Consider the following 70317-nt stretch of genomic DNA (forward strand, 5'->3'; position numbering starts at 1 on the left):
ATACAATATTTGTCCTTTTATGTCTGGCCTATTTCATTTAGCATAACATCCTCAAGGTTCATCCACGTTATAGCATTTGTCAGAATTTCCTTCCTATTTAGTGATGAACAATATTCCATTGTATGTAGACTACCATTTGTTTATCTATTCATCTGTCCAGGTCACTTGTTTTCACCTTTTGGTTACCGTGAATAATGCTACGATGAACATGGGTGTACAAATATCTGTTGGAGTTGCTGCTTTCAATTCTTTGTGGAACTTACCCAGAGGTGGAATTTCTGGACTGTATGGTTCTAATGATTTTTAAAGGGAGACAACAAACTCTAACATACAATGTAAACTTCATAATGTCTAGCATCCAATCAAAAATTAATAGATATGTAAAGAAGCAGGAAAATGTAATCCAAAACCAGGAAAATAATCAGTCAGTAGAAACAGATTCAGAAAGAACAGAACTTATGGGGTTTGGAGACAAAGACCTTAAAATAATTATTATGGATATGCTGCTCAAGGATTTAAAATAAAGCATAAACATAATGAACAGAAAAATACAACATAATAAAAAGAAATAAATGGAACTTGTAGAGATTTAAAAAAGCACCAATATCTGAAAGGATCAGCAAGCTTAAAGAGTAGCAATAGGAACTATTGCTTATAAGACTTACAATTATTGATCTCCTCTCCATAGTGGTCTTTATCTCATAAACACTGGGAGACTGGAATATTCCTCTCTTCCTTGTCCAATGTTCTAGTATAGCTCTTTAGCCTTCTATTCCATGTAGCTTCAGATATCAGTAAATATTTTGATAGGGAAACTATCCCTGAGTTTGAGGCCCCCAGGTCTCCAAGGTCGTCAACTTAGCACACAGCATGATTGTCAAAAGCTCAACTGTGTGAGCATTTTTCTGTCTGAGTTCAGCAGCTTTTTGCCTGGACCAAGCCTTAAGTGCTTTGAGTAACATTTAAATGTGTAATATTTAAAATCTAACAGTGCCTGGCACATTCTAGGCACTCAATAAACATTAATCGAATTTAAAAATTTCACTGTATTTCCTGATTTTTTGAATTCTCCTATGGAAGTTCAAACTGCTACAACACTGAGTCAATGAATGTCTGTATTCATCTAAAGATGTTTGGAAAACTGAAGGTTTTCACTCTAATACTTAAGGAACATTTACTGTGCCAGGCATTGTTTTAAGCACTTCACACATATTAACTCATTTAATACTCATAACTCTATGAAATTCATAGTACTGGTATCCTCATTTTACATCTATGGAAAATAAGGTACAGAGGAGCTAAGTAATTTGTCCTAGGTCAAACAACTAGTATGATACTGGAGATATATATATGTATATCCCGTGGAAATCAGGACTTAAACGGAGATTTCACACAATACCTCAGAAGGCTTTTTTTTTTTAATCTGCAGTCTCTCTTACTTCTTTACTAAACATATGGAATCATATAAAAGATTAATTAGTCCTACTATCAATTACAATTAATTGTCACTAAGTCCTCTGTTGCTTTAAATAACAGCATTCATGTCACAGAAAAGTAAACAATTCTGAATAACATAATTTCAGATAAGTATCTATTTTTATGTTTTTATCTTAATAACATATGTGTATTATAATTCATTATACTAACATATTTTTTTTGCCTGGTAGGGCTGTGTCCAGGGTCGGCTCTCTAAAAAGTTGGTCACTCTACATTAGACTACCGGGAGGAGCTTTTAAAAATACCCAACTGCACGAGGGCTCACTCCTAGAGATTTTGCTACAATCTGGTGCGAAGGGGAAGGACTTGGTATTAGCATTTTTAAAGCCCCTAGCCGCCAGACCTCCAGGGTAGGCTGGAACGGGCTGGGGCGGGGCCTGGAAGTCACGTGGCCTAGTCAACGCCCTCTGCGGCAGTTGATTGGCTCCGGCCAGGAGCGGAGGTTGCGAGAGACATGAGTGCCCCGCCCCCTTACTCGCACACTCCCCCCACCCCCGCCCCACCCATTACCCCCTATCAGAGAGTTGCGAAGCCTCCGCCGTTCCTAGAAGGTACTCGGGTGGGGACGCTCTGCTTGGCGTGCGCCAGTGATTCGGCTGACAGGCACAGGGACCTTCCGCGTCGCGCCCTCAGGTGCGGTTTAGCTGAGAAGCTTGGACCTGATTCCGGGTCCAGCCCAGCACCTCGAGAGGGGATCGCAGCCCCCATGGCAGCCGCAGGTGCATCCTGAGGACTTCCTGGAGGAGGCGACGCGGCTGGAGTCGGAGGCCGCGAGGTTTGGGGAGAAAGGAGCTAGTGTGATGGGAGGATTGGGTGCCGCGGGGAAGCCTCGGTGGCCCCGCCATAGAAGGTGTGAGGGCTGGAGAGACCCCCCCTCCCCCCCCGTATCCTCCCCCCCAATCCCACCCCGATCTTCAGGGCACTGTATTGTTATAGATTAACAAATTGGATTATGGGTTCTGACTTCTAAATGCACAATGCTCACAGAAGATAATCTAGTTTAGATAATGAAAGAGTTGAGGTCCCTTCCCCTGATCAGGACCGTCTGGGGGGTGCCTTCTTGCTTAAGAGGCAGGAGCGCTTAGGAGCAGTGTTTTTAGGGAACGTGAACGGTGTGTGAGGGACTTTCTTAAAGATGTACTTACATAAAGCAAGGTTCGCCGGTAGCCAGAGAAGCACAATTAAAAAATGAAGATCCTCGGTATCCCATCATTTGTGTATTCCCTGAGAGAAACAACACCGAATTTACTATATTAAAAAAGAAGCAAAGCGGAGGCCACAGTTTGGGTATGTCCCCTGGCCAACCACCCATAGCTGCGGAACCAAAACTTAAAAGCTGTCCTAGTTTCCCCCAAATGCTGGCTCTGTCCATAATGGAAACAAGCTTTCTTCATATCAGGGTGACCTTGCAGCTTCCTAGCCAATCAGCTACAAACAAGTAAACTTGTCCGGTGCTACTCTTCTAAAAGGAATGTCAGTTTCTAGTAACCAGTCCCAATAGAAAACAATGTACTTCCTCATTCATGTGTATGGGAGGAAAATAATTTTCTCTCTACCCTTCTGAGTACTTAGTTGAGACTCCCGCAATAAAAGATGAAAGTAAACAAGTTTCTTAACATGTATACCTCATGTAAACATGGGACATACCCAAGGAAAAATGACTAACCCCTGAGATGGCATAGAATTCAGGCCTAAATACTATCTTCATAGGGAAAGCGGAGGGAGGTTCTATTCCTGGAAGAGGCTGAAATGGCAGTTAGGTTAAGTATTAAGTGTTGGTCTGCTGACATGGGGCTTAGCATGAGTGAGTCCACATAGCTTTCAGGATCTTAGTTCCCCAACTAGGGTTGGAACCCAGGCCCCGGCAGTGAAAGCCCCGAGTCCTAACCACTGGACTGCCAGGAAGTTCCATTGTTGCTTCTTTTTTAAACAGCCGTTTTTTAAGTCCCACAGCTCAGTATTCCAAAGTGGTATATTTTGGGGTGGCTTATTCTGCCACCCCTTCACAGGCTTTATAAACTGAGTGGTAACTGCTGAGAGCCCAAGACTTTCAGTTTTGAAGTCTCCTTGTTCACAGTTTGGGTTTTGCTCCCTAAAATGTTCATATCAAGTAAAGTCTTCTGAATTTTCTTTTGACCACAATTAGCTCTTTGTATATCATATGTAGCCTAAAATCTCTAACTGCCCTAAAATCATTTTTACACTATCTGAGCTGATTCTGTGTGATGTAGAAATACATGAAGACCACCCAAAAGAGAACAAGCAAAGGCTCTTCATTCCCTTCATGGCCAAGGGAGTTGGCCACCATCACGTGTGTGTGGCAGAGACTCAAAGGCAAAAAGGGGAAGTTTTATAGTGGAAAAGAGGGAAGACTCAAATATGCTGAGTTAGGAGCTGATTGGCTTGGAAAAACTGGAGGCAGGTTAAATGAAAGAAGCGGAACATCCTACATGATTGGGTACGGGAGCATATTCGGCTTTTCCTGTCGGCCCTAGATGGAGGACAGGGGTACATATTAGAGATAAGCTGGCACTTGTAGACCAAGTCCTGATGTAGGGCCTATTGCTGCATTGCTTGTGGTTTGGGTTCCAGGCGGGTTGCTGCAGGTTGCAGGTCAGAGTTCTGTTTTTTCCTACAGTCTGGTCCCTTGGCGTATTGAGTCTCTCAACGAGGTGCTGCTAATATACTCTAGGGAGGAGGTGAGGGCAGAGCCACAGGTTTCCTTGGATAAAGATTGGAAATTGATTTAGCTTCAGAAATTCCTAACAAGAGTATTCTAGCAGTTGCTTTCATTTTATCACATATTCCGACACCAAACACAGTGACTTTGTGCTAGCTGAGGTTCGTTGGCCCCATTGGAATTCCCTGTCCAGGGCTGCCTGGTGAGAGAGCTTCAAATCGGAGCTGGCCTTACATGTGCTCTTTTCCTCTCCTTCAGCTCAGCCTGATGGCCGGGAGGTTGCACCACCTCAGAGGCCAGGCCATGGAAGCCGTGTTCCTGCCAGCCCTGTGGAAGGTGAGCAGGGTTCCTCCTCCCCTACCTTGGTATAGTCTCACCGCCGGGCGATGGCGTTCACGTGGCTTTAACTCCTCTGTTCAGGTCGAGCCATCTTTATCAGCTGGGGTTTTTCCTTCTTGGAAGGTAGGATGTAAAGAGCTTGAAATTTGGGGCCAGACGGGTTCAAATCCAGGCTGTTTTAGATGTGTTACCTGATCTCTCACGGTTTCCTTATCTGGAAAATGGGATAATGATAGCAGCTGTCGCAGAGTTGCAAGGATTCAATGAAACGGGGCACGTGGTGTATCGGCAGGGTATCTAGTGACACGTGGAGAGCTCTGTAAGTTTTAGCTGTTGTCACCACAGTTGCTCCTTGTTTCTGTCAGTGAGCATTATTGTGTACCTACTGTATACCAGATAGTACTGCCTTTGTGCTGGGAGAGAAGCTCTCGCCTAAGGCGCTTACAAGCCATTTGGAGACGGAGCTGTGGAAACAAACTCCCACGACACAGGATAAATTCTGATCTGCTGGCATCAAAGGGACGCTGGAAGCTTAGTTACTGAACTCGTAACATGATGGAGGGTGATTGTGAGAGGCTGAGTAGAAAAGTGAGGAGACACGTGAGGAATCCTCGCGACCATTTGGAAAGAACAGTCTTGGACGGGAGGGAGGCAAGAGGGAGTTGGAGGGGCAGCGCTTTGACCCGTTGGCCCAGCGTGTCCGCATTTGCTGAGGGATCACAGAGCTCTGTCTGCCCTTCTGGTGGCATCTCCCGCCTTCCCTGATGGCCAGAGGACCCGCCCGCAGAGATGTGGACTCCCTTCTGTCCCCCGGCCTGTGTGCATCCTGTTCTCCCTGTCCACAGGCAACCCACCTCTGCATATGCTGAGACTCAGCTCAAAAATCCTCTCTGTGAAATCTCTCTGAGGTTCTGCATTAACCCCGTGACTCTCCCTTGTGTTCCCACGTGGGCAGAGGACAGCTGCAGAAGAGCCAGTGGGTGGGTGTGGGGTGACTGGAGGTGAGTGTGTAGGGTTTTCTTTACAGAAAAGGCCCAGTAAGGGAAGGAGAGAGGGCGGAAGCGAGAGGGAGCAAGGCGCCAGGAGCATCTTTGTAAAGGCAGGAGAGGCGGCAGCATCCTGCGGGCTACGGGCAGGAGTGATAGTCTGGGAAGGAACGCGGCTGTGTTGCTCTGCTTCACGACGCCTCACTTCTGACCGTTCTGACACCAGCTGGGTGCCCGCCATTTAACTCATTCTGACACTGTCACCCTGGAGTTAGCATCGGACCCACAGGGTAAGGGCTCAGTCCCCGCAAGACCGCCCCCCGCCCCGAACTCAGACGCCAATCACAAGTGCGGGCTGTCACCTGTGCTTCTGACCCACCGGCTCTAAACTGGGGTTCCCACGACCCACTCCGCGGGTGCCATTGATCTGGTAGAGTGGCTCACGGAACTCTGAAAGGTTTACTGAGCAGGTCCTGGTTCATGTAAAACGCTACAATGCAGGATCAGCCCAATGGAAGAGAGGCACAGGGCAGGGGGAGTGGGGGAGGGGTGCAGGGCTTTCCTTTCCGGGCAGACACCCCCCAGCACCTCTGTTTCTGCGCTTTTATGGGGGTTCATTACGTAGGCGTGATGGGTCGAGTCGCTGACCTTTGGTGACTGGCTGAACCCCAGCCTCTCCCCGCCCCTCAGGCGCTAGGGGTGAAGGTTCTACCCTCTCATCACATGCTCGTTCCCCTGACATCCAGCCCCGTCCTTAGGAGTTTTCCGCGTTAACGTGAACTCAGGTGTGGTTGAGGGATTTGTTATGAGTAACAAGACGTTCCTCTCACCTGTATGGCCCTGGAGCTATTTCAGAAACCGAGGACAAAAGCCCAAATATTAAAAGATGATCCTCTGTTCTTATCCCTTAGGAAAATCCAAGGGTTTTTAGGAACTGTGTGCCAGAAGTAGGGAGGAAGACCAAATATATATTCCTTATTTAAAGCACAGCATCACAAGGGGGAAAAGGCAAACACAGGAGAGTCGTGGTCATTGGATTAAGACCCTGGAGGAGACAGGAGAGAATGGAATCCACCGGAGGAGGGGTCACCAGGAGGGAGAAGGGGTGGGGGGTGAGGCCCGATGCAGGGGATGCCTGGGAGCCGGTGGGGAGGCGGGAGGAGGTGAGGGCCGTGTGCCCCGGGGGCTGCTTTCTGGGAAGTGACTGGCAGTGCCTCCTGAGAGGAGGGGGTGGGGCGAGCCCTGTCCTCACAGCCCCCGTCGCCCCCCGTGGACCCCTGGATCGTCACCGTGTTGACTTCTCCCGCTTCCCCACTGGACCCTTCACTCCCTGAAGCGGGGCTGGGGCTCCGTAGGTCGCACAGGCTGTGCACTTAGCAGCTCTGGGGGTCCCGTTGTCACAGCTGCCATGTGAACAGTCCCCTAGAGTCGAGCAGTGCGCAGCCCGAGGGGCTGGTCCTGTGGGCCCGGCAGGAGCTGTCACCTCTGTGCGTTTACTGTCACTGGCGTGTGGCACGCAGGCCGCAGGCCGGCGACTTCCTGGTGCTCAGTAAATGCTTCCTGAAGGAGTGGGAGTGATAAAGGGGAAGAAGACCCCTGGTGAGGACCTTGAGGGCAAGAACTGTGCAGCCACACGAAGGGCCCAGCTAGGAAACCCCACGCACACAGATAACTCTGGGGCTTTGAACCGTTGTATCCCAGCGCCTGGGAGCCTCCACGCAGGTGCAGAGAAGGCGGCTGGTGGGTGGGGCAGGTGAGGGCGTCTGCAGGCAGCTCTGGGGACGGAGGATATTCGGGATCGGGGGAGGGGGCTTGAGACCCTAACCCTGGGCCAGGTGTGGGCAGGAGGAAAGAAAGGCCTGTCGTTTGCGAGACTCAGGGTCTGTCTGCAGAGGGGAGCAGCGTGAAGCATCTCGGGTGGAGCTGGTGTTCCTATTGCTGACGCCCTTCCGCAGGAACACCCCCTGAACCACGGCGAGTGTGGGGGGCAGACGCCAGGCCTCTCGGCCCCTGGGAGCTGGATACACAGTTGCAGATGGAAACTTCTGCCGTGGGCACGGTGCTCAGCGGTCTGTGTTTGGCCCGTGGAGACACTCTTCACCGTTCCCCACTTTGCGCCCTGGGAGGCTGGCCTTTATATTCTCCATCCACGGGCTCCCTTGCTCTTGCTTCGCGTTGGCTTCTGGCAGAGGGATGGGGTGGGGACCAGACGCCTGGAGGGGATCGCTGTTGGGGGTTTATCCCTCAGTCCCTCCCTGCTGGGCTGCCCCCCGCTCCGGTCTTGCTTCTCCAACAACTTTCTGGATCCCAGTGTCCCCTCCCGTCCTCCCCCTTCACGCCTAGTGGGTAGCGGTGCCCACGACAGCCAGCCCCGCGAGCTCCAGCCTGCCTGGTTTTTTCCCATTAGCCTGTCCGTCCCCGTGTCCCATTAGCCTGTCCGGCCCTGTGTCCCATTAGCCTGTCCGTCCCTGTGTGAATGGCCCGCACGCTGCCCCATCCTCTGGGACCTCACGGGAATGAGCCATCTCTTTCCTGAGAGATCCGGGCAGAAGAAATACAGGATGTGCAAGGTAGGGTTGTACAGAGCAGGGTCGGCAAACTCACCTGGAGCCGGGAGTAGTTCTATTGGGTCACAGTCACACCGTTTGCTCTCGTGTTGTCTGTGCTGTGTCTGTGCTACCACAGCAGAGCTGAGTGACTGCAGCAGAGACCAAACGGCCAGAGAAGCCTCAGATATTGACCATCTGTAATAATGATACTGTAGCTCACAAAGTTATTGTAAGAATTGCAGCTGCAGTCAGTCGCTGTGTTTCCAGGGGTTGCTGTCCTTTGAGGACGTGGCTCTGTACTTCACCAGGGAAGAGTGGGACACACTGGACTGGGCTCAGAAGGACCTCTACAGAGACGTGATGCTGGACAACTACAGAAACGTGCTCTCCTTGGGTAACGAGTCGGCTTGACATTTCACTTTGAGTATCTGCACATCTCCTCAGTCTCTTATCTGCAATTCCAGAAGCAGAAAAAGCTCTGAAAACCAGACGTTTTTTCATAACTCATTAGTCATCAGGTGGTTAAATCTGATTTTTATCGTACAGGAAGCTATTTATCATCCTTTTTCTCATTTGGTCTTTATATATATATATATATATATGTATGGCATCAGAAATATCAGTGTGTTTAAGGTTTCAGCTCCAACCCCTGTTGGGGGTGGTGCATAAGAGAAAATATACCCACCAAGGCATCTTTCTGAAATCTGGAAAAATTCTGAGTCATGAAACACATCTGGCCTCAAAGTTTTCAAATGAGGGATTGTGGACAATTAATAGTTCCCTTTTGTTTTAGAGTTCAGAGACGATTAGCCCATTCCCCACCCCGACCTGAATCCTCCACACCTGTTAAGACTCCTAGGCGCTGACGACTGTGGCCGCTGCAGATTCCAAGTCTAGCATCTTGCTCCCTTGAAGAGTCTTTTCCTTCTGTCTGAAAATGGTTTCCCTCCTTGTTTACAACATCACTGGGTGCCCAGGAAATGATTCTTCACTGACTTCACTTCTGAACCTTCACAGCTTCCATCTTCCCAGGAGCCTGCCTTTGGGTTAGTCCGATGCAGAGTCTCCCTAGGGTGGGAGGTTCCTGGATGACATTTTCTTTCTGGGGAGTGTTGGCTCCCATGCGGACACTCTTGGCACAGAGTCTTGCCCACCTCTTGTGAGACTGTCCACCCAGCACTGGATGTTTTACTGTTTGTTTTTGTTCTAAAAGCATTCCAAGAGCATACTTGAATATATGAAAGATAGAGGAAAGCATAAACGGAAGGGGAAAACATTCAGGGCTAACACTTAATATTTTGGAATATTTCCTTCCTGTTTTTTTTTTCCTGTGCTGTTTTTAAAAAAAAAAGAAGCTAGCTGAGCATAGTCTATGTATAATTCTGTAATCCCTTTAAAACTTAACATTATAGTATCAGCATTTTCCCTGTTATTAAAAACCCTCATAAAGCAGAAAATTAAAATCATCTGCATGCCCACTGCCCAGCATTAACCCTGTTAACATTTTGGTTTACTTTTATGTATGTATACAGACAGTCCTATTTATGATGGTTCAGCTTAAGATGTTTTCAACTTTACAATGGTGTGAAAGCAATACACATTCAGTGGAAAGCGCACTTCGAATTTTTATCTTTTCCTCGGGTAGCGATATGCAGGACCGCTCTCTCTGGTGACGCTGGGCTCAGAGCCGCAGCTCCCACACAGCTATGTGATAATGTCGTCACAAGGGCAGCCAACCAGTACACTTGAAACCATTCTGTTTCTCACTTTCAGTACAGTATTCAGTAAGTTACAACAGCTTTTCACCACTTTATAATAAAGTAGGTTTTGTGTTAGACGATCTTGCCCAACTGTGGCATAATATAAGTGTTCTTTGCGTGGTTAAGGTCGGTGAGGCTAAGCTATGATGTTCGGGAGGTCAGGTGTAATAAATGCATTTCTGACTTAGCATATTTTCAGTTTAGATTGGGTTTACCAGGAAGTTACCCTTTTGTAAGTAGAGGAAGATCTGTACACACACACACGCACAGACACACGTAGTTTTTAAAAACAAAATTTGGATCATAATTTACATGAGTTTTGTATTCTGCTTTAAAATATCTAGGGAGCATTTTCCTATTTTAAGAAACATTCTTTGAAAAATGTATCAGATGCACTGGGGGGAAAAAGAAATATTCTTTTTTTTTAATATGAAACTTCTTTCAGTTTTTTTTTTAATGTATTTTATTTCTTTCTTTATTTTGGCTGTATTGGATCTTTGTTGCTGCGTGCAGGCTTTCTTTAGTTGTGGCGAGCGGGGGCCACTCTTGCGGTGCGTGGGCTTCTCATTGCAGTGGCTTCTCTAGTTGTGGATCATAGGCTCTAGGCGCGCGGGCTTCAGTAGTTGTGGCTCGCGGGCTCTAGAGCATAGGCTTGGTAGTTGTGGCTCACGGGCTTAGTTGCTCTGCGGCATGTGGGACCTTCCCAGACCGGGGCTCGAACCCGTGTCCCCTGCATTGGCAGGCAGATTCTTAACCACTGCGCCACCAGGGAAGCCCAAAAGAAATATTCTTTGAATACATGGATTTTCAGTATCTGCCTAATACTTTTGCCTTTGTTGTATTCATGTGCTACACTTTAACCATTCCCCTATTGACATTTAGTTTATTTCCAGTTTGCACTGTTTGTTAGAACTCTGCTGAACATCTCTGGTTCATTAACCTTTGTCCTAATTTTCCTTAGGCTATATTTCTAAGAGTGAAATTACCATATCCCAGAGTGTGAATATTGTTCAGGCTTTCAATAAAGATTGCACCAAGTCCTCTCCTCACCAGCCCTGTTCACTACTGTCCTGATCTCTACTTGTCACTGTCCCCCCACCGCTTAGACCCCAAGGGGTAAAATGAGCTCTGGGACATCTGCTGCTCACTAACCAGCACATCCCATTTACTTCCCCACGAGTAGGAGTTCAGTTTCCCAAACCTGAGGTGATCTGTCAGCTGGAGCAGTGGGAAGAGCCGTGGATCCTGGATCTACCAAGAGCTGGGACTAGGAAGGCTTCCGGTAGTGCTTGCCCAGGTGGGTGAGGAGAAGACCCGGCCCTGTGGGGGTCACGCAGAGGGAGGGACCCCATTCACCAGGCCCCTCCTGTGCCGATACCGAGCCGGGTGTCTGGTGTCTCTCCTGCTCATTATGCCTTCTGCACCCTGCAGGTGGTGGGTATGGTCATCAGCCCCATTCCCAGGTGAAGAAACTAAGGGACTGCGATGTCTGTCACACGGCTAGTAGGTTGATAGTTGGGATTTGACATCAAGTCTGCAAAGCTCATCCTCTTTCTACTGCAGTTCAAGTGCTTCTCTGAAGCAGCCGGTCTGGTGTTTTCTGACAGCTCTCGTGCCATCCTAGATACTCCTTTTTTCTACCCTCATTACTTACCCTTTCTCTATACTTGCTCTTGTTCCCTTGCTCTCATTTTGTTTTCCAAATTCTCTCGGTGTTTACTGATGTTCGTTTTTCCTACGTACTATGTCCTGATTGCTGCTTCTACCCTTTTTCACATCCCTCCCTCCACGGTTTCACAGCCTCAGCACCGTTGACATTTTAGGCTGTTTAATTCTTTGCGGTGAGGGCTGTCCTGGGCCTCGTAGGATGTTTAGCAGCATCCTTGGCCTCCACCCACTAGGTTGCAGCAACACCATCCCTGGTTGAAAAACCACTGCTCTAGTCCATTAGTTTTGTACTTATTTCTCTCTGTTTCCTTTTCTATTCTATCTTACACACTTTCTCCATTTTTAAGAAGTTGTTTCTCCCAGAATTATTAAAAACATGCTTATCTAGAAAGTACAAAATGCTACCTCTCTCCTAGTTATGTGACACTGCTGGTACTGAGAGTAAGTTGTTATCCCACTGATGGTGATGGATTTATTCAATTCTCACATTCTCTGACATATACTCTTGTGGACATTTTAGCTGGTTAGCCGATGTCAAGAGCTCTTTCTGATATGAAAGCTGTGGGTCCTATGGAAGGAAATCAGAATACTGGCCTCTGTAGTATGATGATTTAACTAGGTGAGCACTTCTTAGCCTCGTTTGAGTCTCGTATCACAAACTTCCTGACTTCTTTCCTTTTTTTTCCTTCTATGGCAGTCAGGTCATTTATATACTTTTTTTTTTTTTTTGGCTAGGTCCTGAAGCCAGATTCAAGATGAAAGAGCTAACTCCAAAGCAGAACATTTCTGAAGATCTAGAGTCATGTAAGATGTCACTGGTAAAGCAGAAAATGGCCAGGAAACCCTTAGAAAAGTTACTTGAATGTAACGAATTTGTGGACATTTACCGACTTTCGCTCCCTACTATTGGTGATGAATGCTGTAAGGACTTCCTTCAAAACCTTAACCTCATTCAAGATCTGAAAGCTCAGGCAAGGACAAAGCAGGGCAAATATGAGTATGGAAAACCCTTCCATCAGAGATCACTGCTTTTGAGGCATAAGCGAATTCTTACAAATGCAAAATCTTACGAATGCAGCGAATGTGGAAGAGCCTTCCAGCGTCAGGCAAATTTTGTTCGACATCAAAGAATTCACAGTTCAGAGGATCCCTTTGAGTGTGACATATGTGGGCAGGCCTTCAAACAGAAGTCTGCTCTGATTGTCCACAAACAGTGTCACTCACAAAAAAAGCCATATAAATGTCATGACTGTGGAAAGTGTTTCCGTCAGATGGCGTATCTTGTTGAACACAGGAGGATCCATACCAAAGAAAAACCCTATAAATGTAGTGAATGTGAAAGAACATTTAGTCAGAATTCAACCCTTATTCGACATCAGTTAATCCACAGTGGAGAGAAACCCCATAAATGCATTGAATGTGGAAAAGCCTTTGGCCGGCATTCAACCCTTATGAGCCATCGACAAATTCACAATAAACAGAACACTCATAAATGCAGTGAATGTGGTGAATCCTTTGGTCGGAATGTAGATCTCATTCAGCATCAAAGAATCCATACCAAGGAGGAATTCTTTGAATGTAGCGAATGTGGGAAAACTTTTAGTTTTAAGGCAAATCTTCATCGACATGAGGTCATTCATACTGGAGAGAGACCCTACAGATGTGACAAATGTGGAAAATCTTTCAGTTGGCGCACAAGCTTTATTAAGCATCAGGGTACTCACAGAGAGCAGATACCTATGTGATAGTAACCAGAAAAGCTACCATTTAAAGACCAGAACCTAACCACTCTTGCAAATATGTGTAACTCAATTGTTTTATGAAAATTAATAAACAGGAACTGAAATGTTTTTTCTCTGGGGATCCTCTCTTCGTAGCTAACCTTCTTGCTACAGTCAAGAATTACTTAATAGAGGACTTCCCTGGCGGTCCAGTGATTAGGACTCTGCACTTCCAACACAGGGGGCATGGGCTCGGTCCCTGGTCAGGGAAGTTAGATCCCACATGCTCTGCAGTACAGCCAAAAAACAAAACAATAAAACTGGATTTAAATTAAAAAAAAAAAAAGAGTTACTTAATAGAAATGTCATAGGTTGTTGTGTCCAGTCTCCCTGGGTCCCCTTTACCTTCATTTCCCCGAGTTAAGTCAAGGCAGATGGAAGGCATAGAAGTTTTACTCTGTGGTCCCCCAGGCTGGAGACCATCTTCTGGATCGTGAACGATTTAAGAATGCCTTTCTTGGTTTCATACTGAAAAATCACCTGAGATTATACAGACGTTTTAAAAATAAAGTAAGGGCTACCCACTAGTACTACTGAGATATTAAGAATTACCGAAATTTACCCAGAAACTAAAATTAGTGGGCTACTAGTTTCTACTGAGAGTTCCAAGTCAACGTTGCCCTGCCCCCGCTGCCCCCGGCCTTGCCCCTGCCGTGTGCTTCATCCGACTTGCACCATCTGTGTCTCTTGGGCTGCGGGGCTTTGTCGAAAACCACGAAAGACCACTGCTCTGGGGGCAGCCCTCAACCACGCTTGATGGGATTTTGACGGATACCAGGTCTCCCTCTCCCCTAGGGTGGAACATCTGTGAAGCATGTGTTTCACACTGTTTTCAGAGTCTTTCCGTGGGATGGCGCACATTCACTCTCCGTGGTAGCTGCTTGATTAGCTGCCTGCCCTTCTCTGTGTCCCTTCTAACTCCCCTACCAGTATTTCAACACCTCTTCTCCTCACGAGTAAACTGCTGCTGTTAGACCCTCTCATGTTAATCAAATCCCTTGATTTTATTATTTTCTTGTCCTTACCAGTTCCATGATTTCTTACCCAGCACATAAAAACAAAGTTCTATTGGGAATGAGAAGAAAGCAAGTGGCACCCCAGAAAATAAAGGAAACTTCAGCTTTGCAGCAGGAAAATAATAAGTGTTAGATTATATACTGGATTCGGTATCAGTACTTGTGTACCAAGCGGCAGGAACTGGCTGGAAGGAAAGGCTGCCAAACTCTATTTCCCCGAACAAAATTAAGAAGTCGAGGCCTCTGATAAGAGGAAATAAGCCAATGAGAGAGAATTCTTGCTCACAACCACCTCTGGAGTTGGGGACCTGTGAAAGCAGATCCAGGCTTGAGTACACAGTCTGGCTCAGACTACTGAATCTATTTTGTGTAGATGATGTACACGCTTCCAGCTTTCCAGAAAGAGAGAGGGTACAGCTAAGGATCCAGAGGTAACATGGAAATGCCCACCTTCAGCCACATCTGTCCCAAGGAGGAGAAAAGAGCTGCACTCTTCAATATGGCAGCCACTAGCCATATGAGCCTATTTAAATTAAAATCTTAAAAAGTTAAAAAACTTCCTCAAATCAAAAGCCACATTTCACGATCAGCACAATTATAGAACACTGCCATCATCCCAGGCTTGGACAGCACTGCTGGAGAAACCCTGAGGACTTCTTGTGGAGGAACAAGGGAGCTTGTATTCGGTGCCACTTCTCTACAACTAAATTAAACGGCCTTCCTTTCCCTTTATAAATGGCCCCTATAAAATGTTTGATTTGCTGAAAATATTTTTTTCAGTAGAATTCCTGGGACACAAAGGAGGGGAGGGGTGGGGCTGGTCTGGAAGCCTTGCTGAACTAATTTGCCTTGGGAGAAAGGGGTCCCCAGCTCAAGAGTGCCGGCGTGCAGGGCAGGCTTCCTGCCTTCCGCAGAGGCTAGACGGTCACCAGGCCAGGAGCACAGATCAGCGATGTCATCGTCAGTGTATGGTCATGTTTGTCAATATTTAGCAGTAGGGCAGGAGCTCCAAACTAGCCCTCCAGGGAAGGTAATGGAGAAGAAACGCTCAAGTTTTGGCTTTTCTATTTAGCTAATGGGCTGGACCCACTGTCCTCCATGCCTGGCCACACAGGGGAATCATTAGCTCATACTGCAAAGGTCAGAAGAGTCTAGAATACTCCACTGGACTAGAAAAGGTGCACTTTTTTTTTTTTTTTTTTTTTTAAATTTTTATTTATTTATTTATTATTATTGGGGGGGGGCTGTGTTGGGTCTTCGTTGCTGCACGCGGGCTTTCTCTAGTTGCGGTGAGCGGGGGCTACTCTTTGTTGCAGTGCACGGGCTTCTCATTGTAGTGGCTTCTCTTGTTGCAGAGCACGGGCTCTAGGCACGCAGGCTTCAGTAGTCGTGGCTCGCGGGCTCTAGAGCGCAGTCTCAGTAGCTGTGGTGCACGGGCTTAATTGCTCCGCGGCATGTGGGATCTTCCCAGACCAGGCATCGAACCCGTGTCCCCGGCATTGGCAGGCAGATTCTTATCCACTGTGCCACCAGGGAAGCCCGAAAAGGTGCACCTTTTTTTGACAAGACCAGTGAAGCTTTTTACACCATATTTAAATCAAGGTGAAAAATAAATAATACAAACGTTATTTCCTTCTTTAGCTAATAATGCTAAACTATAAATGAAAACACAGACTGTGTTAAAATTCAAATGACTAAAAATAAGATATAAAAATTGTTCAGTGCTTTCATTTTCTCCTCCTTTTACACACTTGGATTACAGTTCACTAAAATGTCACATAACATGGTCATATGACTGGTATGCAGCTCACACCTTTGACAACACCTGTGTCAGTCTAGATCTTATTCCAAGTTCACACTCAACTGTAGCTTTTATCAAGGTGGCTTCTCTTTCTGCCAACGTTTCTTAGCTGGTAGAAATGAGGAGGGGAAGCATAAAGGAAAACACTACATGAAATTCTACATTTTAGAATAAAATAGTAATACATGACTTCCTGTCAAAATATACATTTTCAGGTAAGTTCTTAGATTTTTTTCAAGTAAATTTATGGTCAGTTATTTGTGTCATTATCATAAACGGATACTTCCCCCACTTCCATTTCCAAGTGCATATTGCCAATATAAATGATTCAGTAGTGATACTGTTACTCTGAAATAATTTCCAAATTGCAAAAATAATACAGAGAATCCTTTACACCATCTACCCACATTTACCAAATTTAACATTCTTCCAAGTCTCTCTCGGGAACTAATTTATAGCAGTTTGAATAAACTGGATCTATTTATATACAGAAACATAAATCAATCTTAAAATGGCAAATCAAGTTCCAACATGACAGAATATAATATGTCTGCATAAAATTTTAAATCCTGCAACACTACATATATTGTTTATGGATACAAGATCTTGTGGTATAAAATGGGGAAAAGGACACAATTTCAGTATAGTTATTCCTTCTGATGAGGGAAAGGAATGGGAGTCTTTACAGTACATATTATTTTATTTCTTAAAATGATATGAGGGATTTCCCTGGTGGTGCAGTGGATAAGACTCTGCACACCCAATGCAGGGGGTACGGGTTCGATACCTGGTCAGGGAACTAGATCCCACATGCATGCCGCAACTAAGAGTTCACATGCCACAACTAAGGAGCCCGTGTGCTGCAACTAAGGAGCTGGCAAGCCGCAACTAAGAAGCCCGTGAGCCACAACTAAGGAGCCTGCCTGCCACAACTAAGACCCAGTGCAACCAAATAAATAAATATATATATATATTTTTAGAAAGATATGAAGCAAATATGTTAAGAATTGATTAATCTGGTGCATATGTGAATGTTCTTTAAAATCAATCTCTATTGTCTATACTTGTCTGTATGTTAGCAATATTTTACAGTAAACTTGTCCATGTTTCTTGTGAAATAATATCATAATTCAAAAGTATCTGAGGATATATGACAGTAAATAATAATGAAAAGAACACCCATGCATCCTCATACTAGGTAAGAAATAGATCATTTTCAGAATCACAAAAGCCTCTTATGTTCTGTCCAATCTCCTCTCCCTCCCTCTTCACCAAAGGTTAACAAATATTCTGAGTTTTATGTTAATCATTCCCTTGTATTATGTAGACGTACCACCTATCTATTTATGTCTGGATGATGTATTACTTAGTTCTGCTTTTTCAGAACTTTACATACATGGAGTCATACTCTTTCACTGCACATGTGTTTTGAGAATCATGCATCTTTCTGTGTAGCTGTGGTTCAACCACATTCACTGACAATAAGTATCCCACTGCAGGAATACAGCACAATTTATGAATCTATTCTTTTGTTGATGGGTTTTCAGGATGTTTCCAGTTTGGGGCTTTTGTAAAGCAGCATGTCAACATGCCTCTTGGTTCCCTGTGAAAAAACCTAGAAATAAGATATATACATGTTCAACTTTAAGAAGTATGGCCAGGGACTTCCCTGGCGTTCCAGTGGTTAAGACTCCACGCTTCCAATGCAGGGGGCACAGGTTCGATCCTTGGTTGGGGAACTAAGATCCCACATGCCATGTGACATGGCTAAAAAAAAGTATGGCAAACTGTTTTCCCTAATAAATGTAACAACTCAACAGCAGATGAGAGTTTCCACTATTCTATATCTTTATCGGTACTTGATACTGACAGATTTTGAAAGATTTGATAATCTTTTGTGAAATCGTATCCAATTGTGGTTTAATGTGCTTTTCTCTTATTACTAATGTAGTTGAGCATCTTTTCATCTTCCTGGGCTGTGCTTCCCATTTTGTTTTGTCTTTTCCTAATATAGTGTAGTTGAATTTATCAATTTTCTACAGTTAGTAATTTTTGAGTCTTGTTGTAGATTGCTACCAGTTTATCAAAAATTTGTTTTTGTCCTTCCTGGACACACAGCTAGACTACACTTTGCAGCTTGTATTGTTAAATGCAGCTAGGTGACCGAGTTCTAACCAATGGACCATAGTGAAGATGATGTGTGCCACTTCTTGGCTTGGCCCAGAAAGCCCTGTCACACGTCCGCGTTCTCTTCTCCCAGTTGACTAGGTTAGAAAATCCCCAAGGAGGTCTCGGAAGCCACGTCTGAAGATGCCAGGGCCCCCATCAGATTGACTGCTCAGAGGAGAGCCTTCCTGTCATTCATGTATATCTGCCTTACACTGTTATAGGAGTAAAAAGTAAACTTATAGGGGCTTCCCTGGTGCTCCAGCGGTAAAGAATCCACTTTCCAACGCAGGGGACGCAGGTTCAAGCCCTGGTTGGGGAACTAAGATCCCACATGCCACGGAGCAACTAAGCCCATGCCACAGCGAAACGGCCCGCGTGCCGCAAACTACAGAGCCCATGCACCCTGGAGACCTTGCACCACAGCTAGAGAGAAGCCCGCACTACAATGAAAGATCCCACATGCCTCAACAAAGACCCCACATGCCGCAACTAAGACCCGATGCAGCCCCCAAAATAAAATAGATAAATAAAATAAATATTTTAAAAATTCATTAAAAAAAGAAAAACTGCTATTGTGTTTGAGCAGGTAGACCTTTGTAGGTCGATTTGTTAGAGATGTTATCATTAAACTGACTTAGTACATGTTTAAGATATTCTTCATTAAATCTGAGATTAGAACAACACCTCCTGCATTTTCTTTTCCAAAAGAACTGAAGAATTTCAACAAAGAACTGGATGGATTATTGGGCTGTAACCAAAAGCTAAGCGATATAGTCTGGCAAGTGGGGCTCGGACAATTAAAAATCATTAAAACGGGGGGCCCAATTATGATAAGCCCTTTGCTCACCAAAAAGAATCCAGCGTGGGTTCTGAAGGGGACAGGATGCCAAGACAGATGTTCTAGTCCAATCATTCAAAGTGGCAATACAATCTCTGCTCACCAAGATGAATAGCCACGGAGGCCCCCAAGCCATGCTGTGATCATCCAATGATCCTACATCCACTGTGACACCTGCTGGGGCAATACCGGTTACCGCAGACTGTTCAGAATCCTGCCAGAAGGTAAGCTTGTGAGAAGCAAGGGCTCACCCGCTCCACCTCGGCTGACTGCACCGCACCTGCCTGGTAGACAGCCCCACCCCGAACCCTCGCTAGGAACAGATGCTTGTTACACTGCTGGGGTTACCGGAAGGGCACAGACCCTGCCCCTGCAGTTCCCACCCCAGAGGCCCCAGGAGCTTCCCTTTTACCTCTGTGCCATTGTCCTGGAGACTGAAGTTCCAAGCAGGAACTAGGAACTTCCAGAATAGAGCTCAGAAATTTTATAAACAAAGATGAGCTAAGACAATAGATTTAAATGACTTTATAACTCCTCTCCCAGTTCCCATCAGGTGTTCTATCACTTTGTTAACAAAAACCTAGATTTACCATTTTGCAAGGCGCTGTGCTAGGTGCTATGGGAAAACACAGATAGTGACAAGATAGTTCCCAACTGTTCTGGGCTGAATTGTGTGCCCCTCGCAAAACCCATGCACTGGAAGCCCTAACCCCCAGTGTGGCTGTATTTGGAGACAGAGCACTTAAGGAGGTGATTAAGGTTAAATAAGGTCATAAGGGTGGGGTCTTCAAGGATAGGAATGGTGTCCTTATAAGAAGAGGAAAGAGACACCAGGAGTGCACAGGCACAGAGGAAAGTCCACAGTGAGAAGTCAGCCGTAGGCAAGCCCAGGAGAGGGCTCAGAGAAACCGACCCTGTGGACACCTCAGAAAACGCTAGTGTCTTGGTTTTGTCTCCAATTCCTTTCCTAATCGATCTCATCACTTAGGTTAAGTCAAAGCACAAAGCTGGGCTGGGAGTGAGTGAGGGAAACGTCAGAGAGGGGCACCTCCCCACATCCTGCCGGGGGTAGTAACTACGCATCTCTTGTCCCCTACGCTACCCGCAGCCGGAAACTCTGAGTCGCGGGGATGGTGCGGAAACGAAGAACCTGCAGACGATACAACAACCTGTAGCACAAATAGAACGAGTTCCGGAAAGCTTACCGGAACCCCGTCACGGTTCCGCCCCCCCGGAACTCCACCCCTATTGGTGTTCTCTAGGAATCCAGGAGGTCTCGCTGTCTCGGTGGTTCCTCTATAAATCTAGGGAATTTAACCTCTTCCTCAGTTGAGGAAAAAGACCAAGATTTAGCGGCACGTCCTCACTAATGGGAAAGAAGTAAGGAATTGATGGGGAATCTAGCCTCCTGGGTGGAAGGTGCAGGTCACAAGTTTTGAGAACTAGCACATGGGTGTCTCTTTCTAATCGTTCCTTCTGCAGGGAAAGGACTCCAAGCTGATGACATTGACCTGGTCGCACTCAGATGGCTCTGATACTTTTGTGAAAACAACAACAAAAAATTGATAGAATCAATCACAGTCTTCCTCCCAGCCCCAATACCGTAGCAAACATTTCTGTAGAATTCAACCAACGTGCTCCGGGCACGCATTTAGTGATGTGATTGGAATGCAGATTCTACTGTCCTGTTCCTTTTCTGCCTTTAGTCCTTTACAATATTTTAATGTTAAAAAACGATAACGAAACAGCGTCTTGAGCAAACAGATTTTGCTCCAACTTGCCGCAAAATTGAGGAAACAAAATACATGACCCTAACGTTTTGTTTCCCTTTCCTTTGAGAGGTTTAGAAGGTAAGGTGATGATGGATGTGATGACTGAAAGGCAGAAAAGAACTTCACAGTCGAATGTTCAAATCATAGCACTCTTCTTTTTTCTGCAACCAGGAGATGTATGACCCCGGATCAGCATAGTTTTCAGCTCACTAAGAAGTTTCTGGCAATCAGAGCTGTTTTTAAATGGAAGAGGCTGCCCTGGGAAGCAACGAGCTCCCCATCAGTGGAAGGATTTCATGCAGAAACGGGATAATCAGATGCCAGGAAATGTTTTCTCCAGCTCAACAAAGTAATTATACACTTGGTGCCTGCACATACCTACAACTGAATGGCGATTCCTCCATTGGGTGGGAGGAATGATCGAACCCTTTACAATTCTAAGATTCTATTACTGTATGACTTTATCATATCTTGGATCAAAACTGTCTTTCACACAAACTGACAAGAACAGCATTTCATCACTTTGTAATGTTTGATGTTTAATCATCTAAGACATAGTAGATTTTGGTGCTTAAGAGCTTAGCTTTTGGAGACAAAGTGATCTTGGTTCAAATGCTCGTTCTGCCACTTATTGGCTGTGTGACCTCGGGCAAGTGAATTAACTATTCTGAACCTCAAGTTTTTCCCAACTGTAAAATGAGGGCGCTAAGAAGTGAAACCACCTCATAATGTGAGGATTAAGTGAGGTGATCCACATAAAGCACTAAGCATGATGTTTAGAACACAGTAAATGCTCGACAGACATTAACACCAGGCTTCACTGAAGTTGTCATTCTCATTCAAGTCCTATACCACCTTTAAGTCTGTAATTCTGTTTGCAGGCAACAAGAGTCTCCTTGAGGGCCACCAACGAGGCCCTCTGACACTCACGGGTTGCATTAAGTGGGTGGATATTTGTCCTGAGTATGTTATTTTCTCTCTTCAATCAGTGGCTTTCAGCAAGAGCCACTCAATTCCATAATCCTTACATTATTTTCATTTTGTTCCCCAAACCTTACCCAAGTCAGTGCATCCCCTTCTACCTGAATTCCATCCCAGTTCACCAAAGTTAATGTCTCCCAATTGAATGGCCGCCACACGCCCGAAACTACCAGTGCCCTGCCCACCATCAGTGACGTGGTCCTCATTGCCTCATGGTGAGTGGCCAGCTCCACAGGGCATTCTTACAGGACTACTCATGGTGCCACACATCAGATCACGTTCCCTAAAGCAGAGCCTGAGACAAGGATTCAGAGCCATGTGATTTGTTGAGGGCGTGGAGGGGATGAGGGGATGGTACAGGAGCATGGATATAGTCTAATAAAGTCTAGCCTCAGCCTGATCCACAATGGGTGCGTCTGAAGCATAAACTGCACCAATTTCCCACCTTGAGGCACGTGAATCAGCCCTTTGTACCCCCATATCAATCCGTCATTGGCTAGCGGGTGGGGAGGACAGCTAACTCCTGGACGGGGCAGCTCTGATCACCTGAGGGCAATTCCCTCAGAGTCTCCGGAGAACAGAGTGAGCTGTGAGCACTTGGCAGACAAAACTCAAAGCAGCTGGGGGATGGGTATGGCAGCCTGGTAAAGGGGATCTGGACCAGGTACCAGTGTACAGCACACAAAATCAACAGGTATTTATTGGGTGTTTATTTGTAAGCCAGGCAGTCAGCAGAAGCAGGACTTCGGTGGCGCCCATAAGCGCCTCTCCCTCTCTCTAGCAAACAGGCTCAAGTTTACCCTCTTTTCCATGTCATCATCCTTCCCCCACAACCCCTACCCAGACCTTCCCACAGGCAGGGCTCACCAGACCAGGACCTCCCTGCATCTACTAACGTTTACTTTCAAATCCAGCTGCAACTCAAGTTGAAACTCCTTCTCTACGCCATTATCCTATGGGGGAGATCTATCTCCTGGGCAACTGGGAGTTGGTACATCTACTGCTTGGACGATTCCTGATTCAACTTGGTCCAATTCCTTCTACGGATATAGCTGCCCTCATTCTTGTGGGTAACAGAATAACCAGTCCACAGTCTGGCCCGTCTTCTCTCCTCTATTCCCCTAAGGTCCTGCTCCCCTCTCCCCAGGCTGTGACTGACCAACACAGTTTCTCCTGAATTTACAAACTTAACTTCTCTTTCTACTAGCTAACCATGATGCCAGGAGAATCAAGACAAAACAAAAAGGTAGAGTGTGTTTCATGGAGAAGTTGTAGGTTGAATAAGGCAGCGAGAACACATACCATCCAGCCTCTGAACCTCAATTTTGCCAAAACAGAAATACCTTAAGTCAATTTCTTTTGAAAAGGTTTAATACTCAAGATGAGAACGTCGCCTGGAGCATTCCAGTGGCTGGCATCACCACGTCTAGAAGAGGTTCATTGCTGAGGTACCCAAACCAAGATCATGCTGAAGGGTTCTTTCTTTCACTGTGCTCTTCCCTGAATAGATAAGCTGTCAAACAAGGCAGAAACTACAAATGTTTATTCCTACTGCATTTGTGAGGCTTTTCCCACTGTCAATGTTCTGAGAGTTGCATGAAGAATGAGTGCCATCTGAAGGCTTCCCTTCGTCCACTGTATCCTTAGGTTCTCTCCTGTCTAGACTCTCAAGCTTGAAGATGCAAACGAATGCATTTCTCAGTGGAAAAACAGCTATCTATCTGCTGTGGATGCTCCAGTGTCCTAAGTTCTAACTGAAGGATCTCAACAGATCCATAGGTTTGATGGTTAAGTTGGAGGAGATGCTTGAAGTTATTACATTCGTTATAGGAGTAGGGTTTGTCTTCAGGAAGGCTTCTCTAAAATCGTGTAAGAGCTGTTCTACAATAGAAACCTCTAGACACTTAAGGTATTTATGGGATCTGTCCTCTCGTGACTTCTCAGATGTTTAAAGAGGCTACAACTCCAACTGAAACTCATTCCGCATTCTTTACATTGAAAGGGTTTCTCACCAGTATGGATCCTCTGATGTTGATTAAGATGTGCCTTCAGAGCAAAGCCTCTGCCACATTCTTTACATTGATGGGCTTTCAGGTTGGAATAGCTTTTGGGATGTTGTTTTGTGTGGGAACACTGGCCAACGCTTTCTCTACACATATCCCATTTATAGGTTTTCTCTGCGGTATGAGTTCTGTAATGCTGAATGAGCTCCGAACTGTAATGAAAGGCTTTGCCACACACATCACACTTATAAGGCTGCTCTTGCAACTCAACCTTCTTATCCTCAATCACCGTTAAGTTCCAGCTGTACGCTTCCCCGCGGATGCTATTTTGTTCATTTTTCTGGCCCATGTGGAGCACCTGGTGTTCAATGAGGCTAACGTACTGAAAAAAGATTTCTCCACATTCATGACACTGATGGGATTTCTCTCTCGAGTGGAGCCTGAGATGCCCAGCAAGGTGTGAACGTCTCCCAAAGCCTTTCCCGCACTCATTACACTTAAAGGGCCTCTCCCCACTGTGCACACTCTGGTGCTGAACGAGGTGGGACCTCACTCTAAATGCTTTCCCGCACAAGGGACAGGTGTAGGGCTTCTCCCCAGTGTGGACCCGCTGATGCTGAGTTAGGTGTACACGCTGATTGTAGCTCTTCCCACACTCGTCACACCTAAATGGTTTCTCCCCGGTGTGTATTCGCTGATGCTGGATAAGATGTGCACTCTGAATAAAGCTTTTCCCACATTCGTTACATTTATGCGGTCTCTCTCCGGTGGAGGACTTTTTGTGGACATACGTGACTTCGCTGAAATTCATCCTCTTTGAAGAGGGTTGTCCTAGTATCTCTTTCATGGGAATTCCCTGCTTTCTATCCAATTTGCCCTGGTGTTTGTGGCCTTCTCCAAACTCTTGAACCTGAGAAACATTTCTTGGGATTATTCCGGTTGGTTCCATGTCTGCTTCTGAAAATTCTGAAATTTTCTTCTTAACATTCAATTTTGTATTCTTACTTCTTTTATCATTGCCTGAAAAGATAAAGAGGAAACACAAATGTTATCAGTTCTTTTACAGAAGAAAAACAAACTATCAGGCAAAAGAGGATAATCAAATGAAACTACGATGTAATAGGAGTAACAAAGGCGGGGAGAAGGGTGCATGGATGTGCTTGATGCTAACAGAAAAGAACCTTTCGGTGCCTGTTCAGGGAAAAGAACACAATGAAGAGAAAGCTTACTCGGGAGGGTGGTGAGAACGACTGAGGTTAGGCAATCACAGGGGAAAGCCAGACACTTTTATTACATAGGAAAGAGAGAAGGGAATTCTGAAATGGGAGAGGAGGTAGGAAATGTGGAGTCAGGGAGACAGAATGAGACAGAACAAAGATACACAAGTGGGGAGTTCCCTGGCAGTCCAGTGGTTAGGACTCCGTGCCTTCATTGCCGTGGGCCCAGGTTCAATCCCCTGTTCGGGGAACTAAGATCCTGCAAACTGCGTGGCAGCAGCCAAAACACAATTTTTTAATAAAAAATAAATTAAAAAAATGAAGATACACAAGTGAACAGTGAGAACTGATGAAAACTAGAAGAAAGGAGTATGAAGAGGATACAGAGTTGGAAGAATACCCGACTGGGAGCCAGGAAAAAAGAGAAATGAGCCAGTAGAAAATATTGTCAATACGATGGGTGACACATCAACCTCTGCTCTATGCCCTTAGCCAACACCCCAGCTTCCTTTTCCCTCCCAGGGCACCCGACACTTCTTTGGGAATGCTCCTGCCATCAGACCGTCAGCTCCAAGAGGGCACGGACAGTGTCTGTTCTGCTTACTGCTGAATCCCAAGCACCTAGGCACTGGAGGCGTTCCATAAACACAGCTGGATGAGCACACAAAGTATCCCTCCTTCGATCAAAAAAATGCGAGAAGTATTAACGCGGAAACTAGGCCGAAGAACAATTACAGGGAAGATATAAAAGATCCTATTTTAAAGCAGTTGCTTCCCAGGTTCGGAGTGCTATTGGATGGATTTCCCCCAAGAGGCAGTCGCCAAGGAGAAAGGGATCGAACTGGCTGAGGAGACAGCTGAGCTCGACCCAGGCCATAAAGACACCATGAGCTTCATAAGCTTCTATTCCATGTTGGAATAGGTGACAGCAGCTGTTAATGTGAATGACAAGTAGCTGGGCTTGGGGACACCAAAGGCGTAATTTAAAAATAAACACTTTGGCCAGTCTTCGAGTTTTCTGAAGAATATTAATAAAAGCCTTTAAGTTCACAGCACACTTTACAGTGATCGTATCCTTACAGAAGTCATGTGAGCAGATAAAAAAATAAGTACCAGCAGGAAAATTACTCAGCCTGATTCATAACTAAATTACTGAAAATGAAGACAGCAAAGAATTCTCTTCTGCTTACACAATTTGCTAACAACAACAAAAAAAAGTTTGATAGTTCTGGAAGAAATTTAGTACAACTGATACTCTCATATGTGGTATAATTGTTTTAAAAAGCAATTTGGCCATATGTATCAAGAACCATAAAAATGTCCTTGACCTTTCATCCACTAGTCCCACTTCTGGGCATCTATTATAAGGAAATACCCCCAAGTAGCGAACAAGGCATAAGCACAGTTATCAGGACAAAAGGGAAAAAAAATTAGAATTTCAGCTGGGGAACAGTTGAGTAGACCATGATATCTCTACACAATGCCAGGTTGTCAAAACTAACAAACAGGAGGGCCAAGCAACGCTGGAAAATGTGTGTGTCTAATATTTGATTGCACCCTATGAGTAGCCCTATATAGAAAAGGCTTATACAAAAAATGGAGGCACACTAAGTGAAACAGTTCTGCTAGTTAGGATGGTGGGATTATGGGTGATTTTTTTTCCCCTCCCACTTTCTTTCCCCCGAACTTCCTGTACAGTTGACCCTTGAACAACACGGGTTTGAACTGCAAAGGTCCGCTCATATGCAGGTATTTTTCAATAAATATGTACTACAGTCCTACACAACCCACAGTTGGTTGAATCCGAGGATGTGAAACAGCAATACGGAAGGCTGACTGTAAAGTTACATGTGGATTTTGGACTGCGAGGGGGTCAGCACCCCTAATCCCTCTGCTCTTCAAGGGTCAACCATACTATTATTACTTTAGCATTTTAAAGTAAGTGAAATAACTAAATTGGGAAAAGGGGGAAGAGGGAAGAAGCATGTAAGAGAGCCAAAGTCCTCACTTACGAAACAGAGAGTCAACAGATAATGTCTAAAATTCATGGGTCAAGCAACAGCCGTATTATTTTAAAATGTGGAATTATCAGAAGAAACAGGTAAGACTGCTGAGAGCAGCACCTCTGGGGAAAGAGAAGTTGTGGGGATGGCGGGGAGGGCATAGAGTTTTGCCAACTAATCTGACAATTAATTAAAGTACAAGTGATACAGACATAGAGAACAGCCAAGGTGGAGGGGGGTGGGGGAGGGAAGGACTGGGAGGTTGGGATCAGCAGATGCAAACTATTATGTAGAGAACGATAAACAACAAGGGCCTACTGTAGAGCACAGAGAATTATATTCAATATCCTATGATAAACCATAATGGAAAAGAATCTCAAAAAGAGAAGTATACATATGTATAACTGAATCTCGTCTGCACAGCAGCCATTAACACAACACTGTAAATCAACTATCTTCAGTAAAAAAATAAAAATTTTAAAAACCCCATAAAGTACGTGATAATAAAATAGACGGTAACTCTTTGTCCCTTCCTGCCACTGCTGCCAGGATCACTGCCCATCTGTCCGATAGTTCTAAGCTGATAAGGCAATTTCTGCCTCGTTTATGCTCCGAAGACAAACTGCTCACACCTACATCTTTGGGATTTCTCTCTGAAGTGGCGCTTGAGGTGCTCGATCAGGTGGGAGTGGCGCCCGAAGCTCTTCCCGCACTCGGGGCAGCCGTAGGGCCTCTCCCCGCTGTGCACGCTGTGATGCTGGACCAGGTGTGAGCTGACACGGAAGGCCTTCCCGCACACCTGGCACTTGTAAGGCTTCTCGCCGGTGTGCACACGCTGGTGCTGGGTGAGGTGCACGCGCTGGTTATAGCTTTTCCCACACTCCCCGCACTTAAACGGTTTCTCTCCCGTGTGGATTCGCCGGTGCTGGATGAAGTTGGAGGCCTGAAGGAAAAATTTCCCGCAGTCGTTACATCGGTGTCCTCTCTCGCCGTTGGTGTTTGGCTTCCGGTTCACGTCTGTGATGGCACCGAGGTCTCTTTTCTGGGAAGGGGTCTGCCTTGATTTCCCCATGGGGGGGTTGACCTGCCACCTTTCTACCACGCTGTGAGGGTCGCTAACTCCTCCAAACTCTTGACTCGGGGGGACATTTCTTTCAGGGCTTCCTGAGGTCATCCAGGGCGATTCGGCTTCATCAGAAATCTGCTTTACCATCAGTTCCACGTTGTCGTTCCTGGACTCGTAATCTGAGATAATAGAGGGAAAATGGAAACATTAGCTTATTCCCCGCATTCAGAAATAGCAGATAATTACATGAAACCAACACGTGCAAGCAAGGCGTGACTTTGTAAAGCCATCTGCAAAATGACTTCACAATACAGGGATGGGATGAAGAACACTGAAGCAGGAAACTGAGGCAGGTTAGGGAAGACAGAGCCGGCAAGAATGGTTCAAGGGGATGCGACTGGGAGAGCAGTCATTCCATTTAATGACAATCACATCCTCTGGGTACAGTACATCCGTACAGTACCTGTTTGGGAACACCTGTGCCAAGTCAACTGTTCTCAGTAAAATCTGATACTGGGTGATGCAGCTAACCCAGTCCTCACCTTCCTCTTCTTGTTTATTCATAGCCTGGAGAAGAAAGAGGATCTTTCTAGCTTTTTCAATCCCCAAAGAATCTCAGTTTGGTGTGAATTAGTCTAAAGGGGAAAAGGCGTTCTTTCTGTACCCAGAGAAGTCCTACAACTGTCGAGAGCTAGCTCACCACTCAGTGGTCATTGACGAACAGAGACATTTAAGAGGCTGCAATCGGGGCCTTCCCTGGTGGCGCAGTGGTTGAGAATCTGCCTGCTAATGCAGGGGACACGGGTTCGAGCCCTGGTCTGGGAGGATCCCACATGCCGCGGAGCAACTAGGCCCGTGGACCACAACTACTGAGCCTGCGCGTCTGGAGCCTGTGCTCCGCAACAAGAGAGGCCGCGACAGAGGCCTGCGCACGGCGATGAAGAGTGGCCCCCACTTGCCACAACTAGAGAAAGCCCTCGCACAGAAACGAAGACCCAACACAGCCAAAACTAAATAAATAAATTCTTAAAAAAAAGAGGCTGCAATCGGTTCCCCGTGTAACTGGATCAGCAGTATGTACTCCACTCAAAACACTGACATTCAATATAGTTTGCAAGGACAAACCTTCAGTAGTTAACAAAAAATAGGGAATGCTTTTTTTTTTTTTTTTTTTTTTTTTTTTAGGGAATGCTTTTTAAAGGATAGATAGATCATGGCCTACTGAGAACTTTCCAGTAAGGCTGTTTTGTAGAAAGAAAAGTAATTTTCAAACATTACATAAAAATGGTATTAAGCACTAATGTTTGCAGAGTGTGTACTATGGACCAGGCACTATGCCTTCAAGTGCTTTTCAGTTTTATGGCATTCAATCCTTACAATGACCCTTTGAAGGAGATACTATTACTATCCTTTTTTTGATATAGCGAGAAGTTGTAATTCTTGTACCATGAAGGCAACTTTAAATTTATTTTCTAACTATTTTTACTTAATTCTCTTCCTAAAAAGACATTTTAAGAGTGGAAACAAACACATAAACAAAAGAACTCTATCACAAAACCAAACTTTTTAGATGCTTTTTCCTCCTGCATTTAACTAGGCAAGTAATCTCAGCTATCACAATATTTCTTTTTCTTTTACTCTCATTTACTTATGTCCACACATTTTATTCTTATTAGAGCGCTCTCCCGTTCAGCAAGGCAAATAAGCTCATGGCTTTCTTTTTTCCAGGGGTGAATTTGAAAAAAATCACATGAGCTCCATGTATCTCTTTGGGACTATTCACAATCGCCCGTTTCCAGAGAAGGTGATGATACAGGCTGAGATACCAGTCAGCTTACAGGTTTGTTTTTTTCCTCTTTCCCTTCCCCTTCTCTGAGTACATGAGGAGCTTTCTGTTGATTCTCCTGATTTATGTGTATGTCTGACAGAGAGCTGTGTTCCTTGTTCAACACTATGCCCGGCTGCTTAGTAATGCATTGGGGGCGGGGGGGTGAGGAGGGAGTTGGTTCCAAAACACCCAATCAGCAGATTCGGTGCTTTACAAATTCACGCTTTTCAACCTCACTGGTACCTCACACTGGCATCCTACATTTCTAAGGCTGGCTAGTTTCCCACTCATTCTTCTCAGCAGCTACATCAAAACGTCTTCATCGTGATCTCCAAGATAGATCACTGTATTTAAAAATAAAGGAGTGGGGCTTCCCTGGTGGCGCAGTGGTTGAGAGTCCGCCTGCCGATGCAGGGGACACGGGTTCGTGCCCCGGTCTGGGAGGATCCCACATGCCGCGGAGCGGCTGGGCCCGTGAGCCATGGCCGCTGGGCCTGCGCGTCCGGAGCCTGTCCTCCGCAACGGGAGAGGCCACAACAGTGAGAGGCCCGCGTAACGCATAAAAAAAAAAAAAAAAAAAAAAAAAAAAAAAAATAAAGGAGTGTTCTGGCACAAACTTGCCTACACACACACTGTGTCTAGAGATGCAATCAGGAAGCTTAACTAACCGTCACTGCCTCTGTGCGGGAAACGGAGGGACTGAGGGTCGGGAGATTCACTTCTCACTTTAAACCCACTTAAACTATTCGGATAATTTTTACCACGTGCGTGCGAACCAAAGTCCTCGCTGCACTCAAACCTCTGCTCCACCACCCACTCCATCACCTGCTCACTCGCAACAGGTGACTCTGTCTCCTATTCCAGGGAGAGTTTAAACTATCCAGTCAAGACCTCCTTGGACATCCTACAACCACAAGTGTCAGCGTGCTGGCAGCCTGATTCTCCCGTCCTCCCCTTGCCTCACAGCAGAAGAGCTGACCCTCCCACTCACCGAGGTCAATCTTTCCTCCCGAAGGGGCCTCACCAGGCCATTCTGTTTTCCAGGGACTTCCTCACTCTAGCATTTCATACTCACTCCCCACCAGCCCTCGCCCAGTGACATTTCAGTGTGCTTAAAACTTCTCCCGTTAACAAAGACAACATACAAAAACCACCCATCCATCTACACCAGGTACGCCGTCGGTGACCAGCCCTCTTTTGCTTCGCCTTCACAGACAATGTTCTTGAAAGTTTATCTACAATAGCTTTCTCAAATTCTCTCCTGTGCAATCTTCCAAGAAACTGTCTCTTGTTCTCCAACTTCCCAGCCACTCCATTGAAACGGCTGTCTCCACGATTCATTCACTAATTTTTAAAAATCTCACTTCTAAATTTGATGGATACTTTAAAAATCGTGACCACCTCTGATGCTGTTAGGAACCCACAGGATGAAAATTCTCGAATGTGGTCTTCCCAGAGAAGCTGAAGAGGCAGAAACCACCGAACATGTTCTTAGGGTAGAAGAGTTTACTCAAGTTGTAAAGATATTGTAAGAAAAAGATGAATAATGAGAAAAAAAAAAAATCAGGACTTCCCTGGCGGTCCAGTGGTTAAGACTCCACGCTTGCATGGCAGCGGGCACGGGTTTGATCCCTGGGCTGGGAAGTTCTGCATGCCGCGCGGTGCGGCCAAAAAAAAAAAAATCAGAAAGTAACAATTCAAAACCCCTTGGAGAATGGTACAGAAAAACTGCGCCAAGTTCTGCAACTCTGAAACCCATTAAATACCTATAAAGTAAGTGAAAAAGATAAAACAATACTAATCAACTCAAATCAGACAAGAAAGGTATTTGAAATTAATTTTAAAAGAGAATGAAAAAAATTTGCATTAAATATGATAATATTTATACTACATAAATAATTCCTTGAGACCACCACTAAGATCCCAATAGATAAACAAGCAGAGGGCATATGCAACTAAATCAAAGAAAACACAAATATATATCAACAGTAATAAAGGAAATGGAAAATTTGAGAGAGAAGTCAATTTTACTTTTTAAATAAAAGCCTGTGCGTGAACTAAACCCTTAACGATACAAACTGAGATAATGTTTTTCAAAGGAAATTTGGCATTAGAGTATATGTATTCCATCTAAAGTCTACTTGATAGTGATCAATATAGTGTGCTTGACAGTGATTCTTCCAAAAGAATTCACTCAAAAGAAGATAAAATTCATAAGCTTCAAAATGTCTGCCACAGTGCTGAGATTTTTCACAATTGCTCCAGGCAGCACAATCAAATATTAGTTTCCAAGATCGTAACTTAGAAATAGGTTCAAAATCTTATCTGGGGTGCAAAATTCAAGAAGGGATAAGACATGTAAAATGCAGATGCCAAGGCAAACGTCATAAAACAAGTACCGGTGATGTGAGAATGGTAATAGAGTGAACAAGTTGCCACCCATGCGTGAGAGGAAAGGAAAAGAATGAATGCTACTGAGACACAGTAATAACTACTTCAATGAACGGTTATTCAGCAAAGTCTGAGATGCTTTCACAAATGAGAATATTCAGTTAACAATGATTCAGTTTGTCAAGGAACAGAGTACAATCACTACTACAACTCTGTTAGGATCCAATCCTGTTAGCCTTAAGCTAAATATAACATTTGCTGGATTGCGAATACTATCCCCAAAGCATTATCAGTCCTCAATTTTACTCTTATTATGATGGAGATAATCAGAATAAGCTGAATAAGAAAAAAAGAAAGAAAAAAAGAGAGAAGGGTGATTTACTCTTTCACAGACAAAAAAAAAATACGCAAAGTCACAGTGATTAAAACATACATGCTTTTACAGAATGTGCTATAAATATTCTTAATAACAAAATGAAGATGTCCTAATCCATGCAGACGAAATCATTCTTACCCATAGAAGTAATACTCCCATAATTCTCCTTCCTGTCATCCCTATAGAGGGACTTCTGGGAATGGTCCAAATGTCCCCATTCCTCCAGGATGAAGGATACAGCCACGTCAGCCACATCTTCAATTTTCACCAACTTCTGAAACACGAGATCTCCACTAAATTCCCATTCCCTAGGTTCAAATTTGGAGCGAGGGGAGGAACTGGGAGCCTTAAGGAAAGAAAAAGGGGAGGGGCTGTGCTTCACAGAGGATGGGGGAGCAGAACAGAAAAAGACAGAAAAGCACAAACCCAAGATGGGCCCGGTCTCTGGTTAAAGAGACAGAACCCTGATAAAGACTCAGGCTTAAGGCAGCTACTTGTCCAAAATCAGACGTGGGTCCTCAATGTGGGCACAGGGACACCGGCTCACCTGGGACCCAGCTGAGAGAAGTGAGGCTGTCAGCTCCTGGCTGTCCTTCAGGGGAAGGGAGGGAACTTGGAGAGCAGGAAGGGCTGAGGGGGGGAGAAAAAGAGGTGTCAGTGAGAATCCCTCTACCCAGTTCCAATTGTCATCATGTTCCGCTTTTTGCTCAAGGATCCACAATGGCGCCCTGTGGCATCAAGACCAAATTCTTCTGCTCAGCCTTCAAGACACTCTACATTCTGGGCCCCCCACACCTACCCTATACTCACCCTTCCCCTGAGAAAAACTAGACTGCCTGTGTTGGTCAGGCGAATCCTGCTGCTGACTGGGGATGGTACCATTCCCCTATAAAGGATGCTCTCTGCTCTGCCCAGGTCAAACCTAGTCACCTCAAAGAACCTCCAAAGGCCCACTCTTCCGTGAAGCTGAAGCGCTGCCTAGAGCCAGGGCTTCCCAAGCTCTGATGTGCAAACAAATCCCCTGGGGGTCTTGGTACAGGGCAGACTCTGCCTCAGGTGTTCCAGGGCAGCCCCCATGTTCCGCGTTTCTAACAAGCTCGAAGGTGATGCTGGTGGTGCTGCGGCGCTTTGGACCTCACTTTGATCAGCAAGGCCTTATCACGCTCTCTCCCTTCAAAAAATGACTGCGGCTGATTTATAGTCAGCCAACTAGCTTGTATTAAGTCTACTCTGTGTGTTCTAAGAATAGGCAGATAAAACAATTCTTGGGGTTTCCCTGGTGGCGCAGTGGTTGGGAGTCTGCCTGCCGATGCAGGGGACACGGGTTCGTGCCCCGGTCTGGGAAGATCCCACATGCCGCGGAGCGGCTGGGCCCGTGAGCCATGGCCGCTGAGCCTGCGCGTCCGGAGCCTGTCCTCCGCAACGGGAGAGGCCACAACAGTGAGAGGCCCGCGTAACGCATAAAAAAAAAAAAAAAAAAAACAATTCTTGCCTTCCAAAACCTCACCGTCTGATGGGGAGGGCAGACATGGAAGCTTTACTCCTGGCACAGGGTAAAGAGTATTATCCTCAAAGTTCACCCAAGTTCCTGCAGGAACACAGAGGCAGGGGCATCTACAGAGTGGAGAGCAGGAGGTGGGAGCACCCGGAAAGCCCTTCCACAGGAAGTGACTCTGGAAGCAGGGGTGGGGTGGGATGAGGTGGGATGAGGGTGCTTTCTGGGTAGAGTGAATCACATGTGCAAGGCCCGGAGGGGCTGGTCTCTAGATGCTAGTGAACATTTGACCCTCTGCTGTCACCTCTGCTCTCCTCTGTCCAAGATTCATGGTGCATCCGGATCTGTCTACATGCACCCTGACTTGGAGATCCACCTGGTATCAACCTTTAACACGACGATTTAGACCTTTCTATGGTGTCCCCGGTCCCAGAGATGTATGTGCATATGTAGCTTGCTTGTGTCCAAGGACTGGGAAGTAAGGAGCAAAGACCCAAAATAGAGGAGATCGTGGTTAGAAATGAAAGCCGAAAACAGACACGGGATCTGAACCCAGGAGTGTGGTTACAATCAAAGTACGACGTGAAAGAGAGGGATGAACATAGTCTATACACAAACAGTAATTATGTTCCAGTCATAATTGGAATAATGAGAATAATTACATTCTAAATAATCCCACTTATTTTTTTTGAAGTTCCTGTGAAACCTGTTGTTTCTAACTTTTAAGTAAACAACTTTGGCCCTCTCAAGATGAAATGAGTCCCAGAGATGGAAAGCCAGCTCTCGGTGCCATCAAAGGCATGAAGGATGCAGCATCTTCCAGGGTGTAAAACAAACCAACCCAAACCAACCCTTTTGTTGGAATAAGGAAAGTGGCCAGGGTCTGGCTAACAGGGCAGAGAAGAGAAGCACCACTGAGGGAGCAAAGACGAGCAGCCTGATCCGATGAGACTGTGTGTGTGAAGGAAGATGACAGGGATCAGAAGGGGACACGGTTCTGCGCTGGGAGAGCCTGGAGGTAAAGCAGGCAGCGCAGCTCAGTATGGGGTAAACGTGCAGACTTACAGCCAGACTGCCTGGGGTAACATCCCAGCTCTGCCGTGTAATAGCTTTGGGACTTTGAACAAATTATTTAACCTCTGAGGGCCTCAGCTTCTTTTTTTTATTTATTTATTTATTTATTTATTTTTGTGGTACGCGGGCCTCTCACTGTTGTGGCCTCTCCTGTTGCGGAGCACAGGCTCCGGACGTGCAGGCTCAGCGGCCATGGCTCATGGGCCCAGCCGCTCCGCGGCATGTGGGATCTTCCCTGACCGGGGCGCGAACCCGTGTCCCCTGAATCGGCAGGCGGACTCTCAACCACTGTGCCACCAGGGAAGCCCGGGCCTCAGCTTCTTAATTTCTAATATGAGAATAACAATAATACTTAGTCCATGGGGTTACTGTGGGCATTAACCCTTGGAATGCCAGCTAGGTCTACTAGGTACAATTCTGGGTTTGGGGGTTCTCTTTTTCTGGACAGTTTCAACTATTTTTAAAGACTGGAATGACATGACCTTTATTCTTTTAGAGGTCTTCTGAAGAACAAAAAGAATATGTTAGTATTATTAAAAAATAAAAGAAAACTCTTATTTTGTAATTTCCATACGGATCCATTGGACCTTTTTACAAATCTAGGATACATTTTGGGATCTGAATGATCTTCTATCTCCTGTACCATGAAGCACTCTTCTAGTTCATCATCCTAGGAATTATTTCATTTTTACTAATTATTCATTAATGAGTCTTAATGTTAGCACGAAAAGACTAAAATTATAAGAAAATGGGAGAATAAAAGAAATATTCAGGATCAGGCAATAGTGAAATAAACCATTGTTCTTCACTGTTCTCAAAGTATTAAATACATTCCCCAGAGTTCTGCATCATCTTCAGGAAGGTTTAAGGCTGTTGACACCTGTTTTTAGCTTTCATTGACCACAGTCGAGAATTCAGAATTTCTCACTTTCCACCCACCCATATCGACAAAGAGAAGAAAATGTGCGTGGAAGACATTTCACTACTAGCAGGTGAATGAGAAGATGACACAGAGAGCAGTGTGCTAAAGACAGTATGAAACTGAAGGCATAGGAGAAAACTGACAGAGTCTGCCAATGACAATATCCTAGATGAATCTTCCCACACTCAAGAAACAATGATAAACACTACATTTCTAATTCCAAAAAGGAGCTATGACACCTTATCCGATCATTCAACAGGAAGGACTTCATCACGTAATATTTTGCAACAAGATTCTGGACCATCCCATCTTGCTAAAAGGACATATTCATTTTACTAAAAGGGGTGGTATTGAGCGACAGTATTCTCTCATTTTTTTATGATTTTTATATTATCAAAACATACTTGATACAAAGAGGTTTAATTCTTACTAAAGTTCCTTTAAGATTTATTTTTCATTATATTTTGATTCTTCTGTAAGTATTCATAAAATGACTTAAAAATATTTTTAAAAAAAATAGAAAGGACCCATTGGCCCCAGATGTTAAATGGTGAAGACTGTTTTTCCTGGTACTACACTGAGGGTTAAATGAGTTCATACACATAAAGCAGCTTAGAACAGCTCCTGACACACAGTAAACACCACATAAGTAATAGTTACTGTTACCACAGTGAAAGAAAAGCTGGAAAAGCTTAGAGCAGTGAGACTTCAAGGCCAACCACTACGAGGAGCCCGGAAGAAAGGCTGGGGCCAAACAGGAAATTTGAGTTCACAATTCCTTCTCCACATTCCGAAATCCCAAAGCTTTAAATACCAAAAGTTTTTTGTTTTTCATTAAGTTGGCCATTGAACTAATTTGACAGCAAAACCTGACCAGAACTGATATGAAGCTATTTGAAGTTTTTATTTAATCCACTTACTGTAACCAGGCATACATTTCACTGCCGAAATACTAAATTAATGTGCGATTATGGGGTCACACTTCAAATCCTGATGGCAGTGCACTGTATGTAAATCAGATCCTCTTACTAAATCTGAAAAATTCTAAGTTCTAAAATATATCTGATAGCAAGAGTTTCTGATTAGTGATATTAGACTTGTGGACATATATCATCATAAATGAGACACTCAGCTGCCCACTTTTCTTCCTTGATGTATCTCATACCGGTTAATAACAGTGAGGGCAAGAGGGAGGGAAGGAGAGAAAGAGAGAACAGACGCTCTACAGGTCCTCGTGAAGCATGGCTTAAAATCAGATTTCACATGAATGGCTGAACAGCGAGAAGTGCAGTGAGGAACGGGAGAGCTTTGTCTACCTGAGCCTTAGGACAACAAAATGAATGAGGTAGAGCTGGAAAACTGTTGCAAAACCATGATAATACTTTTGTAAAAGACTTCTGTACATCTTTTAACAGTACCTGTACTTAGAGCTGTCGTCATCTGCAGCATAGCTCTCGAAGGACACTGGTTATTGGTACGACTCCTAGCCAGCCTGCGAGCTGACCAGGGACCCGATTCCAGGCCCCCACCCCTTCCCAACCTCCAGATCCACTGACTGCGGAGAGGCTGCCCAGCCCCAGGTCTCTCTACAGATACCGCTTACCCACACGGCCAGGGAGCCCACATCCACTCCACTGAAGCCCAGATCCTCACCGTTTTCCTCCCGAAGATGAGGCCTCTGCGGCTCGCGTTCAGGCTGCGGGTCCACGGGCAGGAGCTGGTGACTGAAGGACTCGGGCCCGGCTCCAGGCGGCACGACCTTCGGAGGAAGCACTTCAGCACACGCAACGACCTGACAACCACAGTCACACCAATCAGCACGTTACAGGAAAGGCTACGAAGGAGCCCAGCAGGGTCACGTTACTCTTTCATTCACTCCTTGGCCAAGTATTTCACGTGCATCTACAACGAGCCAGGACTAATTACCCAATTGCTGCATAAACACGTTGTAGTTGAAGACGACTTCCATTAGACATGTCGACACGTTAATAAATACACAGTTATAAACTGTGTTATATGTGAAAAAGGAGAAGAAAGTGGTGCCATGAGGCAAAACAGATGAGACCTACTTTAGACTGGGTGGCCAAGGAAGGCTCTTCTGAGGAAGTGTCACTGAAGTCAACACGTAGAAGAGGAAAGAAGCCAGCTGAGGGAAAAGTCAGGAGTGTCCCAGGCAGACAGAATGACATAAGCAAAGACACCCAGGCAGAAAGCCAGTGTGGGCCAAGTTTAGTGAAGGGGGGAGAGGGTGAGAAACGAGCTTGGAAAGGTCAACACAGGACACAGGAAGTCACCCTCAAAGCCCCAGACGACCAGGTTCAAGTAGGACAGACCAACCACAAGAGCGGTGTGTCTCCGTCTTTCTGCTCTTTGTTCCTGCACAACCCTAGGGTACACAACCGGTCCCTAAAATCTGCCTCTTCTGGAAGGTACTAGCTCAGTGCCATCCTAGCAGGTAACAAGATCCGGCTTTGAGATAGAATTGCCCTCCCCTCCCCAACCCCGCCACCGTCCCTTACGTTTCAACGCACTTTCAGTTTTAACTCTCCCAGTAGTGGCAACACGTGGCACAGGGGTATTACATTAAGAGGCAGAGGCAGCACAGTTGTGGCAAATATGACTCTACACGGAAGTGTGTGTGTCCTTGTGGACCTGCTCAGGACAAGAGTTAAGATGATGCCAAGTACGTCAAAGGGCTCCTGGGCAACGAAGAAGCAAAGCAGCCCTTGAGGACCCCTGAGAGTAGGACAGAGAAACCAAGGAGGAGGGGTAGAGGATAAAGCCTGGGAAAAGGCTTGCTAGAGACAAGAACTACCTGGAGATAAAGGTGAGAAACAATGCCAGGGATACAGAGGGCAGGCAGAGAGAAAGGCAAACAGTGAGCTGTGCAGGCCCTCAGGAAAACCCCCCTCTCTGGGCCTCAGATCCCTGACCTACCATCAAGAAATGATCTCTGTGCTCCTTCCACAGATGGGGTGCATATCCCAATGACAGGGGTCAATGTGTAATATCTGCTGTAAGTCATCCATTTAAAAATGCTTTCTGTTTTAAACTATGATTTTGAATATTTATTACCATAAAAAAGTAGGGAAAGGTTTGTCCGCTAATGTCCCAAAAAGGTTTAAAAAAGGAATAACCAGATGGCACCAGGAACCTTTACTTCTTGTCCTGACAGAAGCAATAGAAAGGTTCAAACACTCCGGTCTGCAAGACAATTATTCAGCTCAGCTGCAGGGTCTGGCGGCGGGTCCCCAGCAACTCCCTCTGCTGTCCTCTTGCCTCATGGAGTGAGCTAACCCAGCTGAAGAGCCTGAGGATGTTCTGGAGTATTGAAGTACCCCTGACCCAGAGGGGAAGAATAATGAGACTGGTACCTTACACTGAAGGGCAATGGCTCTGAAGAATGAGGGAAATTCTCTAACTAGCTTCAAAGTCTTGTACACCTAGGATCCCATGACTTTTGTTTCTTTGCTATAAAAAAAAAAAAAAAAAATTAAAGTTTCAGAAATGTGAGCCTAGCAACAAGAGGGAGGTAGACAGAGTCAGGTGATAAATGAGTAAGAAAGGACAAGAAGACGTAACAATGTAAAGATACGGAACCTCCCTAAATTAACATCCGATTTCATGCAATCCCAGCAAAAAATACCGACAGGATTTTTGGAGTGGTAGAAGGTAAATAATTCTAAAGTTCATATGGAAAAGAAAATATATTGAAAAAAAAATTTGGAAGGGGGAGGGCAGACCTATTGACCAAAACACTTTACATAACTCAGATAATTGAAATACTGATATGTAAACAGACAGTAAGATCAATAAAATAGAATAAAAAGACCAGAAATGGACTCAAATACACGTAAAAATCTGGTATGTAATCAAGATGGCATTTTAATCAGAGAAGGAAAAAAAAAGGGATTGCGGTATAAGTTGCTGGGGCAACTGGACAGACATCTGGAAAAAAAATTAAGCTATAACCACACCAAACACCCTACACCAAAATGAATTCCAGATGGACCTATCATTTCAAAGGGTAAAACAAAAACAACAACAACCATAACAAAAACGTGGGGAAGAAACGATAAGTTTCTTATAATACTCTAGTGGAGAGGGCCTTTCTAATTATGGCACAATTCCCAGAAACCATAAATTAAAAGATTTAAACTGACTGCATAAAAATTAAAAAACCCGGCAAAGCAAAAATCTCCATAAGCAAAGACAAACAACAAAGCGGGAAAATAACTCTTGCAACTCAGATGGCAGACACAGTGCTTACTTTTTCTAACAGGTTAATATAAACAGGTCACAGAAAAGGGTATATGCACAGCCTTCTAAAATATGTACACTGATCAAACTCACTCATAAGAAAAAATGCATATTAAAATTGCACAGAAATATTGCATGTTTCAGATTGACAGTAATCAAAAAGTTGGATAACATCGTGTTATCAGGCTGCAAGCAAAAAATTTCTCTCATACATGGCTGTTGGGAATATAAGCTGGTATAACCTCTGCAGACAGCAATCTGTCAACAGCTGTCCAAACTACAAATGCAATGCGTACGGGCTCTGAGCCAACAATTTGACTTCTGAGTTTTGATTCTACAACTAATGATGTATATAAAGGATATTTATTGCAGCAAAGTCTGTTGCAGTAAAGATTCAGAAACAATCTAAAGGAACACCATAAATGGCCTTCAACAGGAGTTAAATTATGGTACATCCATACAATGGAACACAATGCAGTTTCAAAGAGTGAGGCAGTTCTCTTTGCACTAACATAGAACAAGCCAGGATATACTATAAGAAAAAAAGCAAGAGGCAGAAGTGCACAATGATGTGAAAACATTTGTGTTTTTTAAAAAACAAGTCATACACATATACTCTAATATACACAGAATACAGTGTATCTCTGTAAGGATAGACAGGTATCATGGGACAATGGTCGCCTCTGGTGAGGAGAACTCTGGCGGCTGGGGAATTAGGGGTGGGAGGGACACTTACTTTTCATTATAACCTTATGTACATTTTGAATTTTGTATTATGTCACCACTCAAAAAATAAATACAGTAATTTAAAATTGAAATAAAATCGCAGACTGTCTTCTCCACATTAACAAACTGCATACTGCTTCTCTTTGCTCGAGTGGCAGGATATCTCCACAGTGCACCTAATCCCAGGAGAACAAAAGAATATGAATGAAGCACCAGGGCGCTCAGGATCTCACCCCTGCTCAGCAGCTCCTCAACTCTCTTCCTCTCCTTCCTCATTGCCTGAAGGTCTCCTCTTTCACTCACCTGTTGTCTGCGTTCCTCTAGTTCTCTTTCTATATTTTCTACCACGGCCACAGCCTCTTCTCCATTTTCCGGGTGATGTTCTCTCACCCAGGTCTGGAACTCTTCAGGCAGGATGGTCAGGAACTGCTCCAGCACCAGCAGCTCCAGGATCTGCTCCTTGGTGTGCAGCTCGGGCCGCAGCCACTCACAGCAGAGCACCCGGAGCTGGCTAAGGGCCTCCCGGGGGCCTGACGCTTCATGGTACTGGAAGTGCTTGAAGCGCTGGTAGAAAGTCTCAAACACGGGCGGATTGTACTCCCTCATCCAGGTGCAATCTTCTTCTTCCACCTTCACTATCAGAAGGTCTTCTTGCTCTGGTGAAGTCTCCGCGGGAGGGTCTAAGTCTATAACTTCCCCAGATCCTGTCATTATCATTCCAACTCAGAGGGATCTCTCTCCAGGTAAGTTGGGTTACACGGACCAAACTTGTTTTCTGCTCTTTGAGATCTTCTGAAGGACACTTTCCTTAGCGTGCAACCTACTGATATATTGGAAATCGTTATTAGCAAAGAGATGACAAAGAGGTCATCTATCCTAAAGATGATCACCCAACAGAGTAATTTCCTTAAAAATTACAAGACAGCCATCACTCCACCCACAAAATAATGACCAACGGAGAATATTTCCAACATTTAAAAAGTGTAAAGGAGAGCAATAAAACTCTGACATACGGCCTCATGAAATACAATTTTTGTGGTGAAGAACATTAAATTTTATGTAAATAACAAGACGAGACTTACTAACTAGTCCAGACGCAGCCGCTCCTTCTCTCTACCACAAGCCAAACTTAAGTCAGAACAGAAGTCAAAAACATTACAATGGTCAAAATTCGTCCTGTCCCTCAACCCCTAAGAGCTTGACAGACCAACGGGAAACTTCATGGGTCCCGAAGAGAGCCAAGGTTTTAAGTACAGATTTTGCACCTGGATTGCCCACAATCGCTCCTGACCCCGATCCACGGAAACCGGCCCGGTCAAGGTTAGGGACAGGACCCTCGTCTGTACACAAAGGCCATTCCCTTTCCTCAAGGCCACAGTCCCGGGGAGCTCCCCTGGAAGACCAAGCTCCCGCAGCCAAGGCTGGGAAGACGGGTTTCTTCTTACAAACAGAGAGAAAGCCGAAGCCGACACTTCGCAACACTTCTTCGCCGGAAGTAAGCAAGTCCAAGCTTTCCCTGACCGGCGGGTAGAGCCATAAATCCCACCCCCGAGAGCACTTCCGAGTCCTCTCTAGGAATCCCGGAGGTCCCCGCCTCACCGCGGGAGGAAAGTGCCCGCCCCAGGCCCCGCCCCAGAGGGGCTGTGGGCCAACCGGCGGGGAGATGAGGCGCCGGCCCGGGATCCCAGTCCAACCTCCAGTAACGCGGCCATTCCCCGCCCACCGAGCCGCAAGTACAGCAACGCTAGAGCCGGGGAGAAAACCCAGCCACCCTCTTCGCCACCCAACCCCACAGCCATTTAAACAGCCCGAGCCCGTCCCTTTTCTTAGAGTGGGGGCAGGGGGCGGGGTCTTAGGTGTCTGGAGCGCTTGCTAAGACAACAGTTGCTAGTGTCTGATTGGCCGTGGAACTTGCGCTCCCTCACCCCCAACGCTCTGCGCCCCAGTTCGAAGTACGTCCGTACCTTTCTGCGAGCCCGCAACCCTCACTTCTCTTTCATGGACTCTTCGGTTTCTTCACCTGAATCCTCGCCACTCCCCTCACCCCGTCTCCAGACACACCCACCGCTTTACAACCGTCGTCAGCTCAGGCGGCCGAAACCTCTGAGGTCAGACCCCTGAGTCCCCAGCGGCTCCAGGGACTACATCTCCCAGGAAGCCTCGCGCGGGCCGCGCCCTCCAGCCAATAGGGCCGTGACTCAGCCTCAGTCTTGTGGGCCTATCAGAATGCGGGAGAGCAGGGAGGCGTTTCCTCGGCGACCCCAGTGGAAGGCTGAGCGCGTCGGGAGAGAGTCCCCCCTCCGGGCTGGGGAGAGTAGGGGCTGGAGCTCTGCATCCTTGCAAAGTGAGAGGAGCCGTCTGTACAGGGCCTTTCTAGCCAAGGGGATCCCATCCTTTTTTTTTTTTAACGGCGACGTCTGTATTTATTGGGTAGAAGGGCCGGGTGCTGGGATTAGAGGTTCATAGTAACTCCGAAGCCAACAGGTTGCAGCAAGAGGAGCCGCGAAGCACAGATTTTCACTAGAGATAAGCAACTTACCCTCTCGGGATCCCATCTTTAATAGTCTCGTTTTTGTATCCGTTTGCAAAGCTCTTCGACAGGCACAAGAGTCACTGTCTTACAAGTGATGAAGATGAATGAGGCTCACCGACTCCACTCTGAGTGGCATATATCCTTGGATACTCCAGGCGTTATTTTTTTAGCGTAGGTTGTGAATTTTCACTCAAATCAGGGATGGAGTTTTGAGAATGCCTTGCTCGCGCCATGGTCTACCTTATGGGAATGAAGAAATGCAGAAAATCCCCTACTATCTCCAGAGAGACCTGGAGACGCTTAAATTGACACTGCGGTATGTTTGGTGCAATGTAGTATCTGTATTTCCCTTTTTACATTTAGAACCGTCAAAAGTTCAGACAAAAAAAAAAAGTAAAACCAATGAATCACTGAAGTGGTAATTAGTAAAAGTTTATTGTTCACACACCGAAAAGACAGTTAGCAAACTGGGAGCATTCAAACCAAAACAAGGAATGAGGCTCAGAAGTATATTGTTTTAAAGTATCTTATACAGTGTGGAGGCAGTGACTGTTTATTCTTCACAGCGATTGGTTACAATATTAGAATTTTCTTGAATGAAAGGGAATTGGTTAGCGGTTACTTCATATCAATTTGGGGCAACAATTTAAGTTTTGCTTATGATTTTCAGAGGCATAAGCAGAAAATACCCAGGTCACTGTAACCTGGCTTGTCTTGCAAATTAAGTATGCTTATAAGTTAAGCTTTGCTCTTATTTTTTTTAATTTTATTTATTTTTTTATTTTGGCTGCGTTGGGTCTTCGTTGCTGTGTGCGCGCTTTCTCTAGCTGGGGCGAGCGGGGGCTGCTCTTTGTTGCGGTGCGCGGGCTTCTCATTGCGGTGGCTTCTCTTGTGGAGAAAGGGCTCTAGAGCGCAGGCTCAGTAGTTGTGGCGCACAGGCTTAGTTGCTCCGTGGCACGTGGGATCTTCCGGGACCAGGGCTCAAACCTGTGTCCCCTTCATTGGCAGACGGATTCTTAACCACTTCGCCACCAGGGAAGTCCAAGCTTTGCTCTTACGAGTATAAATTTCTCTTCCTTCTTGGTACCAAGAATAGCTGGATTTCTCCTAAGCCACTATAGTAGTTCGCTTTTACCCGAGATACACTGTAAATCACGTAACTGATCTTGTTTTCTTCTTGCTTTGGCTGCTGAGGTTTCTCAAAGCCAAACTGTGGGCTACCTTTTGCCAGTAAACAGCAGTTTACAGTGGGCAATTTCTAATCCCATCTTATCCCTGGCTCCATCTTATTTATTCCTGCCCTGTTTTCCTTTTCTCACTTTCTCCCCTCACTTAATTATTTTTAAAAGATGAGGCAGCTAGCATTCTTCAATTAACTTTTTTGAACAAAGCATCAGAAAAGGCATTGGGAACAGAGAAATATGTCATTCAATGATATCAGTGAGAGCAGATGAAAGCACTTGATATTCTGCAGATGAAGGCAAAAGTTACATTACAGGAGAAAGGGAGATAAGAGCTAAGCAAATCACTATATCATGATCAGGGTCCACAGTCATACAACCCAGAAGCAGGAACTAGTGGAGCCCAGACTGGTAATCAGCTAGTAAGGAGACCTACATCTCCTCTCACTGGGAGGAGATGAAAAATGCTTGAACTGCCTTCATAGAACATGATATTCTCTTCTGTATTCCGTTACTAGTTATATAGGTGGATATTGTCTGGAGCTAGATTTGCCTATACTATAAAGGGTTCTCTTATTTGTGAATTTGCATTCTGTCCAATTCCCTTGCCATCCTTGGCCACCCAACCCTACTCAAAGCCTTGTCCTGCAATACTGGGAAAAGAGCTTTTGACTTCCTGCCAGACTGTGATAGCATTCCCACACAGATGAAAAAGTAGACTTGTGCAAAGTTTCTGCCCTCCAGGGACTTTCAAACCACCTGGAAAGATCAGATGCAAACATGTGACAAGTTATGTCATTAAATTATTACATGTTGGGACTTCCCTGCTGGTCCAGTGGTTAAGACTCTGCGCTCCCAATGCAGGGGGCCTGGGTTTGATGCCTGATCAGGGAACTAGATCCTGCATGCATGCTGCAACTAAGAGCCCACATGCCGCAACTAAAAGATCCTGCAGGCCACAAAGAAGATCCCGCACGTGGCAACGAAGACCCAGCGCAGCCAAATAAATAAATATTTTAAAAGTATTACATGTTGCTCTAAATTTGTAAATGATGAATATGAGCCTTGTGAGTAGTGAATTTTTTCTGTGTAAGTGGATGGGACATAAAAATTAATCCCCAAAAATCTGCCTTTTCCTGTTTTTTTGTCCTGTTAATGTCCAATCAAAACAGATCACAACAGACTAATACAGCCACTTACCTGCTAGAGCCTAATGTAGGGGTTGACTGCCTGTGCTTTTGCACAAACTATGGTTAAATCATTAGTTTATAATTTAAACTTTAGTCCACAGATATGTCGTATGGAATACTGACCCTGCCTGGGACTTTGCATTCATAAATCAGGACATTAATTGTACAATACTTATTGAAATAAATGAGATTTTAAATGCATTTACCCATAACATAACTTAGATAATTCTTCATTTGTTAAATAATGCAGATGATTTAATGTAAATATTAAACTAACGTATAGTATCCTCCATTTCAGTTGCATGGTTTATTTTTCTGAACACTGGCACAGAAAAGAAGAGGTGGGGTGGCAGTGTCCATGCGGATACTTAAAATGAAGTGAGGAAGAGGGAGTAAATGATAGAGCAGGGGAGTAGGGCTTAGAATAGGACAAAATCCTTGGCAACCTGGATACTGTGAAGCATTGCAAGGAAGCTGGGCATAGGAAATCTAAAGTTGGAGGGGATGATACAATCTACTATGGATTTATTGCCTATAAATTTAACCCATTTTAAAATTAAAGGGACTTGCCTGGTGGCACAGTGGTTAAGAATCTGCCTGCCAATACAGGGGACACGGGTTCGAGCCCAGGCCCAGAAAGATCCCACTTGCCGCGGAGCAACTAAGCCTCTGTGCCACAACTACTGAGCCTGTGCTCTATAGCCTGCAAGCCACAACTACTGAGCCCGTGTGCTGCAACTACCCCGTGCACCTAGAGCCCGTGTTCCACAACAAGAGAAGCCGCTGCAACGAGAATCCCACGCACCACAACAAACAGCAGCCCCCGTGCAGCAACGAAGACCCAACGCAGCCAAAAATAAATAAATTTATTTTAAAATAATAATTTTTAAAATTAAATTAAAATATGTCCTCAGTCTACATGGACTCTTTAAGCATTATCTCTTCTGTGAAGCTTAATCTCTTCTGTGAAGTCTTTCACTGTACCCTCTCCATTAGGCATGGTTGATTATTTCCACCTCTGGTTAAACTTGTCACATGTTTGCATCTGATCTCTCCATTTGGACACTGCATACACCTCAAAGTACTGCATTTACCACACTGTCCTGCAAGGATTTGTTTAAGTGTCTGTCTCCCTTAGGAGACTGAACAACGGAGGACGGGGACTATGTCTTCCCAGTTTTGTGTCTGTAGTGTCAAGCACGATGCCTGGCATGTAGAAGATACTCAACAAACCTTTCTTGCATTAAATGAATACCCAGTGGATGAATGACCACTTATTGTACAGTTGGAACTTTAACTTTCCCTAAAACAAAATTTACAAAACTTTATTCACAGATAATGTGTTAAAGAATGACATTCATTTTTAATTTTTGGCTGCGTTGGGTCCTCGTTGCTGCGCGTGGGCTTTCTTTTTAGTTGCGGTGAGCGGGGGCTACGTCTTCATTGCCGTGCACGAGCCTCTCATTGCGGTGGCCTCTCGCTGCTCCGCAGCATGTAAGGATCCTCCCGAACCCAGCCTCGAACTCGTGTCCCCTGCGTTGGCAAGCAGATTCCCAACCACTGCGCCACCAGGGAAGGAAAGGGAAGGGAAGCCCCTTCATTTTTAAAGGGAGAATATCCTTTAGTTCGGTAACCTTAAGGACTATAAACGCCACATTAAAATGTACTCGTGCAGAGTATCTCTGAGGAGTGAGGACAGCGAACCACCGAGATGCACCTCACTCCTCCGGGGAGCCTAGAGAGGCCCCGGAAATGCCCGGGAGGGGTGGACACAGCAGGGAGTCGGGGACGCACTTCCTGCTGGGGCTATTCCTGCTGGTTTTTGTCACGGGAGTTGGCAGCTTCTGGGAGGGGTAGCTGCGGGTAGGAGGGGGCTGGGCAAGGTGGGGGCTTGTTAGGGAGGGGACGGTGGGCAGCCGCTGCTTTGGGGAGATCCGATGAGCTCCGTGGCTTTTTGCTGGGTTTGCTGTCATTTCACCTGAAGGCAGAACTCCGGGAAAGTGCGCACTTGCAGGAGAAGGATGAGTTGGATCTGGACCGCAAGTCAAGGCAGGGTCGCTGCTCTGCCCCTGAGTGACGGACCTTGGATAGTGAAAGTGGAGGAAGATTCACCCGGAGGTGGGGAGTCCGACCCACCAGGGGACTGTCCGGATCCCGAAACTTCCCGACGGCATTTTAGGCGGTTCCGTTATCAAGAGGTGGCCGGACCCGAAGAGGCGCTGAGCCGACTCAGGGAACTTTGTCGTCGGTGGCTGAGGCCCGAGGTGCACTCGAAAGAGCAGATCCTGGAGCTGCTGGTGCTGGAGCAGTTCCTGACCATCCTGCCCCAGGAGCTCCAGGCCTGGGTGCGCAAGCACTGCCCGGAGAGCGGGGAGGAGGCTGCCGCTTTGGTTTGGGCTCTACAGAGAGAGCTTGATGAGACCTCACGCCAGGTGAGGAGTGAACGTGTTCTGGTGGTGGGAATGGAGGTGTGAGGGATGCTGTGGTCTTCATAAGTTCTTTCCTTATTACATTTTGCGTGAACTTTAGGATGTATATGAAACATGAGCCCTTTAACCTAATGGGACGTCACACCATCTCCAGGTAGGTAGGGTCAGAGTTGTTAAACCGTAGGACACCCAGCTGGTGCCACAGAATTGCCTGACCTGTGGAAATGCACACACCTGGTGTCAGAAGTGAAGGAGTGTTGTAGTGAATATTCAGAGTACTGAGAGCAGAGGAGACACACAGGAGTGTGGTTTTCCTTTACAAGGAAAGGAGAGGCTCAGGGGAAAACACATTACTGCTGTTGGTGAGGTACCTTCCTCTGAAGATAGATCTTTGTATCCATTTCACAGGTGAGGAAACAGCATCTGAAAGCCAGCACTGCAACTCGGGACTCTGGTTAACCTGTATATTTTCAATCCACATCAGGTTTCTGCTTTGATAAATCACAGCAGTATAACCCAAATGAATATTTTGCTCTCCCCCCAAGTTAGTGTAGACAGTTCATAGAAAGGCTTTTCAGGATTGCAGGAGAATGCCAGCTTCTGTTTTTAGTCACTTTGCAACTCCCGCATCAGTACAAGGCTCACTGATAAAGACTCCGTTGGTCGTGACTCGGTTTCTCAGCGCTCGCAGACTCCTCTCTGGAGTCCGGCTTCATCCTGGCACTGTTGGTGACGCCATCCTGGGACGGCAGGTGCTGACGGAGGTCTTGTGTTGTTTCAGGGGTTGGTGACAGTCCAGGATGTGGCTGTGTCTCTAACCTGGGAGGAGTGGGAGCGTCTGGGCCCAGCACAGAGGGACCTCTACAGGGAGAGTGCGCCGAAGGATTATGGGAACGCAGTCTCGCCAAGTAAGTGCCCTGCTTTTGCTTGTTTCCAGCTGTGTGATTCGTGGAGGGCTTGCTTCAGTAAATCCCCCAGCCAGCCTGCCATTCAGACACAGGTTGAGAGCCTTCGAGTCCCTTTTGTGACCCAAGCAAGACGTCTCTGTTCTGTATTGTTAGGTGATAGAGTCAGCTTTTTATTTTGGTTCATTTTTTAATAAAAATACATAAGAAAGTATAAAAACAAAAAAAAAAGAAAGTATAAAAACATAGAATGAGCACCTGAGGATTAACCACCCAGGTTTATCGAATTTTAATATTGGCCATGGCTTCATTTTTTTTTTCTGAAGAGATAATATATTACAGCCATAGCTATAGGTGAAGCTCTGTGTACCCTCCCTGAAAGCTCTACCCTTGATCCTTCTCCAGCGGTAACCAATATCCTGACTTACCATTTCCATGCTTGTTTTATATTCTTTCTACTTATACGTGTAGCCACATATACACACTCTCTCTATATAAATGTATGTAAACATGTAAATATGTAAACATGTAAACGTATATAGTATATTTACATTATACAGTATATAAATATAGTATATTTACATTTTATAGTATATAAATTATATTACTGTATGGTTCTTTTGCACCTTGGCTTTTTTCTCAACATTGCATTTTTGGGATTTATCCATGTTGATACGTGTAGCTCTAGTTTATTCATTTTAACATCTATATATTTCATTGTATGACTGTTCCAATACTTACTTAGCCATTCTCCTGTCAACGGACGTTAAGGCTTCTAGTTTTTCACCATTACACACAGTATTATACCAAACATTCCTGTCTCTTTCTCCCCGTGTTCATATGTAGGAGTCTCTGAAGAGAATATACTTAGGGATGTTTGCCCATCTTGCTGTCCGAAATGATGGGAGCCAATTTGTACTCCTACCAGCTGTATATGAGAATTCTTCTTTCTCCACACCCTTGGCAACATTTGGTGTTCAGCTGACAGCACGATGTCTTAACCCAGTAGCCCTAGTGTTCCTTTTAGAATGTTGGTTTGCATCACACCTCTGCTCATAACCTGAATACTCCTCATTTCACGCAGAGTAAAAGCCTGTGGTGCCTGATGGGACGTGGCCCTCTTCCCTTCTGCTCTCCCCTACGGATCTCCACCAAACAGACTCCCTGGCTTGTTTCAAGCCTGTGCTCACATCTCACTTTTCGGCGAGGCCTGACCTGACCGTCATGTTAATACATGATTCCTGCCATCAGCCACCTCACAGATCCCTTGCCTTGACTGACGTGGTCCATAGCATTTATTACCCTCTGACATCCTATATATTTGACTTTATGTTCATCTGCTGTCTGACCACCCCTTCTGGAATGTCAGCTCCACAGGGGGAAGGATTTTTGTGTGTTTTGTTCATTTATATCCCAAGTGCCGAGAATAGTGCCTGGCACAGAGTGGGTGCTCAGTAAGTAATACTGTTAGGATTAATGAATGGTGTATCCTTATCTCCTCTCCTTTCCTCCACTGTTTTGTGGCTGTTCTTTATGTTTTTGATACTAATCCTTTGTTATTTTATTGGTTATAGAGGTGGCTTGTCTTTCTAACAAGCCACCTTTATGTTCTTTATGTTTTTGATACTAATCCTTTGTTATTTTATTGGTTATAGAGGTGGCTTGTCTTTCTAACCATGGCATTTTTGTTATATAAAATTTTGAAATTTTAATATAGTCAAATTTTTCAATCTTTTACTTTATGGTTTGTGTTTTTCGAATCTTCTTAGGAAAATAGGCCCTTCTCAATCCTGATTCCAACTTTGCAGAGACAACAACTTTAAATCTTTTCACCCCTTCCAGTGATATTTATTTTCATATTTCTAAATAAGATGCTTATTCTGCTGGGTTTTTGTTTCTCAGTTTCAGTTATTATCTCTTGACTGCCTGCTAAGGAAGACAGGGTCCTGTCTCCCCAGCATGCTCACATTTACAGTCCGTAATTCTCTCAGCATAGTTAAATCAGTCTGTTTTTGTTAAGGGAATGTTTCAGTATTATGCCTATATAAATATTATCTATATTCACCCACCTAATATATATGACTGTAAGTCTTTTCCTTTATAGCTTTTAGTTTTTCCCAGAATTAATAATGCCTCATTCTGCACGTGCCTCCTTTTCTAATTCCTGAGCACCAGTTCACCCACAAACTCTCTGTTAGAAATGTAAACCCCTCTCAGTAAGTTCAGATTCATCAGATGGGCCATCGGTTTCATTCTTCCCTTGGAGAGTTCCTCCTCAAGCTTCCTCTGCTCCAAGCTGGATGGGCTTCTCCAGGTCAGTTACACAGCTGTTGTCCTAGAACGTTCCTTCACTCTCACATTTTTCTCTTTCCCGGATCCCATACGATTTTCTTCCTTGGTTTACCCCCTCCATTTGATACAGAACGACCTCCAGTATATTACAGAGAACATATACTTGGGAACTCAATGCATGTCTAAACGCCTTTATTCCTCTCTCACATCCAGATCATGGTGTGGCTGGATGTAGCATTCTACTTTAGAAATGACTCTACCTTTGAATTTTGAAGACGGTGGATTTTGTAACTAGCTTGCCATGTTGCAGTTGAGAAATCTGACGCCACAGTGATATTTTATCCTTGGTGTGTGATCTGTTCTGTGCAGAAGACTTTAGGAGCTTTTCTTTATTCCTGCTGGTAGGAAATTTCACAATGGGTGTGGCTGGGTGTGAGGTTTCTTTTTTCATTCACTGTTCTGAGTAGTTGGTGGGCCCTGACAATATAGATGCCTGCGTCTTTGAGTTGTGAGAAATTTTTTGTAGTATTCTTTTATTTTATCTATTTATTTTTATCTCATTTTTTCCTGTTTTCTTTCTGGGATTTCTTCCAGTTGGATGTTGGAACTCATGGGCTGATCCTGTAGGGTTCCCTACCTCCTTCCCATTTCCTTATCTTTTCTTTCCCTTTCTGGGAAATCTCCTTAGCTTTATTTTCCAACTCTTAGGTTGAAATATTTCTGCTCTCATTAATATTTTGAAGAGCTTTTTCTTTTTCTTTAAACATCCCTTTTCTTTTCTTTCTTTTAAGATTTTTTTGATGTGGACCCCATTTTTTAAAGTCTTTATTGAAATGGCCACAAGACCGCCCCTGTTCTATGTCTTGGCTCTTTGGCTGTGAGGCATGCGGGATCCCAGCTCCCTGACCAGGGATCGAACCTGCACCCTCCGCATTGGAAGGCAAAGTCCCAACCACTGGACCACCAGGGAAGTCCCGAAATATCCCTTTTCTTATTTTTTTAAATAGATTTATTTATTTATTTATTTTTGGCTGCGTTGGGTCTTCGTTGCTGGGCGTGGGCTTCCTATAGTTGCGGTGAGCAGGGGCTACTCTTCATTGCAGTGCGCTGGCTTCTCATTGCGGAGCGCAGGCTCCAGGCATGCAGGCTTCAGTAGTTGCGGCACTCAGGCTTAGTAGTTGCAGCTCGCGGGCTCTAAAGCGCAGGCTCAGTAGTTGTGGCACATGGGCTTAGTTGCTCCGCGGCATGTGGGATCTTCCCGGACCAGGGCTCGAACCCATGTTCCCTGCATTGGCAGGCGAATTCTTAAGCATTGCACCACCAGGGAAGCCATATCCCTTTTCTTATAGCTTCCTTGTTTCCTGGGTGCAGTATTGTCTCTTATTTATCTGAGAATATTAATTATAGGTTATTCAGTTTTCTCTCATTTCATGGATTGCATATTTCATTGGCATTTCTATCAGAGGTTTTCCTGAAATGCTGGTAACCTTTCACTTTCTGTTTGTGTTTAGCAGTTAAACCCAAGCATTCTGACTGGAAACTATTGGGAAGGACTTGTGAACTGTGATCTTCAGGACAGGGTCAGGCATCAGGCGCTGTTTTACCTGGAAATTCCCACATGTCAGTGTCTCTGGGTCTTTGGCCCAGGCTGCTAAGTTTTCCCACAGAGTGATTCAGTCAACAGATATTTCATTGCGTGCAGATAAGCCAGGTGCAGTTCTAGGTGGGAATCCAGTAGGGACTAAAGCCTATGAAATCCCTGCCCTTTCTGCTGGGAGGATGTCAGGCTCGGGGCTGACAGTTTGAGCCTGAACAGAGGACAGTGCATGGAGGTTCCACCAGTCAGTGTGTCCATTTTCACTTGACTCTTCTCATGGGAAGGTGGTACCTGTCCCCTGTTCTCAGCTGTGCCTCATGTCCCCAGTCCCGAATTTATCTGGTTCAGCCTTCCTGGAGAGTAAACTGCAAGAATTCTGGACTGGGGGATGGAATCCTTCACAGACTTTCCATCAGTCCTAGATTTACTGCCTACCCAGAGCCTGCCTTCAGACTGGAGGCACCTGGTGTGTCTGTTACTGTAGCTTCTCTCTCTTAGTAAAGCATCCTGCGTGCATGGGATAAGGGTTGTACCATCTGTGTCGACACCTTCTCCAGCAGTGCCTCGTGTAATACAGTGACTCACACGACAGTGCAGTGGGGCTGGGGCAGGAGAGACGGGTTGGCCAGCGGAGGCACAAGTATAAAAGGAAAGAAACGGGGTTTGTACAGGTAAATGTGAGCACATCTGACAGGTTAGTTAAAATAATTTAACTTCAGGAGTGGTTTCATGGAGGACATTAAAAGGGCTTTGGCGGGGGGGTTGTTTTTCTGCTAGCACTTTCTCACTCACTCTTGTGCAAGGATGAAATGTCAGCAATCTGTATCTTAATGTTTCAGGTTTGGAAACCAGAACTGAGAACAAAGAGTTGATTCTAAAGCAAGAAATTCTAGAAGAAGTGGAGCCACAAGGGCAGCTACAAGAGTCCCAGGAGAAGGGGCCCCTGTCTTCCGAGTGTGGTGTTGCCCATGAGGACAGGATAGAAAAGCCATCAGGTGGCCCCTCACTGCTGAAACTTGAAAAGCCTCCTGAAGATCAGGGAGCCACCAGCATCTCAGATCTCAAGAGTGCTCCCAGAGAAGAGGGGGACTCCAAAAAGAATGAACTGGGGACTAGTGCCAGAAGTTCAAACTTTGTTCCTGCTCAGTACATCCAGACAGCAGAGAGACCCATGACCGGTGATGAACGTGGGAACTATTGCAAACACAGGTTAGATACCGTGAAACCTCATGAATCTCTTGACAGTGGGGAAAACTGCCATCATTCAAGCCTACCTGAGGCGCAGAGGCGGTTCCATGAAGAAAGACCTTATACATGTGACACCTGTGAGAAGAGTTTCAAACAGCGTTCCGACCTCTTTAAACACCAGAGAACCCACACCGGGGAGAAGCCCTACGGGTGTTCTGTCTGTGGGAAAAGCTTCAGTCAGAGCGCTACCCTTGTTAAACACCAGAGGACTCACACTGGAGAGAAGCCTTACACCTGCCCCAAGTGTGGGGACCGCTTCAGACAGAGCTCAAATCTCAGTCGGCATCAGAGAGTCCACATGGGGGAGAAGCACTACATGTGTCACGAGTGTGGGGAAATCTGCCGTATCTCCAACCATTTTAGACATCAGAGGACACACCAGGGAGAGAGACCCTACACGTGTGAAGAGTGTGCGAAGAGCTTTAAACGGTGTTCCGACCTCTCCAAACACCAGAGAATCCACACTGGGGAGAAGCCCTACGAATGCCAAGAATGTGGAAAAAGCTTCAGTCAGAGTGCAACCCTCGTTAAACACCAGAGGACACACACAGGTGAGAAGCCGTACACGTGCCCCAAATGTGGGGACAGCTTCAGACAGAGCTCACACCTCAACCGGCATCAGAGAGTCCACATGGGGCAGAAGCACTACACGTGTCACGAGTGTGGGGAAATCTGCCATATCTCCAACCATTTTAGACATCAGAGGACACACCAGGGAGAGAGACCCTACACGTGTGAAGAGTGTGCGAAGAGCTTTAAACGGTGTTCTGACCTCTCCAAACACCAGAGAATCCACACCGGGGAGAAACCCTACGAATGCCAAGAATGTGGGAAAAGCTTCAGTCAGAGCGCAACCCTCGTTAAACACCAGAGAACTCACACTGGAGAGAAGCCTTACAGATGTCTTGAATGTGGGGACAGCTTTAGACAGAGTTCACACCTCATCCGACACCAAAGAATCCATAGAAATAAAGCCCCATCATTTTGACATGCTTCTGCATGAGCTGTTTTGTTTCTCTCTCTCTCTTTCTTTCCAGAAACTACATTCTTTGGCTTTTGGAGTATTTTAGTAATCGTGGGTCATACTGCCCTGGGCATTACACCCAAGAAAGATTGAGTCCAGCTAGAGTCTAGGGACGCCCTTTGGTAGCGTATTGCCTTGAAGCAGGACTGCGTGAGTCAGGAGCCCCACCGGAACACACTTTCCAGCAGAGCGAGGGCGGAACCGTGAGAGTTCTGTCCTTGTCACTCTTCTGGAACCTCTGCTTTTGGACCAAATCTTGTCCCCCCGTGTTGCTTCCCGGAGAATGTATTGCAGTCACTTACAATTGTCTTTCTACTTAGATGGTAGATATTTTATACTCCAGAACACCTTGTACAGTTCAGTGCCTACAAGAGGCACTCTATATATTTGACTTTTTTAAAAATTAATTTTGCAGAGTCCCTCTTTCTTTCCCATTCTTTCCTTCTTGCATTAAACACAGCTAAGAACTTGGATTAGAGCCTAAATCTATCTGATTATCTTTCTAGTGCCACCCACTGATAATATGCATTGCATCCAAATTTTTGGAACTTTTTTTTTAAATTAAGGGAATACAAGTACATTATTGGATATCTGGGGAAACAGTAGGGGAAAAATTACCCAAAATTCCAACACCACAATCCATTTGATACCGGTCTTTTGGTGTATTTCCTTCTGATTCTTTTTCTATGCACATTTTTCTATATAACAAAAATCACAGTGTTTATATTTTATATCTTCTTTAGTATTATGTCTTAAGGATTTTACATGGTTTTCCTAAACGTTATGCCTAATAGCTGGTCATTTTCCATCAAGTGGATATAACAATTCCTTTTGTTGGAAGTTTTCAGGTCTGTCTCATTTTTCATTGTTGCAAAAAATGCTGTAGTGAATGTCAGTGTAATTTTAGGATTTGGATTGTTCTTTAGAATCTAACGCTACGTTCAGAGAAGTAGAATTCCTTGATCAGTGTTTTAGTTATTTTATGGCTTTCAATACACCTTTCCCCCAAAGCAAGTGCCAGATTACATTCTATTATGAGTGTACCCAGAAAGAAAAGAAACATGTTTGATAAACTGGTAGCAATCTTCAGCGAGACTCAAAAAGCACTATCTATAAAAGATTGATAAATTTAACTACACTATATTAGGAAAAGACAAAATAGGAATTACAGCCCATGGAGATGAAAACATACTCAATTACATTAGTAATAAGAAAAATGCAAATTAAGCCACAATTAGATACTATTTCACACCTTACAGATGATCAAACCTTTCAAAATCTGTCAGTACCAAGTACTAACAGAGATGTAGAGTGGTGGGAGCTCTCCTCAGCTGTTGGTGTGTAAGTTGTTACATTTACTAGGGAAAACAATTTGGTGCTACTTCTTAAAGTTGAACATGTACATAACTTATTTCTAGGTCTTTTCACAGGGAACCAAGAGGCGTTTGACATGCTCTTTTGTAAAAGCCCCAAACTGGAAACATCCTGAAAACTGATCAGCCAAAGAATTTCATAAATTGTGCTATATTCCTGCAGTGGGATACTCAGTGTCAGTGAATATGACTGAACCACAGCTATACAGAGATGCGTGATTCTCAACACACATGTAGTGAAAGAACAAGAGTATGATTCCATGTACACTAAGTTCCAGAAAAAGCAAAACTAGGTAATATATTGTCCAGACAGAGATAAGTGGTATATCTACATAATGCAAGAGAATGATTAACCTTTGTTGAAGAGGAAGGGAGATGAGACTGGAGAGAATATAAGGGACTTTTGTGATTCTGAAGGTGATTTATTCCTTAACTAGGATGAGGAGGCATGGGTGTTACTGTTTACTGTCATATATATTCATATACTTTTGAACTGTGATATCTCACAAAAAACATGAAAAGTTTATTGTGAAATATTGCTAACATACACGTGAGTGTAGACTAGAGAGAACAATTTTAAAGAACATTCACATATGCACCACACCGATTAATCAATTCTTAGTATGTCATATTTGTTTCATACCATTTTTTTTTTTTTGGCTGTGCCACACGGCTTGTGGGATCTTAGTTCCCTGACCAGAAATCAAACCTGGGCCCCCTGTAGTGAAAGTGTGGAGTCCTAACCACTGGACCACCAGGGAATTCCCTTCATATCATTTTTAAGGAAATAAAACAATATAGGACTTCCCTGGTGACGCAATGGTTAAGAATCCACCTGCCAATGCAGGGGACACAGGTTCGAGCCCTGGTCTGGGAAGATCCCAGAGAAGCCACAGAGCAACTAAGCCCGTGCAACAAAACTACTGAGCCCGCGCTCTACAGCCCGTGAGCCACAACTACTGAGCCCACACACCACAACTACTGAAGCCTCCACACTTAGAGCCCGTGCTCCGCAACAAGAGAAGCCACTGCAATGAGAAGCCCGCGGAGCGCAATGAAGAGTAGCCCCCGCTCGCCGCAACTTGAGAAAGCCCGCGCACAGCAACGAAGACCCAACGCAGCCAAAAAATAAAATATAAGTACATTAATTTAAAAAACAACAACAATGTATACTGTAAGGCAGTGGTCCCCAACCTTTCCAGCACCAGGGACCAGTTTCGTGGAAGACAATTTTTCCATGGATGGGGGTTGGTGGGGGGGGTGATGGTTCAGGCAGTAAGGCACGCGACGGGGAGCGACATATAAAGCTTCACTCGCTCGCCTGCCACTCACCTCCTGCTGTGTGGCCCAGTTCCGGTACTGGTCCTCAGCCCAGGGGTTGGGGACCCCTACTGTAAGGGACACTCATGTGCCCTCCCTAATCCCATTCCTCTCACCTTCAAGCCGACTCGTTACCCAAGGAGAGCACGTTTCTGTAGTTGTCCAGCATCACGTCTCTGCAGAGGTCCTTCTGAGCCCAGTCCAGTGTGTCCCACTCTTCCCTGGTGAAGTACAGAGCCACGTCCTCAAAGGACAGCAACCCCTGGAAACACAGCGACTGACTGCAGCTGCAATTCTTACAATAACTTTGTGAGCTACAGTATCATTATTACAGATGGTCAATATCTGAGGCTTCTCTGGCCGTTTGGTCTCTGCTGCAGTCACTCAGCTCTGCTCTGGTAGCACAGACACAGCACAGACAACACGAGAGCAAACGGTGTGACTGTGACCCAATAGAACTACTCCCGGCTCCAGGTGAGTTTGCCGACCCTGCTCTGTACAACCCTACCTTGCACATCCTGTATTTCTTCTGCCCGGATCTCTCAGGAAAGAGATGGCTCATTCCCGTGAGGTCCCAGAGGATGGGGCAGCGTGCGGGCCATTCACACAGGGACGGACAGGCTAATGGGACACGGGGATGGACAGGCTAATGGGACACGGGGACGGACAGGCTAATGGGAAAAAACCAGGCAGGCTGGAGCTCGCGGGGCTGGCTGTCATGGGCACCACTACCCACTAGGCGTGAAGGGGGAGGACGGGAGGGGACACTGGGATCCAGAAAGTTGTTGGAGAAGCAAGACCGGAGCGGGGGGCAGCCCAGCAGGGAGGGACTGAGGGATAAACCCCCAACAGCGATCCCCTCCAGGCGTCTGGTCCCCACCCCATCCCTCTGCCAGAAGCCAACGCGAAGCAAGAGCAAGGGAGCCCGTGGATGGAGAATATAAAGGCCAGCCTCCCAGGGCGCAAAGTGGGGAACGGTGAAGAGTGTCTCCACGGGCCAAACACAGACCGCTGAGCACCGTGCCCACGGCAGAAGTTTCCATCTGCAACTGTGTATCCAGCTCCCAGGGGCCGAGAGGCCTGGCGTCTGCCCCCCACACTCGCCGTGGTTCAGGGGGTGTTCCTGCGGAAGGGCGTCAGCAATAGGAACACCAGCTCCACCCGAGATGCTTCACACCGCTCCCCTCTGCAGACAGACCCTGAGTCTCGCAAACGACAGGCCTTTCTTTCCTCCTGCCCACACCTGGTCCGGGGTTAGGGTCTCAAGCCCCCTCCCCCGATCCCGAATATCCTCCGTCCCCAGAGCTGCCTGCAGACGCCCTCACCTGCCCCACCCACCAGCCGCCTTCTCTGCACCTGCGTGGAGGCTCCCAGGCGCTGGGATACAATGGTTCAAAGCCCCAGAGTTATCTGTGTGCATGGGGTTTCCTAGCTGGGCCCTTCGTGTGGCTGCACAGTTCTTGCCCTCAAGGTCCTCACCAGGGGTCTTCTTCCCCTTTATCACTCCCGCTCCTTCAGGAAGCATTTACTGAGCACCAGGAAGTCGCCGGCCTGCGTGCCACACGCCAGTGACAGTAAACGCACAGAGGTGACAGCTCCTGCCGGGCCCACAGGACCAGCCCCTCGGACTGCGCACTGCTCGACTCTAGGGGACACTGTTCACATGGCAGCTGTGACAACGGGGCCCCCAGAGCTGCTAAGTGCACAGCCTGTGCGACTCACGGAGCCCCAGCCCCGCTTCAGGGAGTGAAGGGTCCAGTGGGGAAGCGGGAGAAGTCAACACGGTGACGATCCAGGGGTCCACGGGGGGCGACGGGGGCTGTGAGGACAGGGCTCGCCCCACCCCCTCCTCTCAGGAGGCACTGCCAGTCACTTCCCAGAAAGCAGCCCCCGGGGCACACGGCCCTCACCTCCTCCCGCCTCCCCACCGGCTCCCAGGCATCCCCTGCATCGGGCCTCACCCCCCACCCCTTCTCCCTCCTGGTGACCCCTCCTCCGGTGGATTCCATTCTCTCCTGTCTCCTCCAGGGTCTTAATCCAATGACCACGACTCTCCTGTGTTTGCCTTTTCCCCCTTGTGATGCTGTGCTTTAAATAAGGAATATATATTTGGTCTTCCTCCCTACTTCTGGCACACAGTTCCTAAAAACCCTTGGATTTTCCTAAGGGATAAGAACAGAGGATCATCTTTTAATATTTGGGCTTTTGTCCTCGGTTTCTGAAATAGCTCCAGGGCCATACAGGTGAGAGGAACGTCTTGTTACTCATAACAAATCCCTCAACCACACCTGAGTTCACGTTAACGCGGAAAACTCCTAAGGACGGGGCTGGATGTCAGGGGAACGAGCATGTGATGAGAGGGTAGAACCTTCACCCCTAGCGCCTGAGGGGCGGGGAGAGGCTGGGGTTCAGCCAGTCACCAAAGGTCAGCGACTCGACCCATCACGCCTACGTAATGAACCCCCATAAAAGCGCAGAAACAGAGGTGCTGGGGGGTGTCTGCCCGGAAAGGAAAGCCCTGCACCCCTCCCCCACTCCCCCTGCCCTGTGCCTCTCTTCCATTGGGCTGATCCTGCATTGTAGCGTTTTACATGAACCAGGACCTGCTCAGTAAACCTTTCAGAGTTCCGTGAGCCACTCTACCAGATCAATGGCACCCGCGGAGTGGGTCGTGGGAACCCCAGTTTAGAGCCGGTGGGTCAGAAGCACAGGTGACAGCCCGCACTTGTGATTGGCGTCTGAGTTCGGGGCGGGGGGCGGTCTTGCGGGGACTGAGCCCTTACCCTGTGGGTCCGATGCTAACTCCAGGGTGACAGTGTCAGAATGAGTTAAATGGCGGGCACCCAGCTGGTGTCAGAACGGTCAGAAGTGAGGCGTCGTGAAGCAGAGCAACACAGCCGCGTTCCTTCCCAGACTATCACTCCTGCCCGTAGCCCGCAGGATGCTGCCGCCTCTCCTGCCTTTACAAAGATGCTCCTGGCGCCTTGCTCCCTCTCGCTTCCGCCCTCTCTCCTTCCCTTACTGGGCCTTTTCTGTAAAGAAAACCCTACACACTCACCTCCAGTCACCCCACACCCACCCACTGGCTCTTCTGCAGCTGTCCTCCTGGAGCCCAGCCCTCTGCCCACGTGGGAACACAAGGGAGAGTCACGGGGTTAATGCAGGACCTCAGAGAGATTTCACAGAGAGGATTTTTGAGCTGAGTCTCAGCATATGCAGAGGTGGGTTGCCTGTGGACAGGGAGAACAGGATGCACACAGGCCAGGGGTCAGAAGGGAGTCCACATCTCTGCGGGCGGGTCCTCTGGCCGTCAGGGAAGGCGGGAGATGCCACCAGAAGGGCAGACAGAGCTCTGTGATCCCTCAGCAAATGCGGACACGCTGGGCCAACGGGTCAAAGCGCTGCCCCTCCAACTCCCTCTTGCCTCCCTCCCGTCCAAGACTGTTCTTTCCAAATGGTCGCGAGGGTTCCTCACGTGTCTCCTCACTTTTCTACTCAGCCTCTCACAATCACCCTCCATCATGTTACGAGTTCAGTAACTAAGCTTCCAGCGTCCCTTTGATGCCAGCAGATCAGAATTTATCCTGTGTCGTGGGAGTTTGTTTCCACAGCTCCGTCTCCAAATGGCTTGTAAGCGCCTTAGGCGAGAGCTTCTCTCCCAGCACAAAGGCAGTACTATCTGGTATACAGTAGGTACACAATAATGCTCACTGACAGAAACAAGGAGCAACTGTGGTGACAACAGCTAAAACTTACAGAGCTCTCCACGTGTCACTAGATACCCTGCCGATACACCACGTGCCCCGTTTCATTGAATCCTTGCAACTCTGCGACAGCTGCTATCATTATCCCATTTTCCAGATAAGGAAACCGTGAGAGATCAGGTAACACATCTAAAACAGCCTGGATTTGAAGCCGTCTGGCCCCTAAGTTCAAGCTCTTTACATCCTACCTTCCAAGAAGGGAAAAACCCCAGCTGATAAAGATGGCTCGACCTGAACAGAGGAGTTAAAGCCACGTGAACGCCATCGCCCGGCGGTGAGACTATACCAAGGTAGGGGAGGAGGAACCCTGCTCACCTTCCACAGGGCTGGCAGGAACACGGCTTCCATGGCCTGGCCTCTGAGGTGGTGCAACCTCCCGGCCATCAGGCTGAGCTGAAGGAGAGGAAAAGAGCACACGTAAGGCCAGCCCCGATTTGAAGCTCTCTCACCAGGCAGCCCTGGACAGGGAATTAATTCCAACAGGGCCAATGAACCTCACCTAAATACCCCAATCACTGAAGCAGCAACTCAAACAGACATTTGTATCTCCCTGTTCCTCACAGCATTAATCACAAGAGTCAAATGATGGAGGCAGCCCAAGCATCCTGGACAGATGAAAGAATAAACAAATGCTGGTCTACAGACAATAGAGTATTATTCAGTGTAAATAGGAAGGAAATTCTGACACCTGCTTCAACATGGATGCACCTTGAGGACGTTATGCTAAATGAAATAGGCCAGACATAAAAGGACAAATATTGCATGATTCCACTTATATGAGGTAGCTGGAGTAGTCAAATTCATAGAGACAGAAAGTGGAAGGGTGCTTTCCAGGGGCTGAGTGGAGGGGACAATGGAGAGCTGGTGTTTAATGGGTGCAGAGATTCAGTTTAAAGATGAAAAAAGTTCTGGAGATGGACCATGGTGGTGGCTGCACTACAATGTGAATGGGAGCTTCCCTGGTGGCGCAGTGGTAAAGAATCCGCCTGCCAATGCAGGAGACACGGGTTCCAGCCCTGGTCCGCGACGATCCCACACACTGCGGAGCAACTAAGCCCATGCACCACAACTACTGAGGCTGCCCTCTAGAGCCCGCGAGACACTACTACTGAGCCCACGTGCCACAACTACTGAAGCCCGCGCTTGGCAACAAGAGAAGCCACCACAATGAGAAGCCCGCACACCACAACGAACAGTAGCCCCTGCTCGCCACAACTAGAGAAAGCCCGTGTGCAGCACTGAAGACCCAATGCAGCCAAAAATAAATAAAATTTAAAAAGAAAAAAAATCCTAGTTTATCCCTCCCCACCCCGACCTTTCCTCTTTAGTAACCAAAAGTTTGTTTCCTATGTCTGTGAGTCTGTTTCTGTTTTGTAAATAATATTATTTGTATCATTTCTTTTTAGATTCCACATATAAATATCATATGATATGTCTTTCTCTCTCTGACTTACTTCACTTTGTATGATCATCTCCAGGTCCATCCTACCCTAGAAATTTTGTGTTTTTTTAAAAGATTTATTTATTATTTATTTGTTGATTTTATTTTTGGCTGCATCGGGTCTTAGTTGCAGCACGCAGGATCTTCGTTGTGGCGCGCGGGCTTCTCTCTAGCTGTGGCATGCAGGTTTTCTCTCTCTACTTGTGGCTCACAGGCTCCAGGGCATGTGGGCTCTGTAGTTTGTGGCATGCAGGCTCTCTCATTGAGGCATGCAAGATCAGTAATTGTGCTGCGTAGGCCCGGTTGCCCCACAGCATGTGGGATCTTAGTTCCCCAACCAGGGACCGAACCCACATCCCCTGCATTGGAAGGTGGATTCTTTACCACTGGACCACCAGCGAAGTCCCCCAAGAAGTTTTAAAATTCCTAATGCTCAGGCTACACCCCACTCCAATTTAATCAGAAACTCTGGTGCTGGGACCCAGTATTCTTTTTTTTTTTTTGGCCACACTGTATGGCTTGCAAGATCGTAGTTTCCTTACTAGGGGTTGAACCTGGGCCCATGGCAGTGAAAGTGCTGAGTCCTAACCCCTGGACTGCCAGGGAATTCCCTAGAACCCAGTATTGTTTTTAAAGCTTCTTGGGTGATTTCAATGGGCATCCAAGGTAAATAAATATTGGTTTCAGTGTTTGCAAATGTGCAAATGAACAGATAGACTGTAGGGACACAGAAAAGGAAGATTTTCTGGGCTTAGATTTTTTTCCTCTCTTTTTTTCCCCCCTCTTATTTCTTTTTATTCCTCTTTTTATTTCCTCTCTTATTTATTTCCTGGTAATCTTCCTCTTTGGGATCCTGATCCCCCCCACTTTGGCTTCAGGCTGAAAACTACTATTTATAGAACCATCAGCCTCAAACAATGTTCAGTCTGCTCCTCTCATTACTTTTTCTACTGATATTAGATGCTCAGTTCCTTACTGTTTCCCTGACCAAACTAGAGTTTCTCCTTCTGTGCTCCCCTAGAAATTCTCTTCACTGCTTCAGCCATTTGGTTTTGTAACTGAGATATTTACATGTACCTCTTGTCCTCCTCCATACCTAATAACATTTCAAGGAAGATGGTCAATTTTTGTGTGACATAGCCTCATATGTTTTTGTAATATGCCCTGTAATATTTAGAGCAGTTCTATACAATCAGGAGAGAATACATAATTATTTCACGAATTTGCTGCATTCTATTCATCATGAATTTCTTTATGTTGATGAAAGGCTGAATGCACACTGAAGGTTTTCTTACATTTGTAGGGTTTTTCTCCTGCATGAATTGTCTGGTGTTGAACAAGAGGAGAACTCTGGCTGAAGGCTTTGTCACAATCATCACATTTACATGGTTTCTCTCCAGTATGAGTTCTCTGATGTCCTACACGAGCTGAGTGGTCACGAAAGGCTTTCCCACATTCATTACATTTGTAAGGTTTCTCCCCAGTGTGGGTTCCTTGATGTTGAATAAGAGCTGAACAGTAACTGAAGCCCTTCCCACATTCGCTACATTCATACGGCTTTTCCCGTGTGAGTTCTCTGATGTTGAGTAAGGCCTGACCTGTCGCTAAAGGCTTTCCCACACTCTTACATCCGTAGGGTTTTTCTCCAGTATGAACCCTTTGATGTTGAATAAGGGATGAGGTGTCATTGAAAGCTTTCCCACACTCCTTGCATTTACAGGGTTTCTCTCCGGTATCTATTCTGTGATGTTGGATAAGGTACGTCCTTTGGTTGAATGCCTTCCCACATTCGTTGCACTCACGGGGCTTTTCTCTGGTATGAATGATATGATGTTGAATAAGGGCTGAATGATGACTGAAAGCTTTTCCACATTCATGACACTCATAGGCTTTCTCTCCAGTGTGGATTCTCTGATGCTGGATAAGTGACGAGCTCCAGCTGAAGGTCTTTCCACGTTCAGAACATACATAGAGCTTCTCTCCTGTATGAATCCTCTGGTGTAGGATAAATCCTCTGGTGAGTAGTAACTGAAGGACTTGCCACACTCACTGCACTTCCAAGGCTTTTTCACTGAGTAAACTTTCTGATGTTTAATTGTGTTTGAACCTTCCCTGATTTCATTACAATCCTCCATAGTGTTTCTCTTGAGTTTAATTATGACTTGTCAATTTCCCTGCTGTCTTTGTAATGTGCCTCCACATTCCCAGGCTTTCACCAATCTGAAGTTCCAGGAATCATCCTTTGTAAGTCTTCCTATTATCAGCTCCCTTTCAGATGATACTTCTTCACAAACTTCCTGCTTTGAAAGGGACACTTTCATTTCAGGGATAGATTCAGAATCTGAAATAAATAAAAGGTACAAATGTTTGTGCTCTCCATGCCGAGAGAAAGAAAACTGCTGAGGTGGCAAGAAGTTAAAGAAAATTAAAATGATGCCTATTAAAAATGTTTATTTGAATGTTCTTAGAGAAAGCCTCATGGCAATGGCAGATGACAAAGTTTCAGTGAATAATAGAGATGGGAGAATGATGAATATGAGGCACAATAAAAGGTCAGACATGAGGATGCTCCACCTGAGAAAATGGACAACTGAACAGACTAACCAGGGAAGAGGATAAGCAGACAGGATTAGAATAAATGTTAACATTAAAGTAACTGAGGAAGTGGAGAGAGGGATGAAAACACAGGTGGAGATTGGGCAGCTTTGAAAAAGTATTGGACAGAAAAATCACTTATATCACATGAAGACAACTACTTTTGATTTTTTAAATCATCAGCTCTAGTCCTTCTTTTTAAGATTTTTTTTTGACGTGGACCATTTCTATTTATTTATTTATTTTTATAAATTTATTTTATTTATTTATTTTTGGCTGCACTGGGTCTTTGCTGCTGCACACGGGCTTTCTCTAGTTGCAGCGAGCGGGGGCTACTCTTTGTTGCGGTGCACAGGCTTCTCACTGCGGTGGCTTCTCTTGTTGCAGAGCATGGGCTCTGCTCTAGGCGCATGGGCTTCAGTACTTGTGGCACGCGGACTCAGTAGTTGTGGCGCACGGGGTTGGTTGCTCCAAGGCATGTGGGATCTTCCCAGACCAGGGATTGAACCCACGTTCTGCATTGGCAGGCGGATTCTTAACCACTGCATTGATGTGGACCATTTTTAAAGTCTTTATTGAATTTGTTACAATACTGCTTCTGTTTTACGTTTTGGTATTTTGGCCACAAGGCATGTGGGATCTTAGCTCTCCGACCAGGGATCGAACCCACACCCCCTGCATTGGAAGGCGAAGTCTTAACCACTAGACCACCAGGGAAGTCCCTTGTCCTTTTTTTTTTTTTTTTTGCGGTACACGGGCCTCTCACTGCTGCGGCCTCTCCCGTTGCGGAGCACAGGCTCCGGACGCGCAGGCTCAGCGGCCATGGCTCACGGGCCCAGCCGCTCCGCGGCATGTGGGATCCTCCCGGACCGGGGCACGAACCTGTGTCCCCTGCATCGGCAGGCAGACTCTCAGCCACTGCGCCACCTGGGAAGCCCAAAGCTATACTCTTAATTATGCTCTTCTGTCTCTTACATATATTACTAAATAAATTGAATATAAAGTAACCATTGAATGACAAACAAATGTTAGTTACTAATAATGTTATAGATGGGATAAGTCTCAGAAATGTAATTTATACTGATTCCTGGAATGTTCTGAGATTTTATAGAAATTCAGCTTGATATACTGGATAGTAATGCTACTCTAATAGACGCTTCTTCTTTCTCTGTACTTAGGGTCATGACTTCTAGTTCTCCTTTAGTAATTAAAGTTGCTCTGAATGAGTGGATTTATTGACTTGAAATTGAAAATGATCAACTGTTCTAAGATTCATACTCTTGTTGTATTGACAGTCATGCGACTGTTCTTTGTTGACCAAAATTAATTGGAGAATGCTTTCTGGTAAAGTCATTCAATAGAATAGATTATCACCTGTAACTCACAGGATTATTAATTTAAAATCAATGAAGTAATGTTTGAAAAGTGTCTCTAAATATTGGAGTTCCCCAGAGACAGCCCTTAGGCATCTACTCTTTCATCTGCTCTTACATTCCTATAAACAATCTGCTGATTCTCCCATCTTTAAAAAAAAAACCAACCTACTGGTCTTACTATTCCCTCCAGCTATCACCGTACTTCTCTCCTTTAGAGTAAAACTCTCCAAAATTGCTGTCTGTAGTCCCTGGCTCCAATTTTTCTCTTCCTATTTTCTTGTGAAACCATTCCAATCAGGCTTTCTCTCCTACCACTCCCTGAAATTGTTCTTGGCAGTCACCAATGAACTTCCTATTTTAAAATCCAATTTTCAATTCTCAGGCTTCATCTTACTTGACTTAGCAGCAGCATTTAACACAGCTGATTACCCCCTGCTCCTTGAAACTCTTTCTTCAACTGGTTACCAGGATGCCAGACTTTTGGCCTCCCCTTGCCTCACTGGCCACATCATCTCAGTCTCCTTTGCTAGCTCCACTTCCCCCGACCTGGAAGTGTTGGAAGCTATAGGCCTCAGTAATAAGATCTCACCTCTTTTCCATCTATACTTATTCCCTTAGTGATCACAGTTTCATAGTTTAAAATACCATTCACACAGATTACTCCCAAATTTAAAGTTCCAACTGGAGTTCTTCCCAGAGCTTTGAGTTTCCAAGGAAAATTCACTTTCATTCAGTCCTCCAGATGGGATTTCCATGAACCTCTGAAGCAAGATGAAAGAAAGAAATGAGGACACACTATGAACACCAAGCTGAGATTTCACGGGAGGGAGATTAAACTCAAACTTGCCTGGAACTCAACAGGAAGGGGCTCTACAGTAGGCTCCACTTCTTCTGTGCTCTGTTTTTGGGGCAGAGAAGCATCCTCAGTAGTCATAGCTGGAAGGAGTAGCAAAAAAACCATGAAGGAGATAAACTATACCTTCCCACTTCCAAATTCACTAGGACAAAAGTTATCACAAGACAGATGAATTATGTACATAAGGCCTACTCCACTTAACTCAAAAAGCTCAGATAAAGACAATAACATGAAAGTGCTTTGACCAAAAAGTTAAACTCATGGACCCATAATATCTCAACCTTTTGGAACAATCTAATGGAGGTGGAAAAGTATGACGTGTTCTTTGTCACAAAAGCAAGCACTATGGAATATTCTCCCTTCCACGGATTCAGAGGGAAGGGAATGTGGATAAGAACAGAAATGTGGAAAGAGGAAGATGAGACAGGGGGATGCTATACAAGGAGCCTACTCATGGATTTCCAAACATGGTACCTTACTGAGTTTCTCTACTTTGGGGCCTTCTCCTGACATATGTCTGCTTCCCTTTTCTTTCATGCAGAGGCAACTAACCTTCATTCTCATCAAGGGTATTTCCTCCACTTGTCCCCACCTTCAACTCTATGTTTATTTCTGTAATTCTTACCTTTTTCTTCAACTTCAATGGTCAGATAATCCATGATCAGCTTCTTTTTGTTGGCCTGTTATTGCTATGACTCCCTCCTTATTCACTGTTTTAGATGAGATAAACACGGACTTTCCAGCAATATATAGTCTGCTTCTTTGTATATCATTCAGCTCTACCCGAAAGCTCTGGAGAGAGATTTTGGGGTAAGCCTTCCCCTCTCTGGAATTGATTCCTACTCCCTGGGGCATCTCCCTCTACCTCTACTCCTAGGAGGCTTATTATTTTGCTTAGAACCCTTATAATTTAGCCTAAATCAACCTTCACAGCTGGAAGACCCTCCTCTGGAGTACTAAGGTCAGTCACTGGATTCCACACCGAAGCAAAAACAGGAGAGCACCGGGGCAGTGAACTGTAAGCTTCAGTCACACACCTGGTTCCGGACGGTGCACAAACTCTCATAAGACCCTCAAGCACAGTAGTGGCCATTAGCTGGCCTGTGAATAATGTAGCAGTAACTGCAAGCAGGGCTCCCACAGTTGCCTTATCTCTTCCTATTCATAAACACCAGGCAATTGATAGATGGGGCCCTTCCTTACGCATTAAGACCCTGAAAATATACAGGCCGGGATTCCCTTCCACGTTGAGTCGAACCCCAAATACAGGGAGGCCCAAAAACTCTGATAGAGCAAAGCACAGAAGGGGAATGAGTAAGACACGGACTCCATTCTTTTCTTTCTGTCCCCAAAGTTCAGAACCTTAAGAATCTAGGTGGAGCGACAAGATGTAAAGCTAATACCAACGAGAGGCACTCGCGCTCTCCTCGGAAGCCGAGCCCTCGGGCCTCCGCACTCCCCTTCCCAGAATCCCTCGGTGTGCCACGCCCCCTTCAGGCTCCCGGACTCCATTTCCCAGAGCGCTTAGCGGCAACCTCGCTTCCGGGACTCCCCTTCTCTCAGAACAAGGCTCCCGAAGCCGGCTAGCTACCCAGCCGGAAATACCCCAAAGGAGTTCGCGGAGCTCCCGCGGTTGGGACGGGGACGCAGGCAGGGACCAGCCCTGACCCTGAGGAGGCCTGGACCTGAGAGCCCGGCCCGCGCTGTGGTGGAAGGCATTAGAGCCGCGCGCCCAACGGGCGGGCCGCGGAGGTCCGCGCCTCTAACCCGGTCTTCTCTTACCCCCGGACGCGCTGCGGACCCGGCTCCCGCCCCAGGGCTAGACTCCCGGCCGGGCTGCGTTCTGGGAGGGGCGAGAGGGGCGGACACAGTCGCCTTCCGGACCCACGGAGCTGCGGGGAGACAAAAGGCTCGAGCCCGAGGCTCCGTCTGGAGTCGCATCTGCGCACTTGGAGGCCACCGCGCCGGGTCGGGGGTCCCGGCGGAAGGACTCCA

At 45.9% G+C, this 70317-nt stretch overlaps 3 protein-coding genes and 1 long non-coding RNA gene across 17 annotated transcripts; 2 read left to right on the forward strand and 2 right to left on the reverse strand.

Annotated features, from left to right (window-relative positions):
* Window positions 1-1993: 1993 nt before the first annotated feature.
* On the forward strand, window positions 1994-13357 carry ZNF789 (zinc finger protein 789). 6 transcript variants are annotated; one of them, XM_032604757.1, is made up of 5 exons: window positions 1994-2130; window positions 4436-4513; window positions 8319-8445; window positions 10995-11108; window positions 12215-13357. In XM_032604757.1, the coding sequence occupies exons 2-5, from the start codon at window positions 4445-4447 to the stop codon at window positions 13222-13224; spliced, it is 1320 nt and encodes a 439-aa protein (XP_032460648.1). In that variant the 5' UTR covers window positions 1994-2130; window positions 4436-4444; the 3' UTR covers window positions 13225-13357. The 6 variants fall into 6 exon arrangements, with proteins under 6 accessions (XP_032460648.1, XP_032460650.1, XP_032460645.1 ...); XM_032604759.1 differs by having other exon boundaries at window positions 2022-2048; XM_032604754.1 differs by having other exon boundaries at window positions 2055-2272.
* LOC116739893 lies at window positions 4811-20256 on the reverse strand. 2 transcript variants are annotated; one of them, XR_004345733.1, is made up of 3 exons: window positions 19497-20256; window positions 19094-19258; window positions 4811-8503 (listed from the first exon to the last, which is right to left on the reverse strand). It is a non-coding gene; the product is annotated as an uncharacterized LOC116739893 (long non-coding RNA). The 2 variants fall into 2 exon arrangements; XR_004345734.1 differs by lacking the exon at window positions 4811-8503 and adding an exon at window positions 15757-15853.
* Window positions 20257-22532: 2276 nt separating this feature from the next.
* ZKSCAN5 (zinc finger with KRAB and SCAN domains 5) lies at window positions 22533-43290 on the reverse strand. Of its 8 annotated transcripts, XM_032604724.1 has the most exons (8): window positions 43163-43217; window positions 42281-42326; window positions 41502-42021; window positions 37866-38004; window positions 33269-33351; window positions 32860-32995; window positions 27697-28305; window positions 22533-24860 (listed from the first exon to the last, which is right to left on the reverse strand). In XM_032604724.1, exons 3-8 carry the CDS (start codon window positions 41913-41915, stop codon window positions 23734-23736), a joined length of 2508 nt encoding a protein of 835 aa, XP_032460615.1. In that variant the 5' UTR covers window positions 41916-42021; window positions 42281-42326; window positions 43163-43217; the 3' UTR covers window positions 22533-23733. The 8 variants fall into 8 exon arrangements, with proteins under 8 accessions (XP_032460615.1, XP_032460617.1, XP_032460616.1 ...); XM_032604726.1 differs by lacking the exon at window positions 42281-42326 and having other exon boundaries at window positions 41502-42018; window positions 43163-43290; XM_032604725.1 differs by lacking the exon at window positions 42281-42326 and having other exon boundaries at window positions 43163-43272.
* A 4620-nt stretch (window positions 43291-47910) lies between these two features.
* On the forward strand, window positions 47911-55678 carry ZNF394 (zinc finger protein 394). Its single transcript, XM_032604731.1, has 3 exons — window positions 47911-48534; window positions 49313-49439; window positions 54165-55678. Exons 1-3 carry the CDS (start codon window positions 48124-48126, stop codon window positions 55559-55561), a joined length of 1935 nt encoding a protein of 644 aa, XP_032460622.1. The 5' UTR covers window positions 47911-48123; the 3' UTR covers window positions 55562-55678.
* The last annotated feature ends 14639 nt before the right edge of the window (window positions 55679-70317 follow it).

The sequence above is a fragment of the Phocoena sinus genome, chromosome 15 (assembly GCF_008692025.1).
Source record: "Phocoena sinus isolate mPhoSin1 chromosome 15, mPhoSin1.pri, whole genome shotgun sequence".
In the NCBI taxonomy this organism is placed as follows: Eukaryota; Metazoa; Chordata; class Mammalia; order Artiodactyla; family Phocoenidae; genus Phocoena; species Phocoena sinus.

Excerpts from the sequence above, each read along its gene's own strand:
- ZNF789 (XM_032604757.1), top strand. The coding sequence starts at position 4,445 with ATGGCCGGGAGGTTGCACCACCTCAGAGGCCAGGCCATGGAAGCCGTG. Across the intron at positions 4,514-8,318 it reads TCCTGCCAGCCCTGTGGAAG|GGGTTGCTGTCCTTTGAGGA; the intron begins GTGAGCAGGGTT and ends CTGTGTTTCCAG. Across the intron at positions 8,446-10,994 it reads CAGAAACGTGCTCTCCTTGG|GAGTTCAGTTTCCCAAACCT; the intron begins GTAACGAGTCGG and ends CCCCACGAGTAG.
- ZKSCAN5 (XM_032604726.1), bottom strand. The coding sequence starts at position 41,915 with ATGATAATGACAGGATCTGGGGAAGTTATAGACTTAGACCCTCCCGCG. Across the intron at positions 33,352-37,865 it reads TCATCTTCGGGAGGAAAACG|CCCTTCCTGCTCTCCAAGTT; the intron begins GTGAGGATCTGG and ends TCCCCCCCTCAG. Across the intron at positions 28,306-32,859 it reads TGGGAGTATTACTTCTATGG|ATTACGAGTCCAGGAACGAC; the intron begins GTAAGAATGATT and ends CTATTATCTCAG.
- ZNF394 (XM_032604731.1), top strand. The coding sequence starts at position 48,124 with ATGAGTTGGATCTGGACCGCAAGTCAAGGCAGGGTCGCTGCTCTGCCC. Across the intron at positions 48,535-49,312 it reads TTGATGAGACCTCACGCCAG|GGGTTGGTGACAGTCCAGGA; the intron begins GTGAGGAGTGAA and ends GTGTTGTTTCAG. Across the intron at positions 49,440-54,164 it reads TGGGAACGCAGTCTCGCCAA|GTTTGGAAACCAGAACTGAG; the intron begins GTAAGTGCCCTG and ends TTAATGTTTCAG.